The 70,957-nt window shown below is 53.9% G+C and overlaps 1 protein-coding gene across 1 annotated transcript; it reads left to right on the top strand.

Annotated features, from left to right (window-relative positions):
* Positions 1–37,113: 37,113 nt before the first annotated feature.
* Positions 37,114–46,184, top strand: NDNF (neuron derived neurotrophic factor; the record flags this gene model as incomplete). The annotated part of the gene is made up of 3 exons (XM_081093059.1): positions 37,114–37,301; positions 41,458–41,582; positions 44,209–46,184. 3 exons carry the CDS (start codon positions 37,114–37,116, stop codon positions 45,606–45,608), a joined length of 1,713 nt encoding a protein of 570 aa, XP_080949185.1. The 3' UTR covers positions 45,609–46,184.
* Positions 46,185–70,957: the final 24,773 nt, after the last annotated feature.

Below are 70,957 nucleotides of genomic sequence, written 5' to 3'. Positions count from 1 at the left end.
GTGTGCATGTGTGTGCGTGCCGGTGTGTGTGCCCGCGCGCCTCAGGGTCCCCAAGGCAGCAGTGAGAGGTGGGGGGACCCCCGCACCGCTCTCCACCGACCTCGTTCTGTGAAACGCAGCTCACGCACCTCTCGTGGCTGAAAACACATGAGCAGGACACTCAGTGAGCCTCGCCTGCTCTGAGCTGTGTTGCTGACTCCACGTTGAGTTTCGCTGCCTGTGCTTTTACGCTTAAGACGCAAAAGACATGGGCACAGCCCCAGCCAGTTTGGCTCAGTGGATAGAGCGTCTGATGCAGACGGAAGGGTCCCAGGTTCGATTCCCATCAAGGGCACATGCCCAGTCGAGGGCGTGCAGGAGGCAGCCGGTCAGTGATTCGCTCTCATCACTGATGTTTCTCTCTCTCCCTCTCCCTTCCTCTCTGAAATCAATTTTTTTAAAAAGGGCACAAATTCTGCAAGTTCAGCCCACCCAGGAGGGGGTCAGCCCGCACCTCCCGGACCGACCAGGCTGCCTCTGTGAGTGGCTTCAACCCACAGATGAGGCAGGAGAGGAGACGCGAGGCCTCCTGCCCCACCTCGAGGCCCACCTCCTCTCGCCCGTCCTCCCAGCTGGTCGCTGCTGCCCTCCGGGGCCTCCTGCCCCCAAGGTCTCTGAGGAGCTGCCCCTCCGGGGCCAGGCAGGACCCTCCTGCCTCCCTTGCCCTCAGGCGTGGGGTGGGGGCGTGGCAGCGACAGGAGGTCCTGCCTTAGGCGGGCCCATGGCAAGTATTTTATTGATTTTAATGCCTATGAGAAAAAACACACATAACCAGCACATGAAACAGATATTACTGTTTAGGTTGCTAATTTCCTTTTAAAATAAGCTGTTTTAAAACAGAAGGTCTTACAGTTTAAACAAATCAAGTAAGTAATAGTGGAGGCTGTGTTTAAATTTGGAAAACATTGCGAGAATTCCGCTTTAAGGCGTCCTGGCTCCTATCCCACTCGGGCCGATGCACAGCCCAGTTTACTTGCATCCAAGGGCCCCGGACTGGGTGTCCTTCCTGCTCGGCTGTCCGGCTGTCCGTCCACCTTCCTTTCCCTCCAGGGGCCCAGGGAACCCAGCGCCGCTGAGGCCTTCCCACCTGGCCTGGACACGGAAATGCCTAACCCTGACCCCGCTGGGCCCGGTAGATTCCATCACCCCTGCTCCGTTTCACTCCCTCTCCACGTGCATGTCGGCTTTAGGGGTCGCCTCTGGAGTTGGTGCTCAGCCACCCCTTTTCTCCGGGGCTCTCGACCCTCTGATGCGCTCCCTTCGCTTTGTTTTCCTGCGTCTCTGCTTCTCCAGGGCTCAGCCTCCCGCCCTGGGCTGCCATCCTTGGCCCTAACCATTTACTGCCCGTCTTACTGCCTGTCACTCTCCAATGTAAGTTCTTTTTTTTTAAAAAAAAAATATTTTATTGATTTCAGAGAGGAAGGGAGAAGGAGAGAGAAACATCAATGATGAGGGAGAATCATGGACCGGCTGCCTCCTGCATGCCCCACAGTGGGGATGGAGCCTGCAACCCGGGCATGTGCCCGGACCAGGAATCGAACCATGACCTCCTGGTTCCTAGGCCTAAGCTCAACCACTGAGCCACGCCAGCTGGACTCCAGTGTAAGCTCTTAACCACCCTCTATTCTCCACTTTCTCTCCTCGTTACCCCCACCTCCCACTGTCCTCAGCTCCCGTGATGGCGTGTCTCTCTTCACCCGTGTCCGCTGGACTGGCCTGGCACACGGGGGCAGGGCACTGGGGGCGTGGAAGCGTGTTGCTCATGTAAAGGTGGGGGGAGTCCCACAGTCCAGTGCCTCGGGGGGCCTCCCTGCCCTGGGCCCTGCTCGGTGTGTCACTTACTCCCTCTAGGACAGCGGTTCTCAACCTTCTGGCCCTTTAAACACAGTTCCTCATGTTGTGACCCAACCATAAAATTATGTTCGTTGCTACTTCATAACTGTCATGTTGCTGCTGTGATGAATCATCATGTAAATATCTGATAGGCAGGGTGGTCTTAGGCGACCCCTGTGAAAGGGTCGTTCCACCGCCAAACAGGTCGCGACCCACAGGTTGAGAACCGCTGCTCTAGAACATTCCCACTCAAAATAAATGACAAAAATTCCAGCCTGGAAGCGACTGGATAGAAGATGGTTTGTCGCTCTCTGATGAGACTCTGTGCTTAACACGAATGACATAGCCCTCGTAGGTCAGCACGCAGTCTCCCACGGAGGCCAGGCTTTGGAGCGTTCTTTCAAAATCGAAATGACGTTCCTGGGTTTCCACGGACACACAAATGAGTTCTTTGGAGGTTGGTGTTGCCCTTGATCCCTGATCTCCCAGCCTGTGGGGGTTGGGGTGAGGCCGTTCCCTTCTCCCTGCCGGACTGTGGCCCAGCCCTGGGCCTGCAGCCTGGCCGCCACGGGGATCCCCTCGCATCCTGACGGAGCCGCTGAAGGCCTGGGCACTGGAAGGGGTGGGCTGACATTGTGGTTATCCCGTTAACATAAACGTATGAGCTGAGGCTAGAGAGAGCTGCTCATGAAATGCCCGGACAAGGAGAGCAACATGGAAGGATCCACACTTGTTATGCTTCGTGGAGAGAAAATGCGGCACAAGGATTACGCCGAAGGGAAGGAGAGGATTGAGATAAGTGACCGGAGCTCACGTGAGCGAAAAACAGATTTTTCCTCTCCAACACCAAGTGCGCTCCCAGCCACACCAGACCATTGGAATGGAAGCTGTTTTCCCCAAATAGTTTCAATGGTTCAATTACGACCTATTATCCGGGGGGGGAAAAATGGCCTTACTCCTTTTAAATGACCTGAAATAATGCGATTTTTCCCTCGGCAGCGCATAATGAGAGCCGAGATGCGATGCCCAGAAATGAGACGGGCCTGTTTCTCATTACCGTCCGCACACAGCGCGTGGATTTCACAGGGAAGTGACTCAGAGTCCGTCTGGCTTTATAACAGGGTCTGAAGAGGCACAAGGAAGTAGATATTAGGACGTTTCTTTCCCAGACGCGGTGTTTAAGCGGAAATGTGACAGAGCCCAGTGTTAACAGGACTCGCCCCTTAAGGAACTCAATAGATCCACGTCTGATAATACAAACTGAGAAGCTTAACAGAATTTTAAAACAATGTTGTCCTTCTATCCAAGAAAAGTTTATTTTCTCAGAGGGAAAATGCTCCTATGCCAAGCTAGTAGGAAAGAGTTAAAAATAGATGTTGATACGACCGGACGTGGCTCATTCTTCAACGTTTTGGTTCCTTCTGCACATCCGTGAGGGGCTCCTGCGAATCCACGCCAACAGGGGGCCGAGAGCATCATAGCAAAACCACCGCCTCGGTCCACACCCGTCCCACAGCCTCAGTAGTCCCAGCTCTAAAGTGGGGTGATGACAACACCTGCTGCCGAGGGCCCTGGGGGACCAGTGAGCGGACCAGGAGCAGACGCCAGAAACCGCTCAGTGAGGAACAGGGATTGGACAGTCAAAAGGTCACTAGGGGGTGCCTTTTTTAAAGCAACTGGGCTCCAGGGTTAACGAGTTCCTTGTAATGGAAACTGAATCAAAGACACATGCAACCATATGTCTACTTTTTCTGGGCTGCACACGGTAAGATTTGTAGAATTTTGCTGACCCTCCGACCCGCGCTGGGTTTTTATTGTTTGTTTTAAAAATATATTTTATTGGTTTTTTTTACAGAGAGGAAGGGAAAGGGGTAAAGAGTTAGAAACATCGATCAGCTGCCTCCTGCACACTCACCACTGGGGATGTGCCCGCAACCAAGGTACATGCCCTTGGCCGGAATCGAACCTGGGACCCTTCAGTCCGCAGGCCGACGCTCTATCCACTGAGCCAAACCGGTTGGGGCAGACTGGCACTGTTTTTATAGATAAGCTGGTTTCTTCAATATCCTTAGGGAGGGATACAGTGTGTGAGCAGGTTGCACTTTCCTGTCAAGACAGGTTGTGGATGCCTGTAAGCGCCCTGTCTTCCTGGTGGGCTGGCCTTCTCAGCAAACGCCTTATGTGATCCAACCTGCCTTGGTGATTGGACACAGCGCCAGGCAGCCCGAGCCCACCGGGGGTTTCCCAGGAACAAAATCACCGTCTTGGTTATTCTCATGAGCAGCCTCTGAATGGCTCCGTTCATTTTATTTTTTTCACTTACGAACAGTTTTCTGATTGGGAGGGGCAAGCGTTCGGTGTCTGGGGCACTTTACATGTTCAAAACAGCTCAATTCTGACGATGACCCTAGCAGGGAAATGGTATCACCCCATTTTACAGATGAGAAAACAGAGCCCGGGGAGAAATAAGTCACTTTCCAAGTTCACGCGGGCCCAAAGCTATTAGGTGGCTAACCCCACGGGCTCAGAGGCTGTGTTCTCGCCACCCCATCTGCTGCCATCAGCTTCACATTAAACGTGACCAGGCTTCGTGCGGGCGGCCCTAGGCAGTATGATGTCACTGCATGCAACAGCCACCCGGCATTTTCTCTCCAACGGCCCGCATAAAAGAGTTCTCTTCCCCGCCCCGCCTAAGCAAGCCGGGGGTGTGGGAAGTGGAGCAATTCTTAAACGCTCCCAAATCTTAGGAACATACTCATCACATCATCGTGGGCTCCCTGTTATACCTAGGAGTACATTCTGCCCTGTCCTTCCAGCCCTTTATTGTTACCCTCAACCCGCCCGTGCTGCCCTCGTCTCTTGAGGTTTGTGGGCACACGGCGCCACACCCTCACCGCACTGCTGCCGTCGCTACAGAGCTGGTGCGTGCAGGGTGCTGGACACGGCAGGCCACGCCGATGTGGCCACGCAGCCCGGCCCACAGGACAGGGGTGGGTCCCACAGGCCGAGGCTCCCGCTGCAGGACACGGGGGGCTCTCAGAAACTGTTTTCTGGGTGCGTTAAAAAATACGCTCATGTTGCCATCGCATAACCAGCACAGCGCAACATACCGATTAGGAAAAACCTTCACGGGAAATGCAATGAATGCGCAGATGTATACTTAGAAGTGAAACAAGAAGGGGACTTTAGGCAAGAGGAGCCATTCACTATAATCTAAGGAATGCCTTTCTCTGAGGGAAGGGGGTTGGGAGGCAGGAAGAGATTAAACAAAGATCTTAGATGCATACATGCATTACCTGTGGACACAGACCATCGGGTGGCGAAGGCCTGGGCGGCGCGGGAACCGGCGGGGCAATGGGGAAAAGACGGGGGGCATCTGTAATACTCCCAACAATAAAGAGTTTTTAAAAAGAAAAAAAAGAGAATGCTTCCTGCACCAACCGGAGCGAGCCCTCTGTGCGGCAGACAGGGCTTGCTCCAGAGTTTTGTCCATTTAGGTTCTATTCTCGCCAAGAGGAACATGGACCAAACCTCCTTCTAACATGGTCACTCCACCCTGCTCAACCCGCGCCCCCAATTCCTTTTCTATGTTAGTCACACTGCAGACACCCCTCCCCCCCGCAAGGCAAACTGGCCTGGTCTCTGCCCGAACGCACCTGGTGCACCTCTCAACCTCTCCACTGACACCTCCATGCTCTCCATCACCTCAGCCTTCCCGGCCTGGGAAGGTTCTCTCCCATCACTTCCCCGCCCCCGGCCGCTGCCACGGGGTCTGATGCTGGGGGGGTCTCTGAAAGACAGCCCGCCCGCCACTGCTGTGCCGCACGCCCCCCGAGAACAGGGGCCCACCTGGTCTTTTAAGGCTGCGTCCGCCCGCTCGGCAGGCGCTGGGCACTCAGCAACCAGGCACCGAATGCGCAACAAGAGAAGCCACGTCTGAGCTCATCTCTCAGGCTCCTTCCTGCAAACACTATGGACTGTTTCCATGTCTCTAGGCCTTCGCTCAGCACCTTAAACAAAGTAAGAATAAACACTGTTTCTTTCGGTGTTCTAGATTAGTCTTTGGGGAGCCATGCAAAATTGTTTGAGGTTTTTACTAAAATGTTTCATATATATTTTTTTAAATCCATGAATAGTTTTGTAAGGCTATGGTAATTCTGATTTAAATTAAACATATTTTAATGTGTTGTATTGATTCAAAAATATCCTATTCTACCTCTCAAACTAAAACTCCAGAAAATTATGTTGGTCTTATCTACACCTTTTACATTAAGGCAGATTCCTATAGGAATGTATATTTTGGTTAACATACCCTGAATATTTCGTAATCCATGTGGTTCCTTCTTCCTTCAAATGGTCATTGGCTCCACACCCCTGTCCTTCAATCCAAGATGACTGGCCGCCTTTGGGTCTCTGTGTAGATGTTACTTTCCCCAAGAATCCCCCCCTGGGTGCCCCACTCCCACCCCCTCACAGACTGGCCCCAGGATTCCCTTAGTGAGTGGTGTGGTAATTCCCTAACCCGCCTCCAGAATACAGGTTCCTGAGAGCAAGGCCCTGTTGACTCTTTCATTCCCAGCAGCGAGGGTAGTGCCTGGCACACAGTAGGTGCTCATCCAATACTTGCGAAGTGAACAAACGCCCTCGGAAGTATGGCAGGTGACTAAGGCTGGTTCAGTCGGTAGGAGTCTTCACATCGGAGGTAACCGTTAATTCCTAAGGGGCCTGGGACAATGACTTCAAGAACGATGGGACAACTTCTGCGGGGGGCAGGGGGAGGGAAAGGCCCGGGGCTGACTCAGCAGAATACAAGCTTCCGGGTTTGAGTGCAGGGTCCTCCGGTTCCTTTGGTCCCAGAGTAGAAATGGGCCGACAACACTAGCGAGTGAAACACACGTGGAGAGGTGTCTGTGTGCATTGGTTCAAGATGAGAAGCAGGCTGTACGGAGCAACGAGGTGGCGGCCAGGCTCAGGGGAGCCTCCTGCCAGGCTCTGAGGGTCCTTCCGTCTGTGTCATGATTGGGGCGATTCCACGGGACAATCTTCAAGGCCTCGAGGATCCCAGGAAGCGCTGTTTGTGTGGGTTACTTCTATCCGCTTTCATTCTACTGGGAATGAATACAGAAATTTAAAACCCATTCATTCCGTTAAAAACAACTAGTGTATACCTACATTTTACCATAAATAACAACATGTTTTTCTGAAAATAATGTATTTTCCAAAGGAAAGAGTTCCGTGAGAAGAGGGGCCGTGGTCTACCTTTTGGGCGTCCCTCGGTGTCTGGCTCCCTGGAGGCGGCTGGGTTCGCGCTCCACTCCTGTTTGCAATCCTTTGCAAGGTGGTTCTGTTTGAAGTCAACGAGGCATGTCTGCTTTCACACAGATTGGGAGCGGGAAAATGAAGCAGCATCCTAATTACCCTTTCAAATAATTCGGACCGTCCTCTTGTGCTACACCAAAGCTCAACCAATGCTAGTTTCTTAAACCTTATCGTTGCCCCGTGGAGTAAGAAATCACGTCAGTTAACTGTCATCATCTGTTAGGTTAAAACCCATCGGTCCAACTTCTGCTGGGAACGGACCTCTGACTCCGGCGTGACGGTATCACATCCGACTTTACTGGTCACTTGGAAAGTACCGGTTCACGGAGGTACGCGGAGCCAAAAGCCACCTTAATTCACGGGATGGCCACCGGCTGAGAAACGACTCCCGTGCTGGGAGGCTGTCAAGCTCACGGTGGCGGATACAAGTTCCTGAAACAGTATGTTTTCTACTTGCGAGCTCAGATTCGCAAACTGACAGTAAATACTTCCAATCGCTTATCTCGGAGTGACAGGCTCACTTGGTTTGTGTTGGAAAACAGTGCCTGTCCGAGAGCCAGCTTGCCGGTCCACGGTTCCTCCCAGTAAACCACGTTCCCTGAGGCGAGCCGCCAGCTCTGCTCGCAGCTCGGACCCACGTGCTCCAGTTCAGGACAAACACGGAACTGGGGGCCCAGCAGGAAAGGTGAATGCGTGCCTCCCATTGGGCCACACGGACTATTCGAAGCACAGAATGGAGGGATGAACTGCAATACGGTGAATAGTTTTACTGCTTCATCCAAGACCATCTTAAGCGACCCTGACACCGGTTGCCATGGAGGTGACATGAACCACCCGGACAGTCTGGGGCCACTGCCTGGGTCTGTGCTAAGGGGGCAGCATGTTACCCACCGTTGCTTTTGTACCAACAGTGCAAATGTCAACACCTTTAAAACGGTGAGTGACACTAGCTTTGGACGCGCAGACACCCTGATAAAAGGGCCTTATGACTCCCCCCCACACCTCACCCCACCCCGGGACCTAGGACCGGGACTTTGAGGGCCCAGGCTTCTCTTAAATAGACCGAAATCACAGTCTTAAGTTTATAATAGGTCTGCACTTTTCTTTTCCCCCCAGTTGACTATTTATGCATTTCGTAGTTTAAAAGTAAATTCCGATGTAAATAGTCAAATCTCTGCCAAACACTTGAAGATGACATCCTACCTAATCCTCACAAAACACCTGCGAGCCGGCTATTGTTTGCTCCATTTTTACCCTGGGAAAAACAAAACACCGAAGCTCAGTGAGGTCAACCTGTCCCGCAGCAAACAATTACCAGTGTCGGGTGAAACGCAAGTCTGTCTGAGGAGACCATGCGTGTTCTAGCTGATGTGGCGCCCTGCCCGCATCTCTCAGACACTGACGATACTTACTTACAGAAATATACGTATACACATGACCACCGGGCTTACCAATGGCCCATTTTTTTTTTCTTTTCTGAGAAGACAGGTAAGGAATACTGATACATGCAAATCCTGATGCTCAGGGCTATTTTCAGGAACTTTCATAACCATACTCTTCCCAGAGTTCTCACGGAGCTTCCCTATCGATGTGGTCTCTCACTAATCGGCTGAACTAACAAGTCACTTTAATGTCTTTGGGGCTCACCCAGCCCGTGTGGCTCCGTGGTTGAGTGTCGACCTATGAACCAGGAGGTCATGGTTTGATTCCCTGTCAGGGCACGTGCCTGGGTTGTGGGCTCGATCCCCAGTATGCATGGAGTCTGCAGGAGGCAGCCGATCAATGATTCTCTCTCATCATTGATGTTTCTCTCTCCTTTCCTCTCTGAAATCAATAAAGATATATTTTAAAAAGAAATTTTTAACATATGAATTGACATTAATTTTTTAATATGCTAAAATATATTAATTGTTTCTTGCCAATGTTAAAGTACTGTTTCAACCTTGGTTTATTGAAACTCCCCACCAGCCTCTCTTTCCCCCCAGGGCCACACTGTGAGGTCAGTGAGCTTATTATGTTCTGTGTCCCCACGACTCCGCCTTCTCTACCTGCCCATGTCTGGATCCTTTGTGCACACAGGCCATGCGCCACAGCTGCTTAGGGCGAGATCACGGGCACATTTTGCAGAGCAGCAGTGGCTTTTGCCTCGGGGGCAGATCTCCCTGCCACCTTTGACCCTGGCTGCCGGTCGCTTCCTGCAGTGGGTCGTCACGTCACCCTGCTCTCTCCCGAGTCCCCTTGCTCACGGTCTCTGCATCTCCTCCCCAGGCTGCTCTTCCTCCACCCAACCCACGTCCCACCCTAAGCCTCCTTGGTGCCCCCTCCACGGATGGGGGTCTCATGCACCCCAGCTCCACAGGTGTAAGCAGACCTCACTCATCCCCCCTGCAAGCCTCCTGTGGTGTTTCTCTTGGCAAAGGGCACCGGCACCTGCCTTCTTGCCCCGCAGGAGCCTGGGAGTCGGTCCAGACTCTTCCTCCATCCACCCCACCACGTCCAGTCAACCGCGAGGCGCTGCCCACTGTGGTTCCTCAGCCTCGCACAGCCTCGGCTGCCCACGCAGACCCGACTTCTCCTCTGGAAACGACCTCCGTCCTGCCACCTCTTTCCCCTCCCCACAGCAATGCCAGATGTGACTTTCTACAACTCCCGATATTTTAAAAACCTTAAAATCTGTCCTGTGTAAGACCTTACCAGTTTCCCAACCACAAACCACCTTCAAGAAAGTTCTGGTTCTTTGGGGCGTAGAGCCTGGTGCTGCCTGGCCTCGCGGGACATCAGCTGCAATGCAGCCCCAGCTGACGCCCCAGCTCCCAGGGCACCCCGTGCCCTCTGACATTGTCCTAACCTCCCCGCCCCCTTCTCTCTGTGTGTGGAATGCCCTTCCCTCCCGGGTCCATATTTGCCTGGCCTTCTCTTCCTCCTTCAGAACACGGCACTCAAGCCCTACCCTCAAGTCTGCCCACAGAGCCTTCTAGAAGGGGGCGCCATTCACCGCAGAGCAGGGAAAGACACCTATCAGTCCTCAGCAACTTTCATTCAGACCTCGGCCTCCCCACCAGGCTGTGAGCGCCTTTGAGGCCAGCAAGTCTCACCTTGGAATCTCAGCACCAGGTCGGCTCTGGTACTTGAGGAACGTTAATGGTTAATGAAGGCTCGGGTGACCCGCTCTGGGCCCTGTTTCCTAAGTGCAGGGTCGCTTTCCAGATCTTCCCATGTCATCATCTCACCTGCACAGGGACCAGAGTCCCTCTTAGCGCTGAGGGTTCGATGGCTCCACAGAGCGACTTGGTGGCAGACCAATGGCTTCATAAATCTTTTTTTTTTTTATTAGTTAAGGTATTACAAATGTACATTAATCCCGAGGAGCCAGAAGCTCCGGGCACCTCATGGGACCGCCCTCTGCGACCTGGTATTTCACCAGAAGGCCACAGTGTTTCATATGCTTTTGGGAAGGTGGATTTTCATCTTATTTATTGTCGTTTCGCCGGGATATGAGAAGAGGACCAGTCATTTTCATGGACTCAGTACTGGCTCTGTATTTCAATACCCTATATGTCTCAAGAACTTAAAATTCAGGAGTGTAAACAGCAGGTTTGCTGGAAACTGGGCTTGCGGTTGTGAAAATGAGATCCCTAAGTCACTGGGTAGGTTCCCCTTGGGCGTTCCTAGGCCCAGGCCTGGTTGCTAATTGGGTAACTTCTTATCATAATTACCCTGCTGGCCTGAATGGCTGCACTCACTCTGCCGTCTCTCAGGGTCTGCAGGGCCCCTTTCAATTGTTAAAACAGCTGCTGAGTTCCAGCCGCAGGAGGCTGGGTGCGTGCGCGGGGCCTCGCGGTGGGCTAGGCGGGCTGGGGACCGCGGACACGCAGGCACAGCGCGCGCCCTGGGCCCTCCGCCTTCACCTCCTCCTGCCGCGGGCCCCACCCCGCCCCGAGTCCTCCCGAGCCCCCTCGCTGTGCACCCGGGTTTCCCTGTCCCCGCCGCCCTGGGTTTTGAGGCTTGGAGGGGGTCCTGATGGGCCTCCCTCTCCTTCCCCTGGCCCTCGCTCGGGAGGCAGGACCGCACTAGGCTCCTGCGACGCCGCCCGCGAGGGTCCGGGTTTGGGGAGCACGGGGTCGCGGGGCGTGCGTGTGGCTGTGTGTGAATGTGTGAGTGTGCGTGCGAGTGTGAGTGCGCGATGTGTGTTCGAGCGCGCGCACGGTGGCGCGCAGCGGGAGGGTGGGAAGGAGGGAGGAACTGGGGAGGCAGCGGGCAGTGGAGGGAGGGGCGGCGGGCAGCGGGGGGGTGGGAGGGCTCGGGCTTCAGCGGTGACACTCGGGAGCCAACTCACACTCCCCGCTCGGAGCCGCCAGAGAGCAGAGCGAGCCGCGCCAGCGCCGCCGCCGCCCGTGCGCCCCGTCCCCCGCGCCCGCCCGCCCGCCCGCCCGCCGGCCCCGCGCCTCCCGCCGCGCCCGCTCCACTTCGTGGCAACTTGGGCGGCCGCGCCGCAGCCTCGCCGCCTTTGAAGTTCGCAGCGCCGCCCGCGGAGTTGGGAGCCCGGCGAGGGCTCTCCCCGGCTTTCCGCCGCCTCCGCCCCGGCCCCCCGGTCCCGAGTGCTGGGCGCGCCTCTGGCCGCCGCGGGACGTGGACGTTTGGCGCCGACGCCGCGGGGACGGAGTTTCCTCTCCCCCGGGAAGAGCCAGCGGATTTTCCAGGTGAGTGGGGAGGGGAGCCACCCCGACGCGAGACCCGCCCGCGGGGCGCTGCCGCCCCCGGGGAAGGAAGGGCACGCGGATCCCCCACTCGGTCCCCGCTGGCGAGGGCTCCGGCTCCCGGGAGCTCCGGGCCTGGGGGCGCGGGCGGGTGTCCTCGGAGTCCCGGCTGCCCGAGAGGGGGTGGTGGACCTGCGGGGGTCCGGGCTCCGAGAAGCCCCGACTCGGTCCGCACACTCACTTGGCTCACCGCGGGCGGCTGCGGCTCCCCGGCTCCTGCCCTCCACGCGCCGTCGGAGGGTTTGCCCGGCCGGCGGACGCGCGGCGCACAGGGTGCGGGTTCCGGACCGGGCAGCCCCGGCGCGGGGATCCCGGGCGACTTGGCCCCAGGCGGCTCTCCGGTCGCCCTCCGCTCGGCAGGCGAGCGTCCTGGGAGTTGCCGAGCCGAGCAGAGCCGAGCGGGCCGGCCTGGGACCCGACCCTCTGCCTGGCGAGCAGTGCAGCCCCGGGGCAGGGGACCGGCGTCGCGCCCCAGCCGGGCCGGCGCGAGGCGGGGTTCTCTGTAGCCGTCGCGCCTGCAGGACCAAGCGGGGAGCAGCCCGGGCGCTCGGGAGCCCAGACCAGCGGTTTGGGTCCCCGCTGCGCCCTGGGCACATCGCAGGCTGCGGTGTTGGGGCGAGACCTCCTCCGTGCCGCCCGCAGCCCGCTCCGCTGCACGCCCGCTCCGCGGTCCCGGTGCCGGCCGAGCTGTCCCAGTCCGGGTCGCGGTCCCTTTGGACACTGCCCCTCTCCTGCCTTGGGTTCAGGAGCGCCCGAAACCAGGACCTTGAGTGGGAAATGACCCTGAGCAAGCGTCTCTGGGTTTGCTTCTTTTAAAAAAACTGAGGTTGGGAGCAACTTGGGTTGGTAACATTTGTTTACTTATATTTCGATCCAGCCAAGTCACAAAAGAATTTATTTCTTCATGCAGCTGCTGTTCTCTCTAAACACCCTGCCCCACCCCGCCCACCCCCTCCCCCTGCCTCACTTCTGAACTCTTTCTCTTCCCAGGGGGGGCTCCCCCACGCCCTCGCTTCCCTCCCGCCCCCTGAGGACCTGGGCGTCCTCAATGGAAATCAATAGACCCCTTGCTTCTCCGCCCCCTGCTCAGGAGCTGGAGGCTTGGGCTGCAGACTAGAGAGCAGGCCTCCCTCCCAGGGAGTGAGGGCGTGATGGCATTGCCTGTCATTGTCCCCAGAGGTGGGAGGGACAGACAGATGCCAGGGCAGCTCCTCCTGCTGAGCCCAGTGCAGTGGAGGCCATCGGAATTTTGCTGTGATTCATGGCTGCTTATTAGGGGTGATAATGAGGCCCTCACCCTGGCTGGTGCTTATGTTGGGTTTGACTTTATGTCCGTCTCTTATTACAGTGGTTTCAGAAAGTGGAACCCCCCAAACGGGTATACATTCCTCACACTCATCCTGCACATGGGATGTCTCAAATGTCAGACACTGTCACTGTGTCCAAGTTTTCACCCCTGAACTTTAGGAGGCGGCGGTCTTGAAATGCCCCCATTTGCCTCCATCTGGCTTCTTAAAGTTCAGAAAATTTGGCAACATAATTAATGACGGTCCCAATTCCCATTTTCAATCTAAACCTATATTCAGGATTATATTAAAATACCTCATCATTTATCCTTTAAATGTGATGCCAGTGAGTTTAAATTCTTGGGGCTGGGTCAGCTGGGAATGGGGGACTCAGAAGTTAGAGAAATGAGCACTCTTTCAGGTTCCTATAAAAAAAAAAAACACCCCAAAATAAAAACCTGTGTGTCTTCCTTGGAAGAAAGAAAGGACTGCGTTCTGGGCAGCTCTGACTCCAGTGGGCGCCCCGGTCTGCACCACACGCTCAGCGCGGGCAGCTGGCCACCGCGTCTCAGTATGTTTTCATTTTTGTGTCAAGACGTTTTAGTCATTAAACCTGTATGTTGCCCTCGCAGGCTCCGCGGGCGGGAACACTCTGTTTTAATTAGCAACTACCATAAAAAAGAAGCTAGAACTCTGTAATGGGCCTAAATTGCTGTGAATTGTGTGTGGTTTAAATTACGCCTTTATTTCAGCAGGAATGGAACCATGACTATAAAACATCTTTTAATCACTTGCAGATCCAGCTTTTATCTAAGATGTCACAAAATAGACATAATTGAAAAACATCCTTCCAAGCGTGAGGGCAGCCCCCAGGGCTGGTGTGTTTGTCCTGGGTCTGGGCACCCCAAGCAGCAAAGTACGAATAGGAAACAGTCAGGAGGGTGGAGGAGCGCCTTCGGCCATGGCCAGCTGGGGAAGGCCCCGGCCCAGGCGCCCCGGGCGGGCCGGCCTGGAGTGACTTCTCCACTGGCTTCCCGAACCCCGCGATCCACATGTTCGTTTTCTCACTTGGATTCACCGACCAGACTCTGTGTTACGGGGTGGGGGGTGGGGGATATATGTTTTAGTAAAACTAACACGCTATTTGAAACGAAAGGGGGGACAGTAGAAATAAAATGTCTGTCTGTTAGGTTCCTGTGTCTGTGTCTATAGTAGTTTTAGTCAGTCTGTCCAGAGGCCAGAATTTTTCTTTCAAACGTGACTGCCTTGGTGGTCGTGGTCGTGGAGACAGGACTTAGTTTTTCGCTTTGCCTGATGGGTGAGTAGGTGCTGGAGACGGGATGATTCTGCCTGGATGTTTCATCCCAGCCAGCAGTCGTCGTAGCTACATCTTGTCCCAGTGCACACAGATCGAGAGAGGATGTTTGCGCTGACAAAAATCACTGTCATCTTTCTTCCTTACTTCCCCCAGCGGTAAGGTGGTCGGTTCCGGTGGCTGAGAAGCGCTCTCACACTGTTTCTGCTCCCTGTCTTCTTCTCGGGTCTTGCTTGGGGGCCCACGCACCCACTTCTTGTTGGGCCTTGCTTTGGGGAGCCACACACCCACAGCAGCAGCGTGCCCGTCACAGGAAACCTATCCCGTAGTCATCTGTATTTGGTCAAAGGCAAGCGTCACCTACAAAAACCCTTCGGATTTTTCACTTGACCTTGAAACGGTATCTAGACCCTCTGTTTATTCTGGAGCGAGGACTCCGAAGGCTGTGACTTACTCTTTCCTGCTGGCTCATGACCGCTTAGTGCAGCGGTTCTCAACCTGTGGGTCATGACCCCTTCGGGGGTCGAACGACCCTTTCACAGGGGTCGCCTGAATACATCCTGCATATCAGATATTTACACGACGATTCATAACAGTAGCAACACTACAGTTATGAAGTAGCAACGAAAATAATTTTATGGTTGGGGGTCACCACAACATGAGGAACTGTATTAAAGGGCCGCGGCGTTAGGAAGGTTGAGAACCACTGGCTTAGTGGAAGCAACCGCTAAGCAAGTTATCATTGAATAGTAAATCCAAACCTTTGCTTTGAAAACTGATTTGAAGATTGAAGTCCTCCGATATTTACTCCGTTTAAAAATGCTCTGCCGTTTAGAGCCTTGTGAGGCCAGATTCTGCTTTATTTGTCCTCTGTACGATGAATGCGGGTCGGCACACAGGATGGGTGCAGTTCTCCTTCCACGTGTTAATTTTTGCTGCTGCTGCTGTTGTTGTTAAAAAGAAATCGCATCGTATGGGTGGAGACACAGAACCGCTAATGGTGTTTTGCCTCACGGCGTGGTAGGTTGACTATACATCCAGTTAGGTTTCTGGGAGAAAAGGCGCCACCACAGTGTGAGTCTGCGTTTGTGTGGGTGTGGGAAGCGTCACTCGCCACTTCCGAGCTGACACCTGCCCTTGCTGACCTGCAGCCCGCGGGCCCAGGCCAGTGCCCAGGCCAGTGCCGAGGCAGGTGTGTGCTGGCTGCCGCCTTCCTGAACACATGTCTTCAGGCACTCGGTCCTCACCTCCCCCTGCTCCCTGGGATTTTACTAGCAACTGCAAACCAACAGACCCATGCTTTCTCGTCTTTTGAAATAGCGGGTGTCCCAAAATTCACGCAAGAAGTACTTTTGATAGAAAACACAGGTTTATAATTACAAAATGTAAATCTTTTATTGATTCATAAAGTATGCAGTGTAGGGTTATGTATGGAATAGCACATCGAGTTAATGGCCTCCACGGCTTTGCTGGCACATACGCAAAGCCGTGGTCTTCATTGGTCTTCATTGTCCCTGCTCCTGGGCCATGATTGGTACTTGGTAATGCTTATCAAATTGAAGGGATTGACATCAAAGGGCAACAGATATTAGTATCTGATTCAATAAACCAAGTAAAACTAGGCTTTTATTTTTTGTTGTTATTGTTGTTAATGCTCACGCAAAATTCAAATCTTGCGTGAATTTTGGGACACCCTATATTTTGAAAACATGAATGTTGTAATATTAACTCCCCCAAATAAGAGAGGCATTGCTCTTACTGCGTTGTAGAAATGGGGAGAGTGAGGTGTTGGGCCTGGGGGGAGTGTGGAATGGAAGAGAATGAGCGATGCGTTTCTGCAGCTCTCCCCGTGGAGATGAGCAGACAGATGTAACCCCCAAACAGCGGGATATTGGGTCCCGTTACAATGAGCGTTTTCTGCAAGAACTCACTGAGCCCGACTTGAGTTAAACTTCCCTTTAAAGTCCGCAGACCTAGAGTTTATCAGTAGAGAAACTTCCCAGGCTACGCGTCCCCACTCCTCCAGGGATTTCCGGATCCCTTGGAAACTGATTTATTTCAGCAAGTTGGTGAAGAGTTTTTGGTTTTCACTTGTTAATTTCTTCCTGCAGCAAATTTGAACATGACACATATCCAGTGTTTCATCTGTTTCTCCGAGGTATTTATTTTTAGTTTCACTTGTGAACGCTCTGGCTCTTTTCTTTAGGAAAGAAAAAGGGCGTCAGGTATATCGTTAACCTATCGGATGTCTCCTTTCATTATTCTTTTGAAAGAGTCAGTTGCATTTTATATAGTTACGAGAAAAGAAAAACATTTTCTAGAAATAATGGGGTTATGTAAAGTTTGGAAGGAACTCAATAAAAACACGATTACGCATGGTTGGGAACGAAGTTCTGTGAGCGGAACTCTTAGCCCCTGCCCTGCGGTGCGATGTTTAACATACTCGCCGAAGAGCAGAAAGTGGGTTAGCAACGTCTGTCTTCTCGTTGGAATGACTTCAGCCCGTGTCACAGGCCACTGCATGCGTTCCTGTCTGTGTTTTTTCTTCCCCACGTGAAATCAAGGTCAACGCCCTTTGCCGCCAGCTGTGTGCTCAGGGACCATCTACAACCTACAGACAGAGCCACAAATAGGCACGAAATTAAACAAAGTGCTTTATCTCAGCTAAACGTCGTCATAACTGCATCTCGGTCTCTGAGGCAGTGTCCCAATATACACAGATCAAGGCAGAATGCGAGACTGGAACGGATCAAATAAGCAGGAAAAACTAACCTCAGAAAGATTTGTCAAGGGTGTGTGTGTGGGGGGGGGGGGGGACCTTTTTTATTTTTAAATCACTAGGGCTGTTTTCTAAGTTGTAACAGAAACTATAGAACAAATGTCAAGACATGAAATACCACATCTGGATCGTTCATCAGCAGAAGGAGGGGCGACACCGTGGTCCTTACTTGAAAATGCGTCTCAAAGGGGAAGGAAGTGAGTGTAGAAGACCTGGTATCTCGGGGGTGAGTTTTTCGGTCTTCGGCGCTGCCAGCAGGCGTGCGAGGCCCCGGAGTGCGATGGTTACCATTAGTCGCACACACAGTGAGAAGTAAACCAAAGCAGCCTTGGCTGGTGTGGCTCAGTGGATAGAGCATCAGCCTGTGGACTGAAGAGTCCCGGGTTCGATTCCGGTGAAGGGCACACGCCCAGGTTGTGGGCTCGATCCCCAGTGAGGGGCGTGCAGGAGGCAGCCAATCAATGGTTCTCTCTCATCATTATGTTTCTATCTCTCTTCCCCTTCTCCCTTCCTCTGTGAAATCAAAAAAATATATATTTTTTTTAAAAAAAGTAAACCAAAGCAGCCAAGCCGCTCCCAGGAACCACCCTCTATCGCTCGGTCATATGTGCTCTGGGCCATAGGCACTGCCAAGTGCAAGGTTATGCATTTTATTCCTGTAACACAACGTGTGTCTGATTACATTATCAGTCCCTTCTAAAGACAAACACAAACATAAATGTACTTAACCCACTTCGGTTCTATTGTTTAAAATACATTGAAAGACAAAAAAATAAATAAATACACTGGACTCATAAGGATGCACTAGACGTAAATCTAAATATGATTCCTATGTTGACAGTGGTCAATAAAGGCTGTGATTTCATACGGAATCACATCAGTCACTAACGTTCACTGACGTTATCGAAAGCGTCACTTTGGGGAGGACTCAGAGGTCACGGGGTCCTGCCATTGCAGAGGGATTTGGCGTCCACGGGGGTGACAGGGGCCAGACAGGAGCGCCCGCAGCTACACCTGCGAAGCGAGAACACGGGGCGTTTCTGCCCTGGCCTCAAGTCCCGGCAGCTCTGTTCTGGGGACCTTCAGAGTTTGAGGCCTGAGAGGGTCTGAGACGCCACCCCATTCCCCACCCTGTCCCCGCCCTGTCCCCAAGGCCTTCCCTGGTATGAGAGCAACATCCGCCAAAAGATGACTTCATTTCTAAAGTTCACTTTTGTCCCACGGTGGCCCTAGAATATGGAAATACCCGGGTGGGAAACGGGGTAGGTGATATCAGCTGGCTTCTCCCAGAGCTGCTAGCAGCCTGATACACCCGCCGGGGTGGGGGGGAGCTTAGGGCAGAATCCACGAGGCTGAGAGGTGCCTGGGCCTTTGGCCTCTCCGTGCACAGCCTGCCCCGAGTGTTGCAGTCCTCAGACCGCTGGCTCCGTTTCTGTACTGAGTGTACATGACCCCCAGGGCGCACGCAGCCGCCTGTTCCCCGCTGTGCTCTGCTGCCACCAGTGCGTTCTCTTCATCTTGGAACAGGAGGTCCTGCAGGCACCCCCCAAATCATGTGCCTCGCCTGCGACCCCCCTTGGTGTGAACGTAAGACCTAGAGTCTGGACACCAAGGTGAGGCCCAAGGAACATTTGTCTCTAAAACTTGTCTTTTGCCCTGGCCGGTGTTGCTCAGTGGGTAGAGTGTTAGCCTGCAGACTGAAGGGTCCCGGGTTCGATTCCGGTCAAGACCATGTGCCTCGGTTGCAGGCTCAGTCCCTGGCCCGGTCAGGGCCCCTGAGGGAAGCAACCAGTGATGTCTCTCTCACATTGATGTTTCTCTCTGCGGCTCCCCCTTTACTTCCACTCTCTCCAAAAATCAGTGGAAAAATGTTCTCAGCTGAGGATTAACAAAAAACAAAACAAAACTTGTCTTTTAAGGAAAGCGAAAGGCGCAGGGTAGCCCTTTGAAGTGGTTGAGGTGGAGGCTTCCCCTAACACCCTCCTGAACAGGCAGGTCCCAGCTTCTGGAGCCCAGTCCGCCTGGGGGAGCAGAGGGGGAAGGGCCGGCCCGCGGGCCTCCGATGGTGCAGACGCCTCGGAGGAGGGAGCAGCCTCAGGAGGTCACCTTACAGGTACCCGAATGCACCAGGAGGGAAAGGCTGGGCTGATCCTAACGTGTCTATTGACAAAGGCCTCTTACTCCACACGGCAGGGGCCACTGGACAATAGAAATGGCAGAGGTGGGGGCTCCTATAGAGTAAAAACAGTCCCAGGGAAGAAGCCTGGCAGGCTAATCAGCTCTGCCCCAAGTTAACCAGAAAAGGGGTAAAATATACAGTTTCACCCTCTGTAATAAACTTGATACTCATTCCAGAACTGAGTGTAAGTTATTTTATATATAAGACACACACACACACACACAGTGGTTCTCAACCTGTGGGTCGCGACCCCTTTGGGGGTAGAACGACCCTTTCACAGGGGTCGCCTAAGACCATCCTGCATATCAGATATTTACATGACGATTCATAACAGTAGCAACATTACAGTTATGAAGTAGCAACGAAAATAATGTTATGGTTGTGTCACAACATGAGGAACTGTATTAAAGGGCCAGAGATTGAGAACCACTGCATGCATATATATATATATATATATATATATATATATATGTATAAAATGTCTAAATCTCACAATTCTGAGGGATTTGGAGACAACGTGTAAGAGTCAGAGGTCCTGAAAGGAGGTGCACAGGAAGCTGGGAGGGTCCCCAGGTAAATTAGTCATCATTGTCTTCTAGAGCATTCTTCGCTATTTGCATAAGGACTTCCTAATTACCCAGCTACAATACATAGAAAATGCAGTCCATTATGTCCTGGCAATGTCAGTAATCTCAGAGGTTACAACGTAACGCCCTCATAAACATCCATGTTGTATTACATTTGAATTTGTTTTTTGAAGTTTCAACTGGTTTTTGGCAGAGTTCACAGTTATTAACTTCAGCTGCAGATGTGTCTGTGCTTTGGGCTTCACACTGTGAGTGAAAATGATCCCATTTATTCATGTTGTAACTGCGTGAACCCGCCATTGTCACAAGGCCTTCCCACATCCGTCATCGTCCGGAATCTTCCCTGGACCCCGTGAGGAAGATGTTAGGCCCTCCCACTCCTGAGGAATGCCAGACCCCGTTTAACAGACTTACCTACACTCGCCAACGTGTAAAATAAAGTGGTGAGTCTTTGATTTCAAAAGTAAATGGATGGGAACATCTAAACATTTTCAGTTGAGATTAATTGCCAAATGAATTTGCAAAGATGCAGCCATTCGCTTAGATTTTTAAAAATAATTAAATGATTCAAAAACATGAATTTAGCCCTAGCCGGTTTGGCACAGTGGCTGGAGCATTGGCCTGCAGACTGAGGGTGCCGGGTTTGATTTCGGTCCAGGGTACATTTCCAGTAGGGGGCATGCAAGAGGCAGCCCATCAATGATTCTTTCTCATCATTGATGTTTCTCTCTCTCCCTCTCCCTTCCTCTCTAAATTAAAAAAATTTAAGTTAGTCTACTTCCCCAAGACCTTAATCATAAGCTGCTCATACGTTAAGTGTTGTTTGTTTGTTTTGCTAGTAGTTAACTTAGTAGGGAATTTAATACTTGAGGTCATGCCTAAGCAACGCCTCTTTGAGAGTGAAAATATTCTGATGCCCGCACTGCCCTGCTCCCAAGATAAAGACGCTTTAAGTAGGGGACGTTGTTGACCGTGAAAGGTGTCTATTTCTGAATATCTGTAAGTTCTAGTGTAAACCTCCCCACCTCCCCAACCACCATTCACACATTCAACCCCAGTCACAAAAGCTAAACTAGTTTGTCACTTGGCTTTATTGAGTCTCCCGTAGCCAGGGGACCACCTCTTGGAGGCAAATCTCCTTTCCTTTCCTGAGCCCTTCTCTTCCTTAGTCCCGCTGACCCGCCCTTCAAAGCTGGGTGCTCACATGCCCTAAGACACACCATTTGTTGAGTCTGGTTTTAAGCGTGTGTGTGTGCGTGTGTGTGCGCGCGAGTGTGTGTGTGCGTGTGTGTGCGCGCGAGTGTGTGTGTGCGTGTGTGCATGTGTGTGTGTGTGTTAGTGTGTTATAGATAAAGCCATTAACACACTTTGGAGACAAGTCACTGGAAAAAGAAGTAAAAAATACATATTTTCTGGGAAAAATGAGTTGTAAGTTTGTTAGAGACATATAACCCATTGCTTTTTAAAATTATATTTTTATTGATTCCAGATAGGAAGGGAGAGGGAGAGAGAGAGAACCATCAATGAGGAGAGAGATACCTCTTGCACACCCCCTACCAGGGATCGAGCCCACAACCCCGGGCATGTGCCCTGACTGGGAATCAAACTGAGACCTCCTGGTTCATAGGTGGATGCTCAGCCGAGGAGCCACAGCGGCCGGGCCATATAAGCCATTATGACTTCGAAACAGATTCCAATTATGGACGGTAGGTACAAAACCAAAAAGTCAGCCAGCTGCAAAATCCCTTTTTAAATTAGTAGTAATTGATAGTAATTCAGCTCTACCATCATTCCATTATTCCATTAATAATGTGGCATTTTGGAGAGGTGAGATCTGAAGTTAGGTCAGTTCTAAGGTTTTTAAAATAAATGATATTCTAGTGACCCTTACATTGATGGCACGGGACATTTCAATGGAATGAGAGAGATTATAAACACCTGGGATGTGATGCTCCGAATATTCTGAAAGTTGAAAGCCCTTTAAATGTACGTTTAGTTAGTGAACGTGCCTGTAGACACCCACTGGTGTGTGCACGTCAGCCACCCAATGCAGCCTGCTGCTGAAGAGATCGCGACGTTTCTCATTTATTCACATGAGGCAGCGCAGGGCCGTCTCCAGCCTCCCTTCTCTTGGCAGCTTCTGCCTCGCCCCCTGACGCTTCCCCTCGTTAAAGGAAAGGAAAGGCCACACCTGACTGCACTGCGTGCTTTGGGGGAAAGGGAGGAAGTAATCCTGCGTCTGAATTCCCACGTGGGGCAGTGCCTTATGGTTTGTCGTCTATTTGTCATCGGTCTATGCCAGTGGTTCTCAACCTTCTGGCCCTTTAAATACAGTTTCTCATGTTGTGACCCAACCATAAAATTATTTTCGTTGCTACTTCACAACTGTCATGTTGCTACTGTTATGAATCATCATGTAAATATCTGATATGCAGGATGGTCTTAGGCGACCCCTGTGAAAGGGTCGTTCGACCGCCAAAGGGGTCGCGACCCACAGGTTGAGAACCGCTGGTCTATGTGCTCATTTTATTTCATTACCGTCTTCTAGGGACTTTTCACCAAAAGTGACCGCGGGGTCTGTCTGTGTCGTCTGCATTCGGGGTGTCCTGTTCTTTAATCATCTTTTAATCCAGAAATAATCATGCGGAGCATCCCAGGAACGGAGCCTAATCCTCGGCTCTCATCTCCACGCGTGCGTCTCAAATCCTCTGCTGGATGGGGCCTGGCGACCTGAGCTCGCTCACCTTTGAACCGTGCTAATCCGTTGTGTTTGGTCAGTAATGGCGGTGTCTTAGCTACGGCTCTCAGGGCGAACAGAAAGGACAGTGAGGGTTTCCTGCTGGTGAGGAGATTATTTCTCGAAGCCCATCAGCCTGGCCTGGCTCTGTGCTCGTGTCCCTCTCTAATGGACGGGGGCTGCCCGGAGAGATTGGGTGAGTGCAGGTGGGATAAGCTGATGGTGAAATTCCTTCTGTTTTCACAGCAAGTGAAAACGTGTGCCTTTTGCTGCTGAACTGAATTTTGCAACTGCTTTGAGAAGCTGATTTATACTATTTATAAATAAATAGGACCTTTTGTTTTTAAAATATGTTTTTATTAGTGAGAGAGAGTGAGTGAGAGAGAGAGAGAGAGAGAGAGAGAGAGAGAGAGAGAGACATCGATTGGTTGCGTCCTGCATGAGCTCCGCCAGGGGATTGGAACTCCAATGGGCATGTGCCCTGACCAGGAATCAAACTGGTGACCTTTCGGTGCGCGGAAACGCTCAACCAACTGAGCCACACCAGCCAGGGCAAACCTTTGCTTCCTTCAGAGGAGCATCCGTGTCCACTATTTTTAATCTCACAGCAATCCTGTGGATAATGTCTCCATTTCCGAGATGAGGACACTCTGACTCAAAGAGATTAAGAGAATTGTTCTCAGTATAAAAGCTAATGACAGTCTCCCGAGAGCTTCGCTCAAATCTTCTTCCTCCAGGCCCAGTGATCACTTCCTCGTTCACGCTGGCAGCCCTTTAACTGTCCCAAGCTCGAATGAATGAATGAATGAATGAATGAATACACACACACACACATACATGCATACGTACATACATAAAAGGTACATGACAGTGGAGGATAGAAAAGAGTAAAGAACAGGCTAAAAACTAAATTCAAGGGTTTGTAAGAATCCAGTTCTGCATTGGCAGGAGCCCGTCACGTGGGAAGAGCTCCCCTGAGACGAGATAGGAGGGAGTCGGATCCAGAAAGAAAGGGAGGCAACGAACTCAGCGCCCTTTCCCCCGAGTCCCTGCAATGCCCAGGCTGTCAGCATCATGTCCTTGGGGAATCGTCTCTCATCCCCCCGCCCCCAGACTGGGCTCCTCCTGGTGTGAAGGTGGCTTTGGCCCTGGGTTTCATAAGAGGGGTGGTGGAAGGAATGCACATGAAGAAACTCTTACTTTAACTTCTTTTGACAAGAACAAGGCCCCTCCCCTTTTTCTTCTTTCTGGAAGTAAGAATCATTTAGGGTTTAACCATTTTAACTGCTTAAGGCCCCCAACATATCTGTCTCGCAATCCGTGTTTAGATTGCATTATCTTGATGAGGGTTATTTTTAATTACTGTTTTGATTTTGCCCTGTGTTTGGCACGGAGGCCCCCTCAGGTGCCCGAGAGCAGGCAGGCTGCAGGGCTGCCCTATACAATGTGGGGGAGGTGAGGGAGGTGTCGGGGGCAGCAGGTATTTGGGACAACATGGGATCCTGTCCAGCAGGGAATCAAACTCCGCTTCTTTAGTCCATTGCGGCTATTACTCTGTAGCAATAATAACTGATTCCTTCTGGGTAGCACCTTACTGGTTAGCATCGTCTTTGCCGACGCCACGAAATGTATAAGGAAACTGGAAACCGTGCGCCACTTTGAATCTTGTCTCAGCCTCCTGGAGGTCCGCTCCTCCGCATGCTACTTTGTGTGGGTGTGAAGAAGGTAGAGAAACGAGAAAGCTGGGAAATCGTGTGGATATAATAGTCTCAACGGAAAAGGAAGAAAGGATGTGGACAGTCCCTGGTCCATTCATGCTCCTCCCTGCAGAGACGTTTAATGAATGAAAACGAGAAATCCAGTTGGCACAATGGAAGCCCTGGAGATGGCAGTCTCAGGGCTGCTGTTACCCATGATGGTCGCAGGCGGGACCGCAGCTCCTCCAAGCACAGCCCGAACCAGCTGCACCAGTTCCAGGAGCCGCCGCTGGGGTCCCGGGGACTGGCAGCGGGCACTTCACACACCAGCTCACTGGGAGCTGAGCAGTCAGCCCACGGACAGCAAGCCATCCCAGCGAACATGTGGCACAATCCCGCTAAGCATGGCCCAGGCAGCTGCCAGCCCTGTGTCCCAGCCCCATGTCCCAGCCCCATGTCCCAGCCCCAGCCCCCAGCCCCATGTCCCAGCCCCATGTCCCAGCCCCAACCCCCAGCCCCAGCTCCCAGCCCCATGGCCCAGGCAGGTCACAGCTCCAAGGCCCAGGCAGGTCACAGCACTCCTGGGGGTGGTCCCTCGCTCCAGAGTCAGGCAGCATCCTTCCTCCATGAGCACCTGCTCTTTGACTGCTGCTGTCAGGGGAGGGGCGTGGTCAGGTGAGCCCCACCCCCGCCCAACCTTCAATGGGCCTTGGATCGGACGGATCGCTCTTCCTCTGCTCAGGGCCTGAAGGCACCTTTTCCAGGAAGTTCCCTGGTGGAACGCTGGCCACCTGGTCCTCACCAGCAGGGCCTCCATGCCCTGGGAGCCGGTGCCTGCTGGCGTGTCCCCCTGGAGGCTGCGGGCAGTGCGCACACAGGCAGGCAGAGCCTGGTGTGAGGCCAGTAGACCTTTGTCCTTCCCTTGACCTTCCTCCCTCCCTCCCTGTGAGGAGTCCCCTCCTAGCACTCAGCTGCCAGGGCTCCGCCTCTCCATCCCAGAGCTGCTGAGACACAGGGCTCCTCAGAGGGCCTTCCTGACCTCAGCCCGGGGAGGGGGTGGGGAGGGGAGCCTCCCCCAGGGCCCTCCCCCTCCCCCAGAGCCTCCCTGCAGCCTCCCCACTTCCATCCTCTCCCTGGGCTGCTGCCCCCTGGGTTCCCTCTCTCCCACCTGCTAGTGCTGCCCACACGCAGGCCCCTCATTCCCGGGGGCACCCAGAGCCGGGGCAGCGCCTGGGGAGGGACTGCCAGGACATAGCTGCGGACCAGCAATCCCAGGAACCAGCGACCCCCTGCCCGCTCCGCTGCCCACGCTCTGGGAGGCGGGCTCTTGCCTCGGCCTGCGGGTGAGAAGCCGCTCGCTGACCCACCTGAGGCTCCAGGCACGGATTCCTCTCGTGGGGATTTAAGGGCGACGCCGCCCCCTGAGCCGCAGACGTGGCTGCCCCGTGATGAGCCCTGAAAGCCCTGCGGTCACCGGCCAGGGCGCGTTTGCAGAGTTTGGGCATCTGACTTGGTTACTATGGTGAGGACTCAAAGCCTTTCGAATGCCCAAGTTCCTTTGCAAAGGCCGTAGGCCCCCTGGGGTCGGTGGGGGTCGGTGACCGGCGAGGGCTGTGGCTGATGGACAAGCGGATGGGCCCGTAGGGAATCTCTCTCCTCCCGTGTGTCTGTGGCGTGTGGCCCACGCAGGGGCTTGGGACTTGCTGACCGTGACCCGCAGAAGCGCGCAGGAGGCTGTTGGCTGCGCGTTCCTTCTGAGCTGCGGTTCTGGGCGGGGGTCGGGGGGCTGTGCGCAGATCCCTGAAGCTTCGGGGACATGGCACGGGAAGTCGTTTCCGTGCTGCTGCCGATCGGCAGGAAGTAAGGCGTGGTGGCCAAACTAAAGCGAGAAACGCAGCCAAGCCCGCCACCCCCTGGGGGCTCCGTTTCTGCCGCTCACGGCCACTCCTGGGACCTGGGACGGGCCATCCAGCTCTCCGCGCGGACAGGGCAGCCCTGAGAGGAGGGAGAGGCCACTGGTCTGTTCCGGTTTCATGTTGCTGCATCTTCTACGTTGCTCCTGAATTTATTAATTCTCTAGTCACGGGTTAGGGGCCCTGCCCCCCCCCCCCCCCCCCGCGGTGGCCTGGGGCTGGCTTCCTGGGTGGAGACCGTGCCTGTATTTAGGAATTTCATGTGGCCGTGTCTGCTGTGCCTCCTCATTGGCGTTAACGAGGGCGGGAATGTACACAGAGACTTACTGAAACCGGACCGTCTTTGAGCTGCTCTTATTCCACAGGCTGGGCCCCCTTTTCCCTGCGGGGTGCCCTGGCCCTGGCTTTGGCCCTGGCCCGGACCTGCTGAGAGCTCAGGGCCGGGAGGACCGGGAGGGCTGGGAGGGGATGACTCCCTGGACACCCAGGCAGGTCTCTGGAGGTTCCGGTTGTGCATGGCGTTCTCACACCCCGTGGTGTCCTTCAGGGGGAGAGCTGGCATGGCCCAGGGCAATGGTCCGGGGTGGGTCCCACTGCGGCTGCAGTGCATGGGAAGGCCCTGGGTGTGTAGATGACGGACATAATGAACCCTAATCATCCCCTCAGGAAGTCCCGACACCTGGCCCTCAGAGAGCTTGGCCCGGGTCCGAGCCTGATGCTGGTTCTGTGTCCTTGGGCTGTAGGGGTGACATGTGGCAGCCACACCCCACAGCAAGGCTGTGCACCCTGCAGCGAGGTAGGGCACCCCACAGAGAAGTGGCACGCCCCACAGGGAGGCAGCTCACCCCACAGTGAGACAGCTCACCCCACAGTGAGACAGCGCACCCCACAGGGAGGCAGCGCACCCCACAGTGAGACAGCGCACCCCACAGTGAGGCAGCGCACCCCACAGTGAGACAGCGCACCCCACAGTGAGGCAGCACACCCCACAGGGAGACAGCGCACCCCACAGTGAGGCAGCGCACCCCACAGTGAGACAGCGCACCCCACAGTGAGGCAGCGCACCCCACAGGGAGACAGCGCACCCCACAGGGAGGCAGCGCACCCCACAGGGAGACAGCGCACCCCACAGGGAGGCAGCACACCCCACAGGGAGGCAGCGCACCCCACAGTGAGGCAGCGCACCCCACAGTGAGGCAGCACACCCCACAGGGAGACAGCGCACCCCACAGTGAGGCAGCGCACCCCACAGGGAGACAGCGCACCCCACAGTGAGGCAGCGCACCCCACAGGGAGACAGCGTACCCCACAGTGAGGCAGCGCACCCCACAGGGAGACAGCGCACCCCACAGGGAGGCAGCGCACCCCACAGTGAGGCAGCGCACCCCACAGGGAGGCAGCTCACCCCACAGTGAGACAGCTCACCCCACTGTGAAAGCAGACCAGGAGCTCAGCGGGCACAGGCAGAGGACCCCTCCTCAGGGCACACCTGTCAGAAGCCTTCCCTGCCGCCTGCTTAGTCACCCCTTTAAATGTGGAGCCGGACCAAACCACAGGTGCTGCTTCCCCCCCCCCCCCTGCAGCCCCGCGAGGGTCTGTGTGTTTAGAAGAATGACCCCTAATTTCGGGTAACGTTTTCCTTGTTTGCAAAAGATAGCACGCCCGCTTCCGGGAGTCCAGCTTTTCTCGTGGCCGAGTTTCGCCTGGAGGGACTGTGTGTGCCAGCGGGCACCTTCGTGTGACAGAGCCCGTAGCTCCCTGAGCAGGTCGCGCCCCGTGGCCCGGGAGCGGGGGGAGGGGGGGGGGCCAGGGCCCCACCAAAGCCACCCTTTCCTTACGGCGAGGTCACGTGGCCACATGCTTCAGACTCATCATCAGAGGCAGTGTGGGTGAGTCAAACAAAAGCAAATGCCCCTGCGTTTAAAAATAGCCTTGAAAGACTAAATATTTGCACTTAAAAAGGAAAAGAAAATAACAGAAACCTCTGTGGCCGCCATTCCTTGCAGGAATCCTCTCTCGGTTAGAATCGTGCCCTCTCCACGCTGTAACCGGACAGCAGGTCTCACGTCTGCCAGTGGCCCTGCCTCCAGCGCACAATCTTTCTTCGCGGTCAATTTATCTCATGTTTGTAGCCCACACGTGATGGGGGCATCGCACAGCCTTTAAGGGAATCGCAGGGGCACTGACGTGTTTTTATTTATATGTGGTGTGGCATGTTTGTAGCGATGATGTGATCTGTGGTGTTATACAACCTGAGCGTCCACCAGGCTCGATGGCACTTGTAAATCTGTCACGTGGATCTGCCAGGCTCAGGGACCGTGGTGGCTGCTGGGGGGCGGGGGGGGGGGGGGGCAGGGGGGTAGCTTTGATCCACGTCGCCCAGGTAGGCATGGCTGTGGCTGCTGTTCTGAAGGCCGGATGGTGTGGACAGCGGTCGCCAGGCCCTGGATCCAGGAGACCCTTCTGTTCAGAGAGCCCAGGATGGTTACGGGAAACCCGGTTGGCAAGTTCCTTACATTATGAGGCCACGTAACTGAACAGCAGTCTCTGTATGTTCAAGGCAAGCTTTCAGTGGCTGAAAACTTTCCCTACCCTGAAGTGTCTCGATTAGGATTTGTAGTTACATCATTTAATATATGTTTAAAGAGGTGGATTAACCTGGCTGGTGTGGCTCAGTGGATTGAGCGTCATCCCATAGACCAAGAGGTCTGGGGTTCGATTCCTGGTCAGGGTGCATGCTTGATCCCCAGTGTGGGAGGCCGTGCAGGAGGCAGCTGATCGATGACCACATCATGTTTCTATCTGTTCGTCTCCCTTCCTCTCTGTCTAAAAATCTATAAAAACATAAAGAGGTAAAGTCACCAGATTCACTTCCCTGTTATCATTGTTTGCATAATTTCAAATAATAATTTTGCATTTTCGCTAAGTGAACCAGAAGGTTAGCCACGATAGTAAACGGAGCAGCCGACCTTGTGTAATTCAAGGTGAATGTTGCAAAGCGACCGAGTGTGGCCGCCGCCAACACCTGGGGCAAATCCTGTGCTTGCAGGCATCTGCGTTTTCTGAGGTGCTAGAGCGCCCCCCCCTCCCCCCCCCCCCCCCCCCCGCTCCGGGGAGGGTGACACCTGGTAAAGTGTCCCAGCTTCCTTTACATTTTCCTTGCATTTCCGTGTTCTCAGCATTCCCCCAGGGGTGGGGGCAGGGCCCCCCCACCGGCCTCCTGTTTCTCTTAGCTGCACGGAAGGCCGCACAGGATAGCAGGTCGGTTAGCGCTGACAGCCTGAGGGCTGTTGTCTGCTGTCGGGCGTCTACCAGCTCCCTGGGGGACAGTGAGGGTGCTCCCCGAGTCTTCGCTGCCTTCTATCTGCAGCGGATCTTCACTCCGTCCCCGCAGGCCACAGGCGTCACTTTCCCCGGGGGGTGGGGGTGAGAGCACAGCAGAGAAGGTGACAGACAGGTGACACGTCCAGCCCTCCCGGTCCCAAAACATTCCCAGCAAAGCCCTCTCCACGCCTCTGAGCTGGGTGCTTGCCCGCTCGCCAGAGAGGCGGCAACACACATACCAGTCGACTCATTGGACTCAGATATTGCTTCCAAATAGTTTGACCTTAAACGTGTGTGTATCATCTAAGGAATCTCATTGACTGACCTTCCAGCATCCAGTCCTCTCTCGCCCTCTGTAAGTGCCGGCCGGACATGTGGTCTGTCCAGGGACAATGACATTCCACAAACACCTGCTCCTTCACCTGGGACGCGTTGGAAATCCGAACGTAAAACCAACTCGCATCACCACGGCCTAGGTTATGAACCGCGTTGATTGAAGGCTGAGCTGTGTCAGACCCGTGGTCTCGGCAGGACCTGCAGGTGTGTCCGACGTGCCGGCCTCTGACTGCAGAACAAGGCCAGTGTCAGATCAGCACCTGCGGCTCGGCCCCTCAGAGCTTCCCCACGGACTGTCCAAGGCAGCCATCTCAGTAGCTCGAGAACACCACCAAGACCCCCGTCTCTGGGCTGGGGGTCCCTGGGCGCCAAGTCCGTGGACCCACCCAGCAAGTTAAAACCTCTGGAGTCACCTCAGCAACTTCCCACTCTGTGGGAGCTGGCCCCCTGACCGGAGAAAGACAGCCAGGTCTCCCGTGGGCAGACACGTTCCCCAGACTCACCGCCCCCGCACCCCCCAGGTGCAGGACACAGGAAATGCTGTCCACATAGAAGAGCTGAGACACGTTATTCAATTTAAACTTTAACCGAGATGAGCTCTGGACTCTGCCAAGTCACAAAAAGAAATGAGAGGACAAGTCGAGCCATTAGAGGGCACTTTTGTAATCTTAGAATAAAAGTCTGTTCTCATGGACTGGCTTGCCCAAGGCTGACTCCTAAGCATTGCTTTCCGTTATTTCTTTACAGTGACTCATTCCTCAGCTGAATGAAGTATTTTACTGGTTGGGGGGAAGAATCTATAAAATCTTAAAACCATCCTGACCAAATAACTTATATGCACAGATGCATAACCCATGGACAGACAATAGTGCAGTGAAGGCCTGGGGTGGGGGCGGGAGCAGGTGGAGGGCGTTGGGGGGGGCGGTGAGAGGGACATCTGTATCACTGTCAACAATAAAGAGAAATTATAAAAGAGAATAAGGAAAGCTTTACGTTAGAATCGTTGAATATAAGTTGTAAAAGTAGGTACAATATCTCTGTATAATACCTTTTTGATTAGCTATATTCAATGCTGCTTTTATTTTTTTATTTTTAAAAATATGGTTTTTTGTTGATTTTTTTTCTTGTTTTTTTCTTTTTCTTTTTCTTTTCTTTTTTTTTTTTGTTAATCTTCACCCGAGGATATTTTTCTATTGATTTTCAGAGAGAGTGGAAGGGAGGAGGAGAGACACAGAGAGAGAAAGATTGATGTGAGAGAGACATACCGATTGGTTGCCTCCCACATGCGCCCCAACCAGGCTTGGGAATCGAGCTTTTAACTGAGGTATGTGCCCTTGATCAGCATCGAACCCAGGACCCTTCAGTCCATAAGTCAACGCTGTATCCACTGAGCCAAACCAGCCAGGGCTATTCAGTGTTTCTTTTAAATACATTTTGTTAAAAATAACTTGCCCATAAACTGATCTAATTGAATAAATGATTAACTTCCTCTAATACCTGACTACATTTTCCCCCAACAATAAATTAATGTTATTCCACAACATTTTGGAAACTATACTCCTATTGGGTATAAAGTCTTGTGTACTGGGATTATGCTAATTTTTTTGGAGTTTTATTGAAAAGTAATGGACATACATCACCGTATAAGTTTAAGGCGTAGACCATGATGGTTTGACTTCCATTGATTGTGAAGTGGCTACCACAGGAGGGTCAGCCAACACCCCTCTTCTCAGAGACACACAATAAAAGGAAATGGAGGAGAAAGACTCTTCTCTAGAGCCCTTCTGCCCAGGATTGATGTGACAAAATGCTTAAAATTGTTTCAGAAATAAAAAGTTTGAACTGATAGAATGTCAGCTGGGAAAGCAGATGTTTCACGTAAAGAAAGCAAATGATAAAGTTGAGTCTATCCCCCATTGGTGGTGATCTAAATAAAAGTGTCCACAGAGCCAGTAACGTTGACAAGCTAGTAACAAAACAAATACGTAAATGCTTAGAGTCAAGAACTGTGGAGATCCGAGATTCCACCCTGCTTGCAAGCTACCGAGTCAGCCTGCCAGCGTGTTCAGGGAGCTGGGTGGGCCAGACTCCTGGATCAGAGATAAGGGACCTCGTTCTCAGAGGGGCGGCGGAATCCACGGTATCAGCATCTTCTCCCACCGGCTCCCTGACCCCCACTTCTCAGGGGCGGGCACAGAAGAGCCAGATGGCACCAGCCTGTGTGGTGCGTTTATTGCAAGAGAGGCATGCCCTGAGCCCAGGGAACCCACACCTATTTATTTTTATTTATTTATTATTTTTAAAATGCTTTATTGTTTAGAGTATTACATATGCCTCCTTCCTCCACCCCCCATTGACCTCTCCCCGGCCAGTCCCACCCCCGCAACACATGCCTTCACCCCCCTGCTGTCTGTGTCCATTGGTCATGCTCATATGCATGCATCCAGGTCCTTGTGAGGCCCACACAAGGCCCCAAGCCTTGTGAGGCCCACAAGGCGGTCAAACGCCCCGCACCCTGGACAGTAGAGCCGGGCCAGCTGCCCACGCCCCTCGGCATCTGAGAAATGCAGGTCAGCCCCAGGGTTAGAAAGCCAGCTGGTTCTGATGGTGGGAAATTTCCCAGCATCCTCGGCGGCCCTGGAAAACACTTTCTCTATCAAATCAGCTCATTGGAAGAGATGGATTTTGAGTTAGTAACCCCACCCCCGCCACCCCACCCCCGCCCCCGCCTTCCCTCTGAGGCTGGTCGGTCTGATCGATGCTTCTCTGTCTCTGGATCTGTTTATGTTGTTCATTGTATTCCACAAATGAGTGAGATCATGCGATACTTATCTTTCTCCGACTGGCTTATTTCACTTAGCATAATACTCTCCAGGTCCATCCATGCTCCTGCAAATGGTAAGAGTTCCTTCTTTTTTTACTGCAGCATAGTATTCCATGGTGTAGATGTACCACAGTTTTCTAATCCACTCATCTGCTGATGGGCACTTAGGAGGCTGTTTCCAAATCTTAGCTATGGTGAATTGAGCTGCTATGAACGTAGGGGTGCATATATCCTTTCTGACTGGTGTTTCTGGTTTCTTGGGATATATTCCTAGAAGTGGGAATCACTGGGTCAAATGGGAGTTCCATTTGTAGTTTTTGGAGGAAGCTCCATACTGTTCTCCACAGTGGCTGCACCCGTCTGCGTTCCCACCAGCGGGGCACGAGGGGGGACCCACACCCTTTATAGTGGGAAGCGATAGGGCCTGCTCTCTGCTCCGGAGGCTTTGCCTTCCGAGGCTCCTCCCTACACAGACACCCTGGAGAAGATAATCTCGCATAACGGCAGCCTGTCCTGCTCCCAGGAGATGCAAAAACCAGCTCACAGGCCTGTGGGGGACTGTCTCAACACTTATCTGCATAATCTTACCATCCGCAGTTGCCCACCTCACTGAATAGTAAGTTACTAAGTAGCTGATGAGGAGACTGTCAATAACAATATTGACCACATGTTGAAAGTCACTCCTGATAAATAGTTCATAGTTCTCGCTCCGGGTCTTAGCTGTCCATGCCTCAGTTTGACCGTTCTGGAAAGGAGAAAAATTACAGTGCCTGCAGGGCAGGGTAGCTGCTAGCTAGCATCACAGGAGATCATGTATGTACAGCACGTAGAAGAGTGCGTGGCATGCAGCGTGTACACAAGATTTATTAATGTTGTTACTAACTGACAATCCATCTCTTCCAATGAGCTGATTTGATAAAGAGAAAGTGTTTCCCAGGGCCGCTGAGGATGCTGGGAAATTCCCCACCATCACAGCCGGCTGGCTGACTCCTAACCCTGGGGCTGAACTGCATTTCCCAGACGCCCAGGGGCGTGGGCAGCTGGCCCGGCTCTGCTGTCCGGGGTGCTGGGCGCTTGACCACCTCGTGGGCCTCACGGGGCTTCTTATTTGCCCTGAGTGGTCCTAGGGCAAAGGCACCGTGGCTGTCACACTCACGCGGGGCCAAGGGGCGTGTTGGTCCAAGTCCCTATCAGTGTGGACAGCAAATCCTCGCCCCTGTAGGGAGAGGGTTTCAGGCTCAGGAGGCAGAGTGTCCGGGGAGCCACTGCCAAGTGCGCTGAAACGCTTCCTGTGCTGAAGTAAGTGCTTCTTAACGGAGGGCCGTGTCCAGTTCTGCTCAGATGGGATGAGGGCAGCAGCGGGGAGGGGCTGAGGGCTGTGAGAGGGGGTCCCCCCAGTTCAGCTCCTGTTCGGTTCATGTGGGTCCCCTGCATTTAATGTTGATGCATCCAGCCGTCCTTTGTCCATAGGACCCATCTGCAGGCGCGGCTCACACGAGCGCCCGCTCCCAGCCCGCCTTCCCGGCGCTGTGCCCTGGCGTCGCCCGGTGGCTGCGGGACGGTAGTTTAGGGCACTTGAGGCCTGGTCTTACTCCTAAACTGCTAACTAGTCGGGAGGAGATTAGCACCAGTCGAATCATCACTCGTCTTCAGAGTTCAGAGGTCACCTGCCCGAATCCTTCCGAAAATCAAGGTCCACAGAGATGAAGTGGCTGCCTAGGGTGCCCCGTCCGGTAGGAGCTGGAACGGGGGTCGGGTGGGGGTGGGGGGTGGCGAGCGTGTTAGCTGTCGCTCACGTTTCCACCCGTCGCAGTGCCCGAGAACGAGGGGGGACAAGGGGGGCAGAGGGGCCTTCGGTAAGAAGTTATCACAACCTCCTGAGGGATTGCAGCGGCTGGACGCCGGGCTCTGCGGTCAGATGCCCCTGGGCCTACCCCTGTTCTCTGCTCTCCGGGACGGAGGTTGGTTTTGTGTGAGAGCAGCACCCGCTTGACTAGTGATCGCGGGGACTGGGCGCAGGAACGCAGTGGCGAGCGTCTGGCTGTGCAGGGGACTCAGTGCTGCTGAGACTTGGGGAGACGCAGAGCCGGCAGGAGCCACTGTCCCGGAAAAAGAGGTTACAGCGCGTGGTGAGCGAGCGCCCTGCAGAGCTACATCTCACGCTGCATCTAGAAGAGCCATTCCCTTCGCGGGTTATCTCACTGTCGGGCCCATCTCTAACCGCACCCAGCGGCAGATGGACACACAGCCGGAGGGGCTGCGTCCAGGCTGGGCTGCAGGAGTGACTGGAAACAGCGCTGGCCCTCACGTCCCTGTAGGGCAGTGGTTCTCAACCTTCCTAATGCCGCGACCCTTTAATACAATTCCTCGTGTGGTGGTGACCCTCAATTTCATTGTTACAAGTTGGACATAATTAAAGCACAGTGATTAATCACAAAAACAATATGTAATTATAGATGTGTTTTCTGATGGTCTTAGGGGACCCCTGTGAAAGGGTCGTTCGACCCCCAAAGGGGCCGCGACCCACAGGTGGAGAACCGCTGCTGTAGGTGCTGGCAGGCATTCGCCGTGGCCTCCCACTGTTTAAAGTGCTAACCCTGTGAAAACGCTGGGTCCCTAGCGCTGCAGCCCTGTGCCGGCTGCACAGGATGAGGGAGACCCTTCCGGGGGAGTTCTGTCTGCGAGAGCGCGGCGCCTCCCACACCCGACGCGGGTAGGACTTGCCTGCGTGAGGCTTCGCGTCGGGGACACTGGGCGGTGGTGTCCTTGGCAGGGTCCCCCCAGCCGTGGGCGGTGGCGCTGGACGATCCGTAATGACTCTCGGGGTCTCTGCTGATTCACTGACAGGACATGACCAGGCCACAGCGACTGTGCTGGGCTCCCTTGACCCGAGACGGGAAATCAAGCCCGGTTTCTGGTAACAGAACGGCTGCATGTACACGTCCCGCCCAGAGTCTGGTAATTGCAACAACGAGGCCGGCCGAGGGCGCGCCCCGTGACGTCGGACAAGCTGCTTTACCTGCGAGCAAGTTCAGCCTGATGATCAGAAAGCTCGGGTTTGTGAGAACCTGCGTTTGGGAGTAAGAATGCTGCTGCCCATGGACCACGCTGAGCCAGACGACGAGGAAGAATGAAAACTGTTGTGCAAGCCCTGACCGGTTTGGCTCAGCGGATAGAGCGTCGGCCTGCGGACTGAAGGGTCCCAGGTTCGATTCCGGCCAAGGGCATGTACCTTGGTTGCAGGCACATCCCCAGTAGGGAGTGTGCAGGAGGCAGCTGATGGATGTCTCTCTCATCGATGTTTCTAACTCTCTGTCCCTCTCCCTTCCTCTCTGTAAAGAATCAATACAAAACGTATTTTTTAAAAAAAAAGAAAAAGAAAACTGTTGTGCAGGGCGCTGCCCGCAGGGCCCATTCGTTGGAGCGTCGCCCTGTGCACCGAAAGGGTGGCGGTTCGCTTCCCAGTCGGGGCACAGGCGCAGGCTTCACATGCAAGCCCTGCTTGGGATGCATTCGGGAAGCAGCTGATTAATGTGTCTCTCTCTCTCCCTCTCTCTCTCTCTCTCTCTCTCTCTCTCCCCCTCTCCCTCTCCCTCTCTTACCTTCCCTCCCTCCCTTTCACCCTTCCTTCCTCCCTCTCCTTCCCTCCCTTCCACTCTCTCTAAAATCAGTAAATGAATAAATAATTGTGGCTGGTCCTTTCCTGGCCCTCAGCGACTCACAGTCTGTGTCCTTCTCTGAGACATTTGTCTACGGGTGCCTGCAGGGACCACACGGCCTCCTGCCATTGTGGTGTGGGGTTTCCTCTCTGAACACGCAGGGCGGTCACCGCGCCACGGGCCTTTTCCTTTCCCAGCCCTTTGACTACCTGAAGCTCCAGTGCGTTCATTACCAACTCCAGGGCACACAGGTGTCCCCCAAAATGTATACGCACCCTTTGAATAATGGGTAAGGCCGGGTGTATTAAGATACATCTCATTTCCACATTGAGCGACCAGCCGTTAAAGCAGGTGGACATTTTTTGGGGGCACCCTGTACTTTGGGGGGAAAACCCAGCGAAGTCATTGTCAGGATGAGGTGCGTGATCCGAAGTGCGTAAGGCGGCCCTAACCTTCGTCCAGAGCTGCAGTGGGAACCTGCCCCCCTTGTCTGCCCGCAGCGCTGACCCGCGGCTTCCTGTCCCCCAGGATGGCGCCCCTGCCCCTGTGGCTGCTGTGGCTGCTGCTCCCGCTCGGCCCGCGGGCCCAGAAGCTGCCCACGCGCGACGAGGAGCTCTTCCAGATGCAGGTCCGCGACAAGGCCTTCTTCCACGATTCCTCGGTGCTCCCGGACGGAGCTGAGATCAGCAGCTACCTCTTCCGAGACACGCCTAAGAGGTACCCCGGACACCCTCCCTCTCCGCAGGCTCATCGGGGTGTCAGCCGACACGCTGTGCCCGGGCGCTTTGTGGTTAACCTCGGGTGGCCTGGCCCGTGTCTGCTCGGCGGGAAAAATGGGGAGCCGCTGCCCATCCTCCGTGGGGTCTCCCGTTCCCGCCCACGGTGACCCTTTGGGTGGAGGGCGATTTTTGCATTTCTTACCTTTGGAACGATTGCTTTCTTTCCTTCAGGACAGAGGGAAACTTCTAAGGAGGGCTCTCTAGGATTGAAATGAGATTCATGAACACACATGATTCTTCAAAGGTGTGCAGTTCGCCTTAGAAGGATAACATGACTTTGACCAATATCATCAGATTTTGAAAGCATCAAACCCAACAGTGATAAAAATGGACCCTGTGCGTTTACCTTCATGCCAGCCTCATCAAACTGGGCTCACGCAGTGCTTCTAAACATTCTGACCTTTAAAAATGACATGTCTCTCTATATATAAAAGCCTAACAACCTGTCGACCAGTCGCTATGACATGCACTGACCACCAGGGGGCAGATGCTTAATGCAGGAGCTGCCCCCTGGTGGTCAGTGCGCTCCCACAGACAACCTCCCACAGCCTCTCCCCCCAGCTAGCCGGCCCCCTGATAGGCCTTGATCACCCGCCAGGCCGAGGGACCCCACCCGTGCATGATTTTGTGCACCGGGCCTCTAGTATGTTACATAATTAAGTATATATGTGTATATCCTTCATTAAGCTAGTTATATGTAAAGTGAGTTACTTTTCAGTACCTCAGACTCCTCTCAGCCATATTTCAGGAAAGTTTCTCCTATTAGCTGGGGCACGAGGGCATTCTGAAGGGAAAGACTGTCTCACCAGCAGTGACCCCTTGTCCAGAGATTGAAGTGCAGCAGATCGTTGGGTCATCTGTCTCTTGTCACTTCAGTTTTGATTGACAGTGACAATGGAGGTGCTCCCTCCCACCGTGGCCCACGTGGCATGTCCCCCTCTGGCCCGAGAACGGTAGCAGGGGATTGGTTTTCCTATGTTGCCGGACGCGGCCTGTGGCTTGGGCATCATTGCAGCGCTGCCTGAATGACATCATTTGTTTGAATGGATGTAATAGGTTAGGAGCTGCCCCGTCAGTAAAATAAAAAGAACCACCATCCCTTTAATGACATCCTCAAGAGTGAAGGCCCCAAATGCAAGGACGAAGACATTGCAGAGACGTGGTGTCCCTCCATTTACCAGGCTCAGGCTGTGAAACGGGACAGGGCGTGGGAAACACCTAGTCGCTCAGCTGAATTATTTTCAGATGAATTCTTCTTTTTTTAAATATGTTTTGTTGATTTTTTACAGAGAGGAAGGGTGAGGGATAGAAGTTAGAAACATCGATGAGAGAGAGAGACATCGATCAGCTGCCTCCTGGACACCCCCTACTGGGGATGTGCCCACAACAAAGGTACATGCCCTTGACGGGAATCGAACCCGGGACCCTTTAGTCCGCAGGCCGACGCTCTATCCACTGAGCCAAACCGGTTAGGGCTCAGCTGAATTCTTGCCGGACACATTTGCTTTTCGAGTTATTTTGTCTCTTAAAATCTTTGAGTGAGTCAGAATTTTTCTTTAAAAGTGATTTTGATTTCCCAAGTGCACCAGTGCCCTGTTCTGTGGTGTTCTTTATTTTTAAAAAAAATATATTTTTATTGATTTCACAGAGGAAAGTGGAGTGAGAGAGCTAGAAACATCAGTGATGAAAGAGAATCATTGGTCGGCTTCCTCCTGCATGCCCCCTCCTGGGGATGGAGCCTACATCCCAGGCTTGTGCCCTGACCAGGAATTGACCTCCTGGTTCATAGGCCGACGCTCAACCACTGAGCCACACCGGTCGGGCTGTGGCTTTTGCTCTAAATGAAAGGAGACACGCTCTTGGGGGGTTAGAGCAGGGGGAGTGGCATGTGCTTACGGGTGTTCAAGGATCACTGACTGCCACTGGGAGGGGGTAAATGAGTAGGGGGCCCAGGGGGCAAAAAGGACCAGTCGAAGGGACCACAGGGCTCAGGCGAGGGGGGCGGCTGGGCTGGGAGGGTGGCACGGAAGGTGCAGCAGAGTGACGGCTGGGGACATTGTAAAGGCAGAGCCAGCGGTGTTCTGGGTCAGTTACACGGAGGAAGAGGAAGGAGGAGCAAGAACGATCCTACTCTGTCCTGAGTGCCTGGGAGGTCGGGGTCACACACGGGCAGGGCAGACCTCAGGAGGAGCTCACTGGGGTGAGAATCAGAAGTTTGGGTTCGACACCTTAAGTTTACACTCCCAGTGAAATCTCAGTGGAGGTGGCAGGAGATAGCAGTACCTCAAACTGAGGTCGGAGTTCAGGCTGACAGTTGAGATTTGGGAATGGTTCACGTAGAAGAGGAGAAACCATTAGCCCAGTGCAGTCACACTTGAGTGCGCACAGGTAGAGGGGTGTGCACAGGTAGAGGGGTGTGCACAGGTAGAGGGGTGAGCACAGGTAGAGGGGTGTGCACAGGCAGAGGGGGTGTGCACAGGCAGAGGGGTGTGCACAGGCAGAGGGGGTGAGCACAGGCAGAGGGGGTGTGCAGAGGCAGAGGGGGTGAGCACAGGCAGAGGGGTGTGCACAGGCAGAGGGGGTGTGCACAGGGGGTGAGCACAGGTAGAGGGGTGAGCACAGGCAGAGGGGGTGTGCACAGGTAGAGGGGTGTGCACAGGTAGAGGGGTGTGCACAGGTAGAGGGGGTGAGCACAGGTAGAGGGGTGAGCACAGGCAGAGGGGGTGTGCACAGGTAGAGGGGGTGCACACAGGTGGAGGGGTGCGCACAGGTAGAGGGGGCGCACAGAGGTGGAGGGGTGTGCACAGGTAGAGGGGGTGCACACAGGTAGAGGGGGTGAGCACAGGTAGAGGGGTGTGCACAGGTAGAGGGGTGTGCACAGGTAGAGGGGTGAGCACAGGTAGAGGGGTGTGCATAGGTAGAGGGGGTGCGCACAGGTGGAGGGGTGCGCACAGGTAGAGTGGTCCGCACAGGCGGAGAGGTTGTGCACAGTAGAGGGGGTGTGCACAGGCGGAGGGCAGGGGTGCAGGCACAGGCCCTGTCTGTCCCTGGGTGACCAAGGGCTTGGAAGGTGAGAGGGAACCACAGAGGAGATGGACGGAGTGGAAGACCATGATGGTCCCTTTGGAGAGGGTGTGGGTGGCGATGGGAGAACACAGGGGAGGAGGCCAGGAGGTGCGGGCGCAGGCGCAGGAGGGAACCCCTAGGTAGGCCGCGCGGGGCAGCGAGCAGCTCTGGGCTTGCTGAGCTGCAGGACCGGCCTCAGGCGAGGCTCCCGGCTCTGAAATGCTGGGTGGAACCATCCGCGCTACTCGGAGCGGGAACGTGCGGCACCGTCACAGCCGGGCCACGTGTCCGTCCTCCTTGAAAAGTCACTCGAAGCTTCGTAGCAAAATCAGGGGAAGCAGGGAGCAGGATCTGATTTTTTAAAATTTGTCTTAAAATCACTAGGTTATTTCATTCCAACAGAAAGTCTTAGTGGCAGAGAATGAGTCTTTCCACTGATTGAAACTTTGATCTTTACTTTTAAAATCTTCTCAAGTGGGATTACGTACTTTATGCAAAAGCTGTGGCCGCTAGTACCGTGGATCAGGGTCGCTGATGTGAGAAGCGAGCAGCGCATCTCGCAGAGACCAGCAGGCCTTTCAGAGACGCCGCTGGGCGAGGGAGCATGTGAAACGGCGGGTGACTGTCAGGGTGGGTGCCTTCGGGGTCCCTTACAAGCCTGCTGCCAGCGTATGGAAAACACAGTGCCTGCCGGTCAGCGCGCCTGCGGGTTCCTCGGCTGTGCCCGATGGGAATGGCGGGGCGCAGGCTAAATAGCACCCCAAAGAGCCAAGTGTTGGTTCTTCACTCAGGGTGCACCCACATTACACGTTTAGCTCAGCACCTTTTCATCCTTCCACGCGGTGCTGCCGGTAAAGCTGGTTGCAGATTTGGCGGGTGGACGCCGCGGTTCATGGGAGAGCACCGCGATCGTGTAGATGGCCGGTTCCAGTCCCTGTGAATTGCGTGGAATCAGCCTGTGGTTTTCCGTGAGCCCGGCTGGGGCGGCAGAGTGGACCCCTGTCTGACTGATGGCCCCTCGCCCGCAGGTACTTCTTTGTGGTGGAAGAGGACAACACCCCGCTGTCCGTGACCGTGACCCCCTGCGACACCCCCCTGGAGTGGCGGCTGAGTCTGCAGGAGCTGCCGGAGGAGGCCAGCGGGCAGGGCTCAGGTGAGCAGTGGGCGTGGCTCAGGGGAGCAGTGGGCGTGGCTCAGGGGAGCAGTGGGCAGGGCTCAGGGGAGCAGTGGGCGTGGCTCAGGGGAGCAGTGGGCGGGGCTCAGGGGAGCAGTGGGAGTGGCTCAGGGGAGCAGTGGGCAGGGCTCAGGGGAGCAGCGGGGAGGGCTCAAGGGAACAGCGGGGGCCGAGGGGAGCAGGCCCAGGCCCCGCATGGTGGCTGCAGCAAGAAACAGCCTCGCCTCCTGGTGCTGCAAAAAGTCAGCGGGGACGCAGGGGACGCTAGAGTTTCTCCACGGAGATGAGGGAAGCAGCGGTGGCACCAGGGGACAGGGTGGCACCAGGGGACAGGGTGGCACTGGATGATGGGGGTGGCACCAGGGGGCAGGGTGGCACGAGGGGACAGGGTGGCACTGGAGGACAGGGTGGCACCAGGGGACAGGGTGGCACTGGATGATGGGGGTGGCACCAGGGGACAGGGTGGCACCAAGGGACAGGGTGGCACCAGATGATGGCTGCACCCGCCTGGCTGTGGGTTTGGTCCCGCCTGAGCGTGGAGTCACACTGAGGTAGAGAGAATGCGCTGGGCTCTCAGCGGGCCTGAGCCTCGCCTGGGGCCTGGGCGTTGGGACTCAGCTCCCAGTGACCTACACGCAGCCGAGGTCGCAGACCCGTCTCTGGGGCACAAAGGAAGGCGACTTGGAGACAAGCACAGTGTGTCCAGCACCTGAGAGGAAGTCGCAGGAGGCCTGGGGTCGGCAGTGGAGGGAGGTGCTGGTGCCGCTGACAGGAGGCAGCTAAGACACGAGGACATGAGAGAGCTGGCCTGGGGCCCGGGAGGGTGCTGCAGGGAGGGTGCTGGGGGAGGGTGCTGCGGGGAGGGTGCGGGGGGGAGGGTGTTGGGAGGAGGGTGCGGGGGGGAGGGTGTTGGGGGGAGGGTGCTGCTGGGAGGGTGCGGGGGGGAGGGTGTTGGGGGGAGGGTGCGGGGGGGGAGGGTGTTGGGGGGGAGGGTGCTGCTGGGAGGGTGTGGGGGAGGATGCGGGGGGAGGGTGCTGCAGGCAGGGGCGAGGCACTGGGCGCGAGGGCCACACTCAGTGACGGGGCTGTGGAATCAGGGAGACGCTGACAGCTCATGAGGGGGTGAGGCTGGGAGAGAGAACCAATAGTCCTGTGATGGCTGCTGACCTCATGGTTTAATACAGAATCCTGCACCTCCCTGCCCGCTGCGGGCTGAGCTGGGAGGCGGTTCCCCGGGGCCCTGCTCTCCTCGCCATGCTGATCTCTGGCCGCTGAGACTCGAGAATGAGATGCGGGAAGCATTTGCTTTCGATGCTTTCCCGGCATCGCTCCGACCGTGTTCCCGGCGGGGCAGGCTCGCGCTCTCACATGCGTCCCACTCTGTACTTTAGGGAGATCACAGGCCGAGGAGATTAGCGAGGGGCTGGCTGTGGATGCGGTTGAAGGGATGGTCCCGTCCAATCGCAGGTGGCGGGAGGGGCTCTCGCTCAAAGGGCTGAGGTCTGTGACCTACAAATTCCACTCAGAGTCTCTCCTGAGAGAGAATTTAAAGTCACAGCCGCCTCACACACACACCTCACAGCACTAGTTACGACGGTCAGAACAGAAATTAACCACAGTCTTATTCTTATGCTGCAGTCTTAAGTGAGGAAAACAGGATTCAAAAATGGAGGTTTGTCTAGAGACATGCATGCATGAAGAAGAGTGTGACTCAGTGACAAAGAAAAATGGGGGTGAAAAATATGTTAAAAAGCAAAGACTGGAAGGGAGTAACCCAAAATCTTTATAAAGGGCTGCCCAGGAGCCCTGACCAGAATGACTTTTTATTTTTTTACTAGAGGCCTGGTGCACGAATTCATGCACCACTGGGGTCCCTTGGCCTGGCCTGCGGGATCGGGCCGAAACCAGCTCTCCGACATCCCCCGAGGGGTCCTGGATTGCGAGAGGGCGCAGGCCAGACCGAGGGACCCCACTGGTGCACGATCATGGCCAGGGAGGGACCGTGGGAGGGCTCCAGGGCATGTCCAGCCTGTCTCGCTCAGTCCTAATCGGCTGGACCCCAGCAGCAAGCTAACCTACCTGTGGAAGCGTCTGCCCCCTGGTGGTCAGTGCACGTCATAGTGAGTGGTTGAGCAGCCTTAGCATATCATTAGCATTTTACACTTTGATTGGTTGAACAGCAGGCCGGACAACCAGACACAGTATATTAGGTTTTTATTATATAGGATTTTTAAAAAATATATTTGTATTGATTTCAGAGAGGAAGGGAAAGAGAGAGAGAGATAGAAACATCCATGATGAGAGAGAATCATGGATTGGCTGCCTCTTGCACGCCCCCTACTGGGGATCGAGTGCGCAACCCAGGTATGTGCCCTGACCGGGAATCGAACTGTGACCTCCTGGTTCATAGGTCGGCGCTCAATCCACAAAACCAAACCAGCCAGGGTGACTGGGGTGGCTTTTTAAGTCTTGTTCCATGTTTCCCAGTTCTCTGCCGGCAACAGGCATTGCTATGACGGTGGGGAACGCAGGGGGTCTTGAGCCCGCGGTTTGCAGGCGGCCACGCAACTGGGCCCCTGACAGCCGCCTCTGCTCTGTCTTCCAGGCGAGCAGGAGCCGGAGCCGCTGGAGCAGCAGAGGCCGCAGGCCACGCACGAGGAGGGCGCCGAGCTGCTGTCCTACCAAGGCAACGACGTGGAGTCCTTCGTGTCAGCCGGCGCCCCCTCGGGGCTGTACCGGCTGGAGCTGCTGTCCACGGAGAAGGACGCGCACTTCCGAGTCTATGCCACCACCACGCCCGCGTCCGACCAGCCCTACCCGGAGCTGCCCTACGACCCCAGGGTGGACGTCACGGCCCTGGGCCGCACCACGGCCACGCTGGCCTGGAAGCCCAGCCCCACGGCCTCCCGGCTGCAGCAGCCCGTGCAGTACTGCGTGGTCGTCAGCCGGGAGCACAACTTCAAGAGCCTGTGCGCTGTGGAGGCGAAGCTGAGCGCGGACGACGCCTTCATGACGGCCCCGAAGCCCGGGCTGGACTTCAGCCCCTTCGACTTCGCCCACTTCGGGTTCCCTCCGGGGAGCCCGGGCCAGGAGCGCGGCCCCTGGGCCAGGCCACCCCCCAGGCTGGGCCGGGCGGCACCCTGGCGGCCCCAGGCCGACATCCAGAAGGTGTGCATAGGAAACAAGAACATCTTCACCGTCTCGGACCTGAAGCCCGACACGCAGTACTACTTCGACGTGTTCGTGGCCAACGGCCGCAGCAACATGAGCACGGCCTACGTGGGCACCTTCGCCAGGACCAGGGCGGAGGCCGCGCAGAAGACGCTGGAGCTGAAGGACGGGAAGGCGACCGAGGTGTTCGTGAAGAGGAAGGGTGCCAAGCTGCTGCGGTTCGCCCCCGTGTCCTCCCACCAGAAGGTCGCCTTCTCCGTCCACTCCTGCCTGGACGCCGTGCGGGTCCAGGTGCGCCGAGACGGGAAGCTGGTCCTGTCCCAGAGCGTGGAGGGCGTACGGCAGTTCCTGCTCCGGGGGCGGCCCAAGGCCAAGTACCTCCTCCGGCTGAAGGGGAGCAGGAAGGGGGCGTCGCTGCTCAAGGTCCTGGCGAGCACGCGGCCCGGCAAGCACGCCTTCCCGTCCCTCCCCGAGGACACGCGGATCAAGGCCTTCGACAGGCTGCGCACCTGCTCGTCGGTCACCGTGGCCTGGCTGGGCACCCAGGAGAGGAGCAAGTTCTGCCTGTACAAGAAGGAGGTGGGCGACGCCTACAGCGAGGACCAGAGGAAGAGAGAGCAGAACCAGTGCCTGGGGCCGGACACACGGGCGAGGTCGGAGAAGGTGCTCTGTAAGTACTTCCACAGCCGGAACCCGCAGCGGGCGGTGACCACGGAGACCGTCCGCGGCCTCCAGCCTGGCAAGGCCTACCTGCTGGACGTGTACCTCGTGGGGCACGGGGGGCACTCCGTCAAGTACCAGAGCAAAGTTGTCAAAACCCGCAGGGTCTGCTAGTTACCTGGGTGCCGGCGCGTCACGTGGACCTGTCACGGGGGCCTCCAAGATGCGGGTGCCCATGGCCGAGCGTGAGGGAGGGGTGTCCGCGGGCGTCCGTGGATGCTGGCGTCCCCTCGAGAGGGGAGACTGGTCCTCGCACGCCCAGGGTGCCTGGTGTGTGACGTCACAGACAGACCCCAGCAGGAGCCGCCCTCCCCCCTCTGACCACTGCATGAACTGCTTCTAAATTATTTTATTACCTGAAAGTTTTAAAGATGCCACTCATTGCACACATCCCCCCAAATGCAAACCAGTCCTCTCGATAGATGCTAGGATATATCGATATAAATTATTTTATGAAGTCTTGTCTTAAATGTCAGTGTGTCTATGATCGTAAGCTATTCAAGTCTCCTGTTAAAGCGCAGATCGGATCTCCGTCCATGATGTGGACGGCGCTCTGTTCAGTTGTGCGGTAAATGCTTATCCGTCGGGTGGAATGTTTAAATGCTGTATGTCTCTCCTGTGCGGAGTTGACACGTTGTATCCATGTACATAACATTAAAGACATTAGAGTCTATTCTGCTCATTTTCCCAAGCAGCGACCTTGGTGTGTCCAGTTAATGTCTGTCCCCCGAACTTGCGCCCTTATGCACTTTGGCACCGGGCCCGACCCTCTTTGGATAGTTGCAGACGTGGCCCGTCTCCCGGACGTCGCCATGGCACTGGAGACGGGATCACGGTCCGCGCTCTGACGCTGAGCAGCTCGCAGTTGTGAGCACTGAGAGTCCGGAGGACTGGTTCTCACGGGACGGGCCGAGCCGAGCACTGCGGCTCCCCGAGCGCCCAGCACCTCGTCCTGCACAACCAACCCAGTACCTCTCTGTGTTTAAAATAAGCTCCTCCTTTGGGTACAAGCCTGCGGTAATTCCAGGTGTTTTCTGTGTGCGTGCAATTAGTAACGAGAGAACGCCAGAAGCGGCTGTTTCGTAACATCAACAGTCCGACACTTTTCCCTTTGATTTTTCATGAATCTTTAACAAGTAATTTAGGGGTCAGACCAAACTGAGGCCCCGGGTGACGGCGTCCGTGTGTCCGAGGCCCTGGAAGGTCGGTGCTAGGTGGTTTCGTTCTCCGCACCTGCTGCACGTGAGGCCGTGAGGACCAGGACTCGGACGGGCCGGAGCCTGCAGTCGCCTGAGTTGTGTGACTTCGGGAACCTGCCCATGTGCGCAATCAGGTGGGGACGGACCGGGTCAGGTGACGCTACAGGCTACTTTCTTTCTCTCATAAGACGTTGTCCTTGGTGGAACTCTGCGATGCTCAGTTACAGAGTTTCTGGAACTCCAGGTGGACACAGGTATAACCCTTCGCGGCTCCCTCGTCCCCAGCGTGCCGGCTCCACCTTCCCCAGGGGCCGGCACAGGTGCGTTCCGTGCGGGCAGATGGCTCTGGCCCAGGGGGTGTGAGTGCTGGTCCTCACAACAGATGCCCTGCCCCCTTAGGAGCAAGTGCCCCTCATCAACATGGACCATCCAACTCGTCTGTGTTGAGACCAAATCAAAATGTGTCCCGTGTGTCTGTGCGAAACAGCAGTGGCACCTGAAATAATCCTTTATAAGGACGAGTGTATAACCAACCTAGAAAAAAACATTGTTGGTTGAAAGTAAACCTTCAGAACTAATAACATCCCAGCGATGTTCTCTCCTGAATTATGAGCGTGGTGCCTTGGGAAGGGGGATCCACGGTCTCTCATGACTCGCAAATACGTTCTCACACAGCAAAGCGCTAAACCCACTCCAGTGAACCCGCCATAATGCGGCTTCCGAAGGTGGCGGGCTCCCCGCTCAGCCGGCCGGGAACCAGGCCAAGTCAATTTCCCCGAGCTGGCGTCTCCAGCCGCTGCGATGGTGGCTGCTACAGCCTCTGGATAAATCCGAGCATTCTTTCATGCCCCAGTGAAGTTCACCTTTTAAAAATGTTAGGCGAGTGAGAGACACTTGTGAAACTCCTGTCACTCATCAAGAAAGGACCTATTAATGTTAAAGCTCCGTTACCCATGTGCTGAGGTTTTAGGAGCGCGCAGGTGAACGGAGGACAAGAGAGAGAATTTTGGTCCTAATTAACGAAAGAACTAGAAAGCAGCTACTGTGAGAACGCACCCCCTCGTGTCCACGGAGCTGAGGTGTGCGTGTGGAGAACCGGGCGCGGGAGCCCCGTTGGGACCGGCGGAGCCGCGATGAGGGGAGCGCGGTCTGAGCACACACCCAGGTGCACCCCTTCAGTTTTCAGGTGCAAAAAGAGACGACCAGAGAAATGCCAACAGAGTTCTCGTAGTCGACACAGACAAGGGGTGGAATTGCCCAGGCTCCGAGATCCTTGCTGGGATATAAATATAAGTCAGTTCTTAGGGGGGAAAAGCCACTCGATCGTTTTCCAAAAGGAAACAAACGTTTTGCCTTCTTGTTGATGTCAAAGCAGCCTTGTCCTTAAAGCCCATTTCAGATTTCCTGAAGGGTGTGTGCACAGCCTATAACCGATAACTGCAAACTGGTAAGAAAAAAACAGAATGGTTTTTATTTTTATTTTTTTATTACTGATTTCAGAGAGGAAGGGAGAGAGAGAGAGAGAGAGAGAGAGAGAGAGAGAGAGATCATTGATAAGAGAATCACTGATTGGCTTCCTCCTGCACCCCCCCCTACTGGGGATCAAACCACAAATCGTGCATGTGCCCTGACTGGGGATCGAACCGTGACCTCCTGGTTCAGAGGCTGGCGCTCAACCACTGAGCCAGGTGGCCAAGCTCAAATGGGTGTCTTCAGAGACAGAGTCTTCTACTCTAGGTCTGCGTGCACACAGACTTGAGGCAATATGGTCATTAGTTGCTTAAATGACAGCCCTGTGTTTTTAAAATCGAAACTATTCAGAATCAATAAAAATTGGAGCGGATGACTTCCTTGGTCAAATTGCTTTACCATCAGTGTCTAGATGAGTTTTTAAACATCATTAAAGGGTTCGTGCTGGAAGGACGCGGGCATCCCTTATTGCTGCTGTTCAGAACACATTTGAAAAATTCCGATTTGTGGAACCCTGAGAAGCCAAATGAAGTGCCTGCAGTAAAATCGTCGCTTCGATGAACTCCGGGCGTTCAAGTCAGCTTGATGGCTCTTAACAGTTTGGGAGGTTCAGACGCCGTCAATGAAAGCAGTTTCTCTCATGCTCAGCTCGTGGGATTCGATGGGCCTGTAACCAATCAGAATCTCTTTCAATACCAACCAGCCCCTCAGGGACCACCTCGTCCACAACCTCACCTTTTTTAAAAAATGGGTTTTTATTGATTTTCGAGAGAAAGGAAGGGAGAGGGAGAGGGAGCTAGAAACATCGATGAGAAACATCATCTATTGACTCCCTCTTGCACGCCCCCTGCTGGGGATCAAGCCTGGCCACCTAGGCATGTGCCCTGACAGGGAATGAACTGGTCGGTGACTGCTTGGTGCCTGGGATGACACTCAGTTCACTGAGCCACACCAGCCAGGCACGGCCTCGTTTTATATGTGAGGAAACGGAGGCCCAGTGAGAGCAGAACCCCGATTCCTGTGCCCCCAGTTTAATGTTCCCTCCGGAAAGCCACAGCGACTCACCTGGGTGCACCTCTGTCTCTGCTCAGGGGCTGGCGTCAAAGCAGAGCCAAACCCAAACCAGCATCGACCTTGGAGAGCAAGATCCCGTGGCTCTTCCCCAGCCACTCCCTCCCCCCTGACATGGTGGGATGAGAGAAAGCCGGCTGGGAGCTGGCTGTGGGGTGTCCCCCCATGAGGGCTCTAAGGAGGGGGCGCTGGTGGGCTCAGCCATCCTGCATGTGCTTGTCCGTGGAAACTGGGCTCTGCACACTCACGCTGTGTTGTCCCCAGAGCTCCGGCCAGAAAAGCAAATTGGTTCATCGGGGCCTTTGCTGTTACTCTGAAGGGGGGACGTGGGGGAGGGGGGCAGAGAAGAGAGGAGAGGAGTATAGTCCTACCTCATTTCTTCCTCAACGGGGTCTGTGAGGTCGAACGTAGCTCAACTGTATAAGGTTTGGGATTCTGCCCTACACCCAACCTTCCCCTGGGAAACTTGACCTTAATCGCCACCTGCTAACTGCCCGTTGGGTGGCTCTGGTGGTTGGAGCAGCGTCCCCTACGCCCGAGAGGTTTTGGGTTTGGTCCCGGGTCAGTCTGGCCACGTAGGGGAGGCAACCATCAATGCCTCTCTCCCCCTTTCTCTCTCCCTTCCTCTCTCTCTAAAATAAATAAACATGTCCCCGGGTGAGGAGTTTTAAGAAATGAGTAATTAACATTGTCTCCCACTGATAGACATTCTCGTTTCCTGGGAACAGAGGGCCGTGTGTGACGGTAAGATTTCCTTCATTTCTGTTTGTTTACTCTCCTCGGTCTCAATTTTGAGAAAGAAACTTCATCATCAACGTTCAGAGAGGACGTTAATTAGAATGGCTTTTCATACCCACCCCCAGACCTCGTTCAAAAATGTTTTTAAATATCCAAAGTGTGAGAGAAACAGAAGGCCTGCAGAGAAAAACAGTGGGCTCCGACACTGAAGCGTCTGGGCGTAGGCACGTCGCAGGAGGCACGGGCATCGGTCGGGCACTAACGAGGACCAGGTGGCCTCGGCCGTCCCCCCGGGAGAGGGAGGAACTTGGAGTAGAGGGGGTTGGGTCCTAGTAAAGACCCATTAAAAACAGGAATAAGAGTAAACGTTCTCATCGTCCCGTCACGCCACCGGGAGCACTTCGGGAGAGCTGAGGAGGTCTTGAATGGGGAGTTAGGAATGTAGAGTCCAGGGGCTCTGACCTGGGGCACGCTGAGCCTCCGCGGACACGCGGGGCCCCAGGCCTGCAGACTGCGGAGCAAGTGTCTGAGTGGACTCGGCTGTAAAACAGACAGAGCAGGCGGGTCTTGCTACGGCTCATGAGATCCAGTCAGAACCGCCTACAAAATACAACCATCTTACGACAAAGAGGTGGGATGAATGTGTTGCTTCGAGTCCAGAATTATTGTCAGAAACTGGTGAATTTTAAGCAGCGATTTAAAAAAATTTGCCGTCTCTCCCTTGTTGGTAAACAACCTGCCAAGGTGAATACCCAAATAAGCAAATACCCATTTCTTGTCTGTAGTCAGTTCTTCGTGTAGTCCTTCCAACGTATATAAATAGGGAGGCCCAGGGCGATATACCTAAGATATAGGTACTTGACCAGACCCCAAAATGTCCATATTCAATTATAACTCGGACAGGGTTTTGCTTCTGAGAGAAATTGTAATCAACAGAACCAAGTATATTAACGCACAGTGTGTGTGTGTTGGGGGGGGGCGCGCGGGAGGAGGTAGACCTGTTCAGTCCCATCCCTCCCTGTGGAATAACTCGGACCGTGAAAGGAGGCGGTCTGTGAGCGCCTCTCCCATGGGCTGGGAGAGCTGCCCACGCCCGTCTAGGAGCAGCTCCCAGGGGCCGCAGCAGACCCTGGGCAACCATGGCCGCCCGGCCTCTGCGGGGGCCGAGCTGCGCTCTCCACAGACCCCGGGGCTAATGGGGGTGGCTGTGGCTCAGCCCCAGTACTTACAAGCCGCCCTGGCGACATTTGAGCAATTCTGGCTTTTTCCAGGCGGAGCGAGAACTTCATTGAGGCAGGTGAGGAGGCAAGTGAGACAAACAGCATAGGTCTGTTTCTTAACTGGCCAAATGCCACTCCTCCAGTTTTGTTACAGTAAAACTCCAGTTTAAAAACATGTTTTTAAGAAATCGCAGGCTCCCTTAGCAGGCTTTTTACGTGGTAGGATCACATACCCCCTCCCAGTTAAATAACGCTTAGCATTTTCCTCAACCGGAGCGGCCAACATCCAAGTCAGAGGTTGTCAAATTTTGCCTTTTTCCATCACGCACACGACCCCGGATTCCTGCGGGGCGTCCACGCGTGATCTTCGGGTCTGGCAAAGGTGGCAAAGGTGTGAAGCCAGGGTAAGACCCGGCACTAACATTTACATTACTCCTGTTTTGGCACGTTCCCCTGACTCATGGCGGGAGCTGTGTGCTGAGCAAACTTGATGCCCCAAACCCTGCGCGCCAGGGCCCGGCATGCGTCGCAGGAGGGAGCCAGGGCTGACACTGCGGGTAGATGCTCCGATTGGAGTTCCCGGCGCCGAAGCACAGGATGCTTATGCTCTGCTGTGGACACACGGGGAGGGCCGGGCTTCCGGTTCCATATCGCTGAGGACTCCGGCCAGTTACCGGCTGTCAGGAAGCCCAGGCCGCCTCCCGCGCGTGCTGGGCTGCCCTGCAGGAGGAAGAGGAGGAGAGCGCTTCCAGACGCCACTGCGCTCTCCCTTCTCTGTTGAAGCCACAAGCTGATGGAGCCAGGACTGTGCGGCCGGCAGAGGAGAGGACGGGCACGTGTGCTTTTAGCTTCAGTGCCTTGAGCGATCTCATTCGAAAATGAGGAGGGGACGATGGCGGAGATTCCTTTTGGAAACGTGGGGAAACCAAGGACTTTAAGCAGACAGCGAGCCAGGCCTGAGAAGTACAGCTATGGAGCCCTAATGACTGAAACGAACCCATTAGTGAACAGACACGGAACCCAAGGCACCGAGGAGTCACCGCCTGGGTTCAAGGTCGCCGAGTGAGTGCGGAGTGGGTGCATCTGGCTCCGGGGTGAGTCTCTCTCCACCTCCACCTGCCTGGTCCTGGGCTCCAGTGCTGGTTAGTGAAGCAGAGTTTCCCACAAGGAGAACATGAGGGGCAGATAGACACACAGGGGGCGGGGGAAGGATGAAAATATTTTCAGAGCTTGGTCTCGACACAGAAATGATTCTCATTGTGTGGGTAAGTGTGGAGGGCCAGAGACAGAAGAGAAATAATTCCGAAAGCATGGCCGAGTTCCCCCGACCACGCCCAATTTTCATTGTCATGGTGTCTTGTACTGTAGCACCACCTTGCTTGGTATCTGCTTATGATAGAGAATTTGCTGTAATGCTTACATATAATATAACGTGTCTGTAATACGATGCCAATAAACCTTTATTTAATGCTTTTGTGTTTTCTGCTTTGGGTTCTGTTGGGCCATTGTTTTGCCTTCTTTTGTTATTTTTTTTTTCTTTTAATCTTTATTGTCGAAAGTATTACATAGGTCCTCCTTTCCCCCCATTAACCTCTTGGTCATGGTTTTTAAAGGCAGATAGATACTGAGCCTTCATTATATCTGGCCCTGAGCTGAAGTTCTATCCTGAATGGAGGCATGGTGTTGCTCACCCAGGACAACGTGAAGAGATAGATGCTGTTATTGCCCACACATCACCGATGAGGAAACAAATGTCAGAGAGGTTAAGTCATGCCTCCAGCGTCACACAGCGAATGAGGGTGCAGCCCAGGGCCCAGCCCAGGGCTCCAGGGAGAGCCAGTGAGTGCAGATGAGTCTCGGTCCCTGACTTGGGGGGCGGGGCCCGGGCTGTGAGGCTCCCAGAACCTTTAAAGCCCGCGGACCTGTGCTCACTCTTTTCAGCCCCTGCTTCTGGCACGGGAGGTACTTGCTATGGATAGTTTCCTGGTTCCCTTTAGGACACATTTGTTCCCTGCAAATGCTTCCTATGTCCTTGGCCTGAGGAGGCTCGCCCAGCCCCTGCCCAGTCCTGGCTGCAGGCTGGTGACTTAGCCTTGCTGGGGCAGGCGCCCTGGTGGCGGTGCCCAGGCCTCCCCTCAGAGGCCAGGCGTCAGCAGCCATGGCCGCCGTGGCTGACCCCTCTCCTGCTCTTCCTGGGACAGGGCGAAGGGGGAGCAGGGCCCTGGTGCCCCCTTTCCACTTTAAAAATAGATTTTCCTAATTCCTGCAGCAAGCATGTCAAACTCAAAGGCTACCACGGACCAAATAAACAAGGTATAAGTTTATGTGCCGCAAAAACACAAAAGCTTCCATTTTCATAGAAACGGAGGTTTATTTCCATAGAGACATGCTGAATAAAGGGCTGAAATAAATGAGTCATCGTCAACATGAAATAATAGAACATTTTAATAAAAATTAATATTTTTTTCTTGAACATTAACTTACCAGACACCAAATAACTGCACAAATTAATAAGCGTAAAGCAAATAAACCTTGTTCTCTGAAAGCAAAATATTTCTTGTTGTGCACAGCAAACAAGTCAGTCCAAGATTAATGAAGTGGCCATCGGCTGCTAAAATAGTCGCTGCTGGTATCAGTGGAGAGAAATGGTGCGCCTGCGCATAAGGCATGTAAGGGAAATGAATGCAACAGGATTATAGTCATCAGTCATTAGCGAATGTTGTAGTTCATTATTAATAATTATTATAACAGGATATTGTAAAAATTAAGTTATGAAATTTTTATTAACACACTTCTCACATACAGCTATCTTGGCTGGGCTGTAAAAATGTTCGTTGTGGGCCGCATGTGGCCCGCGGGCCGTGCGTTTGACATGCAGTAATGTTGTCCTACAGTAATGTTGTTTAAAAATGGCATTAGCAAAACACAACACGAAATGTGAACCTTCCCTCTAATTCCACGCCCCAAAGAAAATGATAGCGAACAATCTGCTTGCATTCCCTGCACAGAAACTAATGCGCATCATTATCCGTTTGGGTCAAATGGGGAGCCACTGCAGGTCTATCGCCAGCGCCCTCCTGGCCGGGCCTCAGCCCCACTTAGGCAGGAATTCTGGGAGTCGGGTTAGCAGCACCGGCCTTGGTAGCTGGTAACCCTCCATCACTGACTGAACCCTGCACCCTCCCCCCAACCTGGCACTGCCTGCTCACCTGCCTGCCTCCTGCAGGGAGCCTGCGAGGTCCAGGATGGCTAGACTCCCCCAGTCAGCTTCTGCCCGCGGACCCACGCCCACCCTGCCCATGCCCAGATCCCCGCGTGTTTTGTGGAGCCACCTGTCTCCCCTCCTGCAGCGCCCACAGCAGCGCCCTGCCTCCAGCGCCGGGCACATGACCTTGGCTCCCCGTGGGACAGGTGGCAGCACAGCCTCTGTCATAATCAAATGCTTCCAGACTCTGCTGCCTCCCCAGCACCCCCTGGGGGGTCCCCCCCGAGATAGGGACTGTTGCTAAGGAACAATGCACACAGGTTCTAAGAACCAGAGAACTAGATCCACGGTGAGTTCAGAGACCACGACCTGGGGCCGGTTCGAGGGATCTTCTGTTGACAGTTGTCATCAGCGCTGCACGGGGTGGTTTGTGCTGCTCCACGCAAATCAGGTGACCTTCGGCAAGTGCAGCCGGCGCTCCAGGTAGAAACTGTCCCCGAGTCCATGTGACACAGAGGGGGTTACATGCAGGTCATCCTGGCTTCTCTTTTCCTCTCCCCTCCTAAACCCGCCCCCACCCCCTGAATCCAAGAGAGCCGGGGACCGAGGCTTTCAGTGAGTGCTTCGTCCGTCCTGTGTGGGGGGAACCAGGAGGAAGCAAAGGCTCACCCCACCCAGTGCCCTCCAGGGATCCTGTCATTGGGAAGGTGACAAGTCGCCACCTGCAGGACACCCTCTGTCCTCTGCGAGCTGCCTTAGGAGAGCTCAGGGGGCTGAGGTGGTGGCCACAGAAGGGGCGGGCCCTCTGGGGCTTGAATGTCTGAAGTGTCCCACACTCTTTCCTGAGGGCACTTGAGCAAACACCTTTAAAATTACCGTTTCCTGCCTATTCCGAGTTCTGCTTATTAAAGATTAAAAAAAGAAAGGCTCACAAGGTGTCTGTAGAGGACTAAAGTATGAACTGAAAAGTATTTTCAAAGAGCATGTGATAAAACGGTTACTGATGCACTTTGGGTGAGATAAAAAAGTGTATGGTAATACCAACATCTGGTTTGTTGTACAAGTCCTGATTTTATATGTATTTTCAAAAAATATATGCATTTTATATAAATACACAGAGAATATAAAGTCATTTACAAAAACCATAAATATATATATATATATGTATATATATATATATATATATATATATATATATATATATATATAACCCTAACATGCAAATAGACCGAACAGAGGAACAACTGATCGCTATAACGTGCCCTGACCACCAGGGGGTGTGCAGAACATGGCAGGTATGGCAGCAGGAAGCAGGCTGCAGAGTGAAGAACATGGCAAGTGTCAGCTGCAGTGGAGCAGGTGAGCGGGGGCGCCAGACCAAGGCTGTCATTGGGATGAGCCTCTGGTGGTTAATGAAAAGTTTTTGCTCCTGAGCACTGTGGTCCCGCCTGGTGCTCACACCTGCTGCAGGCACTGGCCCCACTCATACTCGCTGCCAGCGCCCGGCACTGGCCCTGATCACTTGGCTTCTCTACCTCCCCTTGCTCCTGAGGGGCGATCAGGGCTGGCAGCTGCCTCTCCCACCCACAGCCAGCACTGGAGCCGCTGCTCACACCTGCTGCCTGCACCCAGTGCTGGCCCCAATTGCTCTGTGCCTTCACGTGGGCTGCTGGCAGACAGGGGACCCGGGGCTACAACGGAAGGGACTGGGTAGGGGCACAGAGGATGAGCTGAGACCAGCCCTGTGGTCACCGCAGCCTCGCAGCCCACGGTTCCTTTCAAGGTGCACAAATTCATGCACTGGGTGCCTAGTATATAGAACAAAACCATAAAATATTGGTCTTGGATTTATGCTCTCATAACCCAGAATAAGAACACGTTCTAATTTTCTTTCTTTCTTTTTTTAAAAGATTTTTTATTGATTTTTAGAGCCAGAGGAAGGGAGAGGGAGAGAAATATACATAGAGAGAAACATCAATGTGAGAGTAAAACATCACACGGCTGCCTCCTGCACCTTCCCACCAGGGATTGAGCCCGAAACCCGGGCTTGTGCCTTGACCTGGAATCAAACCCTGAAACCTTTAGGTGCACAAATGACACCCAGCCAACAGTCCCTCCCCAGCCAGGGCCTAAGTTTTCTCTCTCAGGCTGCCTTTGTCTTTTTCCTTAGGATTGTCTTTGCCTCACAAACGTGGTCTTTCCTTCTCTCTACCCTCAGATATAACTTGTATAATATTGTCCATTTCCTGAATATTTGATAAGAAGCACCTGAAAACCAGCTGGTTTGTAATCTGTTGGAGCATGATGGCAACTTATTCTATTCACTAGAGGCCCAGTGCACGAATTCGTGCATGGGTGGGGTCTGGCTGGCCTGACCCCAAGCAGCAGATCAGGGTTGGGCCTATTGGGAGGAGGAGATGGTGAGAGGTTGGCTGGCAGACTCACCCCAATTGAGGCCAGGCCAGCTGGGGGAGGGGCCGTGGCTGATTGGTTGGCAGGCCCTACCCCCAATCGAAGTAGAGGGGCTGATTGGTGTGGGGAGGGCCAATCGGGAGCAGAGCTGGCTTGGGGGAGGGACCACAGGAGTTTGGCCCATCAGCCTCACCCCCTATTGGGTTGGGGCAGGCCAATCTGGGGCTGGGCCAGCAGAGGGAAGGGCTGTGGAGGCGGTGGGGGGGCGGTTGGCCGGCCAGCCCCACCCCCTGATCGGCTGGTTCTCTGGCTGCTGTGGGCATCATAGTGACCGGTAGTTCCAATTGTTATGGCATTATGGTCGCTGGCTTTTTATATAGTATATAGATTTCCTGATTGTGTGCTATTCAGGCTTTCTATTTCTTCTTGAGTCAAAATATTAATTCATATTTTTCTTTAAAATGTATCATTTCACTTAAATTTTCAAATGCACTGCACCAAAGTTGTCCATGGTATTAGATTATGGCCTGTAAATATCCTACATATTTATACTTTAATTTGCCTTATTACGTAAAAAATTTATTTGTGTCTTCATTTCCTTAAAATCTTCCCAGGGACTTGGCTAATATTAGAGAGATTCTGGAAAAGAAAAAGTACATTAGGTAAAAGCTAAGGAAACATCAGTTAAATGTGGGCTTTGATCAATAAGAATGTATGAATTTGGTTTATTTATTCTAACAAATGTATCAGACTAGCGTATGCTGCTAATAATAAGGGCAACTGGGTGTGGGGTGTATGGGAATCCTGTATACGATCGCCACAGTTTTTCCGTAAACCTGAAGCTGATCTGAAAAATAAAGTGCGTTAAAGGAAGTAGATGTGGCCCCGGCACGTGGCTTAGCTGGTTGGAGCATCACCTCACTACACCCAGGTTGCAGGTTTAATCTCCCTCAGGACATATACAAGAGCCAACCGATGAATGCATACATCAGTGGGACAACAAACCGACGTCTCCCTCTCTCTCTCTCTCTTTTCTTCTTTCTCTCTAAAACCAATAATTTGTTTCAAAACTTAAAAATAAAAGATGTTGCCTCAAGGCCTTAAGAAATCTCAAAAACAATGCTAATACATTGCCGAGTGTTAAAAATATAGTGTTATAGACAGCAGAACGTTCTAGGTGTCTAAATGACTATGTCTACCATATGAGGCTACTAGGTATTTGCTGAATGAATGAAATGTGTCTGTGAACCATTCTGAAACTCAAGGCCCTGGTCCATTCGTTCATTCATTCATTCATTCATTCAGCAAACCTTGTCGCGATGTGGTCACTGCCTTCCCGAGGTCTAACTAGTCTTCCCGAGAAGCCAGTTGAGGCGAAGGCCTGCGGAGGTCCCCCAACTCCAGCCGCAGCCAGGACAGCGGCAGGGAGAGGCCCACACATTTTCTGAGTCTCAGGTACTCCAGCTTGGGGAGGAAGGGAGAGAAGGCTCCAATCCTTTAGCAGCATTCGGCCATTCAGGCATGAATTCAGGTAAGAAGAGGAAGTACAAAGCACTGGCAGGACACAGCCCTGTGCTCCCGGACCGGAGGCCTCAACCCCACTGCGACGTTGGCACAGCTGGAGGCAGGGGCTCTCGCTCTGCTCCTGGCGGGGCCGGGCAGGCAGGAAGCCGGGGCCTGGGAGCCGGTGGCAGCTGCAGGCAGAGCCCCGCCCGGGGCCCAGTCACCACTCAGGCCGCCCTTTCACTAAGTGGGCACTGTTGCCACAGTTTCACAAAGCGACCAGGAAGGAGGCGGAGCCTTCGACGACACCCAGGCCCGTCTAAACCATTGCTACCGACTGCATGTGAGACGTGCTTCTTCACCAAGACCATGAAACCTGGGTGAGCACCGCCAGGTCAGATAGGCTCAGGTCCCAGTGCGCTCCTGCCTGACAAGCCCACCTTGGGGGTGCGCGGTGAGGCCAACTAAGGCTCAGAAAGGCCACGAAAGCCGCCCGCACCGAGCCACCGAGCCTGGAACTCGGGTCTGGCTGCACCGCACAGGCCTGTCCACTTGCCAGCGCTGCCGTCCCCAGCAGAGAGCCCTGAGGACCGGGCGGCCCCCCTCTGCGGACGTGGCCTGACCCCAGACCAGATGGGAAGGCCCAGAGCGAGTGGCCAGCCCTTCCTGGCCACACCCCTCATGGGTGAGCCAGAGTTCTACTTCCTCCCTCCACAGGAGCGGCTGTCTCCCATTTTCTTTTCCTTTTTTTAAAAAATATTTTTATTGATTTCTGAGAGGAAGAGAGAGGGAAAGATAAGAAACATCAATGACAAGAATCATTGATCTGCTGCCTCCTGCACACCCCTTACTGGGGATTGAGCCAGCAACCCAGGCATGTGCCCTTGACCAGAATCAAACCAGGGACCCTTCAGTCCTTAGGCCAATGCTCTACACACTGAGCCACACCGGCTAAGGCTGTCTCTCATTTTCCATGTGTAACAGAACATTCACGTGGGGGTCAAGTTTAACACATTTTTCACGGAATTAATAGAAGCCACAGTGAAAGCTGGGGTCCTGCTGGCCACAAAGGCTGAGCACTGCTTCTCTCCCTCTGGGTTTTGTGTTATGTGACCCTGTTGAGCCCATTGAGAAAACCCGTGACATTCCTGGTTGACACACAGTGTTTCCGGCCCTCGGCAGCGGGTCGGACTTCCTGGGAGTGGGTTGGTTCATCAGGGCGCATGGTGTGTGATGTCTCCAATGTTCTATCCTTCCTCTAGGAAGGAGCGGGAGGAGAAAAAGATATCAGCCCCTCACACAGAGAAAAAAAAAATTACATTGAAAATATTCTGCAGAAATGGAGCCACAGAGAAAGGCAACTGCAGTAACAATAATCCATTCCCATGGCGAGTCTCGGAGTCAAGACCACGCACTGTCCTATATGGGGAAAGGGGACGAGAGCTTGTGAGACGAGACCCTCGGCTGACCGTCCCTTGCTTTTCGATCTGCGACAGGCAGTCTGTGTGAGCGATGATTTCCCCATCGGATCAGGGGTCCCAGGGATGGGCACACTCCCGGGAATCAGAAGCTACAAGGTCTGGGGACGGGGGGCGGGGGGGAGCTGTTGATTGCGGAAAGCCGACATTTCCAGGCCGACATTTCCAGGCCGACATTTCCAGGCCGTTGGCTCTACCTCCACTCCTCCTCGAGGTGTGACTGTGCCGCCTGGCAGGGCTGCTGATGTCTGTCATTAAATCCTTGTGGGGTAGCGAAGGCCCGCCTCCCACACCGCTCTCACCCCTTCGCCTTCACTCCTGTGGGGCCACTGTTTGGGTTTGTCGCCGGGAACGTTTCATTGGGGTCCTTTGGCTGCTGAATTGTTTTCACAAAGCGAATGGAATTCGGGACCCAAACAAAAGGCTCTTCATCAGGCTGAGGGACAAAGACACTATGGCACAGGGTGCCCTTTCCATGGGTGCTACTTCAGAGAGATTCAGTGTTCCATCTTCGAGTTTTGGGCAAGGTGATGCTTAGGAACATTTTATTAATGTGAAGTTAACAGTTCGGGCAATCAGCTGAGTTTTCCACTTGATTTAGAACCGAAGTGCCAGGAACTGCAGAGCCTGGTGTTGCCGATTTTCCTCCCGCGGTTGTGGCGCCAGCCTGGATTGCAGAACCAGAGGTTCACCTGGAAATTGCTGTTTGGGGCCAATGCAATCCTGTTTTTTGGGGTTTTTAAAAAATTTTTATTGATTCCAGAGAGGAAGGGAGAGCGAGAGAGAGAAACATCAATGATGTGAGAGAATCATTGATTGGCTGCCTCCTTCACACCTCCACATGGGGTTGGAGCCTGCAACCTGGGTATGTGCTCTGACTGGGAATAGAACCCGGGACCCTTCAGTGTGCAGGCCAGCCCTCTATCCACTGAGCCACACCAGCCAGGGCTGCAACCCTTTTGATTTATACTCTGTTTGACCTCCGTCACCTCCTCCCAAATGCAGCTCACCAGGCTGTGCTGGGACGCTTTCCGAGGTCTCCATGTTTACAGCTCTGACGTGCAGGTCCTTACAGCCACCGCCACCTTTTCCTGTGGGAAGCCCAGTCGGGTCTTGGGCCGTGCATGTCGTTGCCGGGTGTTGCTGGGTCACAGAGCAGGGGAGAGCTCGCCGCTTCCCTGGACGGCTGCTCCGGACCGACCTTTATCACCGCGGCGGCGGCGAAGGAAGCCTGGTATCGCTTCACAGGCCTCGATGGTACCAGGAGCCGTAGTAAGTCCAAGGTGGCCGGCACCAGCGCCAACACCGGGACCAACGAGGAAACTGCATGGAGGTGAGACCTGATGTCAGAGGAGAAAACCTTAGCGCCAAAGTGTCCCCTTTTTGTGGACGTGAGTTTCACTGCAGCTTCCCTTCGCCCACTTGTGCACCAGAACGGAGCTCCCGGAACACGGCTGAGACAGGGGCGTGGAGCGCCTGCTTTTAGAAACTGAAAGCTCAGTGACTTCCCCTGGCCGTGTCAGAAAGCGCCCGTGGAGGGTTTATCCCCCGATAAGGAGGAAGTGCGTTAGCGATCACCAGCGCACGCGGAGCTGGCACACCCCCGCTTAACGCTGTGTCCGAACACCCACCCCGCCGCCGAGCAGTGACCGTTCGCGGGAGAGGCCAGTGCCCAGCCCGGGGCCGCTCCCCGCCAGGCCTTGAGCCCCTGCGCTCAGTGTCTGTGACACACGCCTGTTCTGAGAAGCGGATGTAACCGTCCACCCGTTCGGCCTGACGTGTTGAACGCATCTGACCTCCTGGTTCGCAACGTGGGCAGCGTGGGTGCCAGCTGCGGGCGGCCGTCTGCGATGTGAGGCAGCAGGTGGGCTCAGCCATGGGAAGTGGACACTCACTGTGCCGGGTCAGCGGCTCAGAAACAGTCTCCCCTCCACACTGGGTGTTTCTAGCAGGTCCCAGAGCCTGCGGGGAGGTGACTGACAGAGGCCCTGCAGATAATTAACCCTGGGGTGCCCAGCTAACCCAGCCACACATTCTGCCTAAGGGAAGCAGACCATCCCCAGGGATGCCATAGGCTGCCCAGGGTGGGACCATCCCCAGTGATGCCACAGGCTGCCTGGGGGGGACCATCTCAGAACGATGCCATGGGCTGCCCAGGCTGAGCCCGGCTGGGAGCGATGCCCAGGCTGAGCCTGGCTGGGAGCAATGCTGCGGGTGCCCCAGGTAACCCAGCAAGTTGCACAGGCTGTTCCTTGATTTCTGCTCAAAAACCCTTTTTTCTATAATATTTTCCTCAGTTAACAGAGTTTAACCTGATTGTCACCAGGTCTGTTCTGAAGAGTTTTCAAGAATCAAAATCCCACTCCAATACGAACGTCAGATTTAAGTGGTAAAAGTGACACCAGCGGCATATACATGGGTCCCCCCACGTTTCCACCTCCCAGTAACCTGGTCAGGGCACCTCCACGGAGCTTTGCTTCAGAAACACACTGCCGATCGGCAATAACACATTCACATGAAGACGGGCCTGGAAGCCGGCTCTGGGCCCGGCTGCATGGTGAGGCGCTCCGGGCCCCGGGGACACCATTTCCTTTCGGTGACCGAGGTCCGAGCGCTCGCTTCCCCAGGAGCCTCATTAATGACACCCGCCTGCTGAGGATTGTGCAGAGGCCCCCTGGGAGCCAGCCTCAGAGCCGGAGCAGGTGACACCAGCCACCCCTTTGATGGTCAGAGCGGGCTGGGGCGGGGTGGCGTGGGGACGGAATACGGTCCACACTGTCGGGGTACGCTTCCCCCGTTTCAGATGATTGCTGCAATCTGTGGGTGTCACAGTGTATAAAACACGCATCGTTCACACTGTGTTGAATCTGACTGAGAAAACCTGTGATGTCCTTGGCTGGCGCAGTCTCTCTGGGCTTCCTGTGCGTGGGGCGGCTCCTCAGAGCGCCTTTTAAGCGATGTTTCAACATGTAACTGAAAGGATGATGGCACCCCTTCCACTCAGCCAGGGAGCCGTGGAGGGACTCGGAGACGATTGCCGAAGAGAAGCCCTGGATTCAAAGAGAACGCCGGCGGAGAAGGCCCGCTGCTGGCGGACAGGGGCGCCCACCGCCCGCGGCCTGGTCGGACAGAGAGCCCTGCGGCTTCGGAAACACGCTTCATGGGTTTGCCAGGACAGCACACCGACCTGGGCCCTCGTGTGGGATGGTCGCGACCACAGTCCTGGCACGACTGTCCCCACGGGCTGTGTGCTGGAATCGGAGCCGCCAGCTCCTTTGAATGTCTTCCCCCAGCCACCCCACGCGGGCGTGAGGTCTCCGGTCACCACTTGCTTACTCTCAGGCTGCGCAAAGGGCTCTGTTGCTGGGAAGCAAGACTCGGGCGGGACTGAAAATGTGCCCGGCATTCCGGGTCTGCTGGGGGACGGTGAACCCGCCTCTCCGGTGACCGCACACGCTCGCCGGGACCCCGGCTAGTGGACCCTGCGAGGCCCTGGCGGTGACTAACAAAATCCTCCCCCCGCAGCCTCAGGAAATCGGAGCAAATAAGGGCCTGGGACTGCGACCGGCAGGGCTTTCAGAGGCAGACGCTCAGCTTGGCGTGGCGGTGGCGCCTGGGTAGCTGTAATGACAACGAACTCAGCCGCTTGGGGACTCCTCAGCTCTCACCTTATACATTGAGAAGAGGCCACCCAGGGATTAAGGGCCCCCTTCAGTCCCCACTGCATGTGCGTGTGGTCAGGGAGCGCCGTGCACGCCCGCTCACACCCAGCCTTACCATCAGCAAGCAGCCCCCACCCCGGGCGTCCTGCCAAGAGACTCTGACCGTGTGAAACGGGGAGACCTGGTCTTCTGGAGCAGCTTGCCCTCAAACTTTGATTTTAAAAGACCCGGTCAGCCTGGCCGGTGAGGCTCAGAGAACCAAGCCTCGTCCTGTGCACCAAGAGGTCAATGGTTGAATTCTGGTCATGGGACATGCCCAGGGTGCAGGCTTGATCCCCAGTAAGGTGCATGCGGGAGGCGGCCGATATGTTTCTCTCTTTCCCTCTCCCTTCCTCTCTCTCTCAAATCAAAACATATTAATAGAAAGGCCCTATGAGATAGTGGTAACAATGGCACCATAGTAAGCGCCGAGGCACCCATCCTTGAATTCATGTTTCCTGAGTTAAAAAACTCAGGTCACCTTCCCCGGACCATGGGGCGTCCGTTCCAGCAGGAGTCATTCGGCCAAGGACTGTAGAACCCTCCAGAGACACAGGTGTTCAGAGCAAAGCTGTTCCCCACGACCTTCAGGTCAAGCTCATGATGATGCCAAGTGGACGCTTCCGTCTGTGAGGAGGCAGCCAGGAGTCCGGTTTCGTTTTCTAGCATTGCTATTTGATTTCCCCTTTCTTTGTTAGTCATCTTAGCTGTTATTGTACTTTGGTAACCCCTAGGGTTGCCCCCAAAAAGGTTATCCATATGCGTTTACTTGTGCACATGATTTCTAGAAGTCTGACCTGTGCTGGCCCTTCTCCATCGCCCGAGAAGGGAGGATCTAACGGGTCATGGGATTTGTCCCCTCTCCCCAACCTGACCTGCGAACAAGGATGTAATAGCTACTCGGCTAAGACATCAGAAGGCAGAGTGCCTTTCACTGTCCCCTTCCGGTGCTTGAATTCTCTTCGCAGTGTGAAGCCAGTCTTCAGCACTCAGGACTACTTCTCAAATCCATGCAGCCGTGGCAGTGGCACTGAGCTCCTCAGAGGCGAGGAAGATGTTGGATCTGTCAAACTGACTGTAGTTGTTTGTGACTTGTTTTTTGTTGTTGTTTTGCTTCATTTGTTATTGTTGTTGGTTTTTTTCTTTTGGGGGGAGGGTAGATTTTTCCAGCCCATTTTGCAGAAACTATTTAATTCCATTCGAGGAATCTGCCAGCCAGTGATGAGGATCAATAATTGACTCACTCCTACTCTGTCTGTGGCCACCAGACTAGTAATTCCTTAACAAACACAGAACTCTGTGTTTACAGCATGACAGCTAGAGACTTCAGAGCTACCTCCGAAATGGGTAACAGAAGGACTCCTCAGGACTGCATGAGGGTGGGTGGGGGAGGGAGTTAGCACAGGCACCGTTCCTGTAGCAGTGGGCATAATTGAATTGGGGAAAAATGAATGAAATGTGTTTCTAACCCAGGAAGAAGTTATTAGTAGAAGTACATGTTCTCTTGAAGTCCCCCCAAAACTCATTTGAATTCATTAGCAGGGATGACCGTGGGCAATCATACGGCCTTGATTTTTCTTGGCGAGGCCAGGGTGGAATGCGTCATAACTAGCACTCCCGTTGCACCTGTATAAATACCCCCGTCAGGTCGGAGAGTCTGTGGCCAGAATTCAAGCACATTCCACCTGCTTTGCCAGAACAGACCCAGCTGTGTTCAGAGTCCTGTTTCCATGGCCTGGGCAGGGCAGTCTGGCTTCCTGGCTGCTCAGGCATCTACAGCAAATCGGGGTCACGTTGGCTCTGGGAATCGTCTGTATTTCAGTTAGTGAATGCTCCCTGTCCTGAGTCGCATCTGGGGCACCATCTGGGCAACCTGCAGCATCAGGTGACCCAACAGCTCCCCAAGGGAATGCACGACAATGCACGACGAAAGGCCTTAGTCTGTCAAGCAGTGCGCACAAAGGACTCTTCCTCACCCTTTCTTGATGAGTAGTTTTCTCCCGTTCCTTTAAGGCAGGGGTTCTCAACCTTCCTAATGCCGCGACCCTTTAATACAGTTCCTCATGTTGTGGTGACCCCCAACTATAACATTATTTTCGTTGCTGCTTCATAACTGTAATGTTGCTACTGTTATGAATCATCATGTAAATATCTGATATGCAGGATGTATTTTGATTGTTACAGATTGAACATAATTAAAGCATAGTGATTAATCACAAAAACAATATGTAATTATATATGTGTTTTCCGATGGTCTTAGGCGACCCCTGTGAAAGGGTCGTTCGACCCCCCAAAGGGGTCTCAACCCACAGGTTGAGAACCGCTGCTTTAAGAGGAGTAACTCAAGTTGTATTTAGGAAGCAAGTATCTATCCTTCAATATATAAGGATGTTCAGACATTGAAAGCTCTGGCCACCATAACCAATACATTTGGATTGCAATCCAGGATTCATACGCATGTGTGCAGCACTGGAAAGGGATTCTGTGAAATAATATCTACCCTTACCATGCATGACGCAGAGAGCTCTTTTCTATTTTATTTTATTTTCTAAATTATATTTTATTTATTTTGAAAAGGCTCGATGCAACATGCTAAGTCCATGGCTCATTCATGGGTTGCAACCCAACGTTTGAACTAGCATGTTACCCCCATGTGAGAGTTGGTCATATATGTTCAGTTGCACAAAAATTTGCTTCTTAAACATTTTTCTACAAAGTCTCTTCCTCATCCTGCCATTCGTCCGATGGCAGAGCGTAGGGTCACAGAACCCCACTTCTCGGGCATTCAGGGTTCAGACCGAGTGGCTTCTCTCTCCCTGGGAAAAGCCCTGAGTTACGGGTAATTTTGCAAAACATCTTGGCATTGGAGGGGGCACTTGTCTCCCCTAATGAGCTCACCTCCGTGGGACCATGTCCCGCCTATAGTGCAGGGGCCGTGGTCTCTCTCCGCAGAACAGGACCTGAGCTCTTGGTGACTCCCATCCCCTGTTTTTATTTCATTTTTAGTCACAAAATGATCTTATGTCATGAGTTTAGGCAAAACTATACACCCACGTGACCAGCACCACAATGAAGACAGAGAACATCCCATCAGGCCAGACGCTCCCTCTCCCTCCCCCAGGCCCGACGGCCATGCTCCTTCTTCCACTCCAGACTAGATTTCCCATCTCTCCATGCTCTTTCTTCCACTCCAGACTAGATTTCCCATCTCTCGGACGTTATGCAAATGCAGCCAGAGAGGATGCGCACTCCGGTGCCAGCTGCCTTTGCTCAGAATCGCGGTTTGGAGACCCGCCCACATTACCATCCGCCTCAGCACCGCTCCTCCTGCTCCCCGAGGGGTACCGGGGTGACCCACTGCAGGCCTCTTCGCCTGCTGGCGGAAGTCGGGGCAGTCTCCAGTTCACGGCTCCTGTGAATGAGGCTGTCACTCATTTCTGTGTAAGATGTTTTGTGGACATGAGTGTTTATTCCTCTTGATAAAGACCTCACAGGAGTTTGCAAGATCGTGGGGTGAGTGTATGTTTATAAGGAACTTCAGAGAAGTTTTCCCAAATAGCCGCATTATTTTACACAAACACCTGCAATGATGAGAGGGCCAGTTGCTATGCTCATTCTCATGCAAATTCACTAACCTGGGCATTGAGATCACTGGGGTGTGTCAGTGTGTGTACATACGTGTGTGTGCATGTGTGTGTGTGTGTGTACAAACGGCACGTATCTCTCTACCAGCTGCTGACTGGCCCTGCCCTCAGGAGGTCTTCCCAGCTGGTTTAAGGCGAGCCCTTTCCTGTCAGGGGTCAGAGTGCGGACCTCATGCTGGGAGCGGTTCCCTAAGTTGCCATTTCTGTTTGAATGCCCGCCTTTTTATGACAGAAAACCCTTTTCGTTCTCCAAGACCAAAGGCCGAGTTGACAGGACACAGGAGAGAAAGCCCCATGTCTATGCATTTGGGGGGTTTGAGGATGGCATTGCTGCCTGTATCGCCCAGAACACCGATATCGCTCTGGGGAAGCCTTTGGATAGATAAACGTGGCCACATGTGCCTCGTCTGGGCTCCTCATCACACGGTCTGCGTCACCGGGCCCGTAGGAGCCAGGGTGCTCACGAGGAGGCGGGGGAGCTGGGGCTGGCGGGGCGGCAGTACAGGGCAGTGGGGGTGGGATCCTGAGAATTTAGGGATTTATCTGATGTCAGGATGGAGGGAGGGGAAGATGCCAAATTCTTTTTACCCCATTTACCTTGCCTCAAGAGTAGCAACTAAAATTGAGGAAAATAGAATAGGAGACCCAACAGGCCTCTTAGCTCTAAAATCTCCTAATCCTGTAATGTTAGGTTTATGCACCGGCAGCTTTGTTATTTGTGCTTATTATTAATTTAAACTTACAATATAGGGTATGCTAAACATGGTTATTGAAAAACTTAAAATTGTATTATCATGCAAATATAAAGGGAACGCATATCAAAGATATTATTTAACTCGTTCATAAATAAAGATCCAGTAAATGTTATAACTGGTCCAAAGGATGTTTAAGAAATAGCAATCTGAAATTTTAGAAAGAAATGTTAGGGAAAATTGCTAGATTAGATACTAAACTGGTTACTGTCTCCCAGGGCGATTAAGTGCTGTGGTTATGGGACCCAGCAGCAGAAACTACTTTTACCGCTAACGGACAACAATCCGCGTGCTCACCCTGCCCCTGCAGAGCTATAATATGCCCGAAGCAACTCAACAGGGGCCCAAGCCTGTCTTTCGTGTATTTTCAAGGTTCGTATCGTTTTCCTGTTAGGTACACGCTGGTGTGCCAAGGCGAATAAATGGGATTGTTCATTTCGGCACAATAGAAATTTACAATAATTCTATTTCTATTCAGATTCTTGCCACATCCGCAGCCAAGTCGGGGGTAGACAGAAGTGTTGGGCAGAAGAACAGCGTCAGGTGGAAAGTGAATTTTATGTGGAACGACGGTTAGAAGACATTTTTTTTTCAGGTTTTAAGTATGTTTTCCATTTCTGGGTTATTCACTAAAATAGAAGTCCGAAAGTCTAACTTTATTTATATTTTTAAATCCTCACCCAAGGATATTTTTCCATTGATTTTTAGGGAGAGTGGAAGAGAGAGGGAAAGACAGAGAGAAACATCAATATGAGAGAAACACATTGATTAGTTGCCTCCTACACGAGTCCCGGACCAGGGCCTGGGCTGGGAGGAGCCTGCAACCCAGGTACCACCCTTGACCAGAACCCAACCTGGGACCCTTCAGTCCACTGGCCGACGCTCTATCCACTGAGCCAACCGGCTAGAGCCAAAAGTCTAACTTTAGATCCAGAAGCTTGAATGTGTTATGGGGGGAAATGCACCCCTTACTTGTGAGCAAAAATGAAGGAAGAGCACTGGGCCAACAGCAAGATTTAAGGTGTTTTCCTGGCTGATGCCTGCAGCTTTGGCTGGACTCATTGACAATGTCCCACTTTAAGTGTGTCCGGCGGTGACTGCGAAGCTGCAGGGTCCTCGGAGCGCAGCCTCCAGCACCCGCTCTCCGTCCTGTGAACCTCAGCTCTTCCATCTTTTAGTCGCATGAGGGCCGGTCCTCTCAGAGATGAGGGTTATGAAGAAGATGTGTGAATGTCCCAGTGCCACCTGTCTGTCTTAAACTCCTGTGTGCTCTCAAAGCTGCCTCCATGGGCAGGATCCTGGACCAGGACTCAGCTCGCGTGCCGGTGGCAGCCTGCGCCCCGAGGGGCACCCTGCTGCCCGTGCCGTCCACTAGGTGACATGGAGAAGCTAAGAATATTCTTTCCGGGGGGGGGGGGTGGTTGTGGGAATCAAATCATGGGGTTTAATACTGGCCTGGAATTGGGGTCCTTGAAAAGGTATCTGAATGTCAGAAATAGAAGTTCTGTGAGTAATTTCCTAGAGAAATTCTAAGAATCTTTGGCTGTTTAACAGGGTTGCTCATGACTGATGAGGTGTTCCGTTGTGAACTTGGATCAGGGAGGCCCCAAGGGTGCTTTCGTGCAATAGGGTGGGAAGGAGGCCATATCGAGCTGTGGCATCAGACTTGGGACATGAAATGGAATGACTCCCTGGGTGCGGATTTGTCTGTCATCTACAGCTAAATAAGCTCAAAGGTCCGATTCTCCTCCTCTTGGTAAAACTAATGCAAGAGGCAGAAGAGAATGAACTATTTTTTTTTTTTTTTACTGAATTCAGAAAGTTCTAGAAATAACCCAGATGGCCTAATGATTTCTTTGACATGTGGCATGCATGTTGGTTCTCTTCACCAGGAAACTCATTGTCTTAGAGTCCAAAGCCTCCTCATGGTCCTCTGGCCGCTCAGATGAACACACGGTACCTCCTCACATGTGCCTGGGGGCCAGGCCAGGCCAGTGGAGCCTGCTCTGTGGGGTGTGGAGGCGTTCATGCTGCTTCATCCCCATCTCAAAGGCTAAGAGCAGTGTCAATAAAAGGCATTTCCTATCACCTAACTCAGACTTAAACTCTTCATTTAAATGTAGAAAGTATTATCTATACTAATAAAATGCTAATTAGACCAGGCATCTTCCGGTTGACCTTTTGGACAAAGCCATGGTGGTAGGGCCAAGGCAGAGGCAGTTAGGGGTAATCAGGCCAGCAGGGGAGAGTAGTTAGGGGGATCAGGCCGGCAGGGGAGAGCAGTTAGGGGCATCAGGCAGGTAGGCAGAGTGGTTAGGGGCGATCAGGCCAGCAGGGGAGAGTAGTTAGGGGGATCAGGCCGGCAGGGGAGAGCAGTTAGGGGGATCAGGCCATCAGGGGAGAGCAGTTAGGGGCATCAGGCGGGCAGGCAGAGTGGTTAGGGGCGATCAGGCAGGCAGGCAGGCAGGTGAGTAGTTAGGAGCCAGCAGAGGGATGTCCTACTGCTGGTTTAGGCTCTATCCGGATCGGGCCTAAACCGGCAGTCGGACATCCCCTGAGGGTCCCGGATTGGAGAGGGTGCAGGCCAGGCTGAGGGATGACCTCCTCCTCATGCACAAATTTCGTGCACAGGGCCTCTAGTATGAAATAAAGGAAATGCTTCAAAACAATGGGTTTCTTAAAGAGTAAGAGAGAGTGTTGGAATTCGGTTTCACATTTAAGGGGAAACGTTCCAAAAGCAACTTCCCTTTCTTCAGCAGTGCCTGTAATGTAAAAACTCAGCCCACAGATCCAAACAGTTCAAGGCTACGTATGCACACTCTCCGGCCACAGTCACACATGCTTACTTGGTTTTAATTTTCTGGGCATAGTTACTGGGGAACTCTATTTCTTCTCTGAAGAAATGCATCCTCAGATCCTTCCAAGTTTCGAGTGAAGCCACATCACCTAGTGTGAACAGTAAACCCCTGTTTGCTCCTACGTTCTCCACCTTATGTATGAGCTACTGCAAAAGTGGATGGGTGGTCTCAGAGAGGACGGAAAATTCTCCCTCACTGGAGAACGAAGAAGG

Source organism: Myotis nattereri (assembly GCF_964212035.1).
Source record: "Myotis nattereri genome assembly, chromosome: 5".
NCBI classification, from domain to species: Eukaryota; Metazoa; Chordata; class Mammalia; order Chiroptera; family Vespertilionidae; genus Myotis; species Myotis nattereri.
The sequence above is the reverse complement of the archived record's forward strand: the minus strand, read 5'-3'. Positions and strand labels throughout refer to the sequence as shown.